Source organism: Hermetia illucens, chromosome 2, assembly GCF_905115235.1.
Source record: "Hermetia illucens chromosome 2, iHerIll2.2.curated.20191125, whole genome shotgun sequence".
Taxonomy (NCBI): domain Eukaryota; kingdom Metazoa; phylum Arthropoda; class Insecta; order Diptera; family Stratiomyidae; genus Hermetia; species Hermetia illucens.
Window position 1 is genome coordinate 110,113,189 of NC_051850.1, and position 55,644 is coordinate 110,168,832.

A 55,644-nucleotide genomic window follows, 5' to 3' on the forward strand; every position below is an offset into this window, starting at 1 on the left:
AATTGGTCTCCGAAAGAAATGTCCAATTTCCAACACAAGCCTTCCTCCCTTTTGAATTGAATGTGGGAATTGAGGCCGGCATTGTAAAGTAGTAATCGATACCTATCATTTGATACCCCACATGACTATATTTGGAGAAAAAAGCTCACTCTATACATGAGATGACAGTTCTCATCCATCCGCCAAATTTGATTTCAATTGGTTTAACCGTTTCTGAGAAAAGTGCGTGTAACTGACAGACAGACGAACAGACAAACAGAAAAACAGACACACCGACAGATGGACAGACAGACAAACAGTAAACAGATTTTAGTAAGGATTTTGCTGAAATGTTAGATATTGCCTTCTGTTTGTAGTTAAGTCTAAAATTGATAGACCAGTAGCTTACTCCAAACTAAAATTTTATTTTATTATGTATATATATATTTCGGCAGCAACTTACAAAATTGTAAATTGTAGTTTGGAGTAAGCTACTGGTCTATTAATTTAAGGATTTTGCTGTAAACTGTAAACTGATGCTAGTGCAGAGACCTTTCCAAGATCCGTGAGGTCAACTCTTTACAGCCGCTTGAATTTTCGATTAGACAAAATTTTCTTAGCCGCTGTCTTGTTGTAACTCCGGCTAAGCAGTTTATTAGGGGTAAGCTCAATTTCTTCCACTATTGTCCTGGTTTCTAAACCTTTACAGAGATTAACGTTGCGGAAATACCAGAGAGCACCGGACGCATATATCAGAATTTTAGCCTGAGATCACTGCAGCAGATTAATGTTGGATGGTTTGGCAGAACTCCATAGTTGAATCCCAAAGCCGATACAGGCTTAAGCACCGATTTGTAGAACAGCTACTTACAGTTCAAAGACAGGAGTGATTTTTTGAGAAGCAATTTTTGTATTTAAATTTGAGTTGTTGATTTTTTGCATCTAGGTGCCGTTTCCAGGTCTTCTATCGATGTGTACCCCGAACGTCATCCGGTTGGGGTATAGCGATGATGTTGATCTTCACTTGAGGGCAATTTGCTTTTCGCAAAGTGAAAGATACCTGCCCGCACTTCGACTTGTTAACTTTCATCCTTCACATTTGAAGCCAGTTTTCTATTCCCGCTCGATGCCATTCCATTTGCAGAGAAGCTTGTTTTGGCTCTGCATGTGAGGTAATTTTACGTACAGCCGTGACACGTAACGTATGCTCGCAATGTACCGTAAATTCGGACTGCATATATCAAGGAAAAAGGAGTGGGGGCATAAAACAGCGGTTGGGCCAGAGATAACATGTTGGTATAGCGTAGCCAAGTGGTTAAATAACATACTATACATACATAGTTTTTTTAAAATTAAAAAAAAAACTATGTATGTATAGTATGTTATCTAACCAAAGGTAGCATTTGTGTTTCGCGAAGCGCGCCCAGATCCGCTGGTTTAGTATAAAATGAAGAACAGCCAATATATGATGGCCCAATGCTACGACTAAAGTGTTGGAAGTCACTTTTTTCTTTAAATCCAAACTCCGTCATGTTATTAACATAGTATGCTGCTCCCAAGCCCAGCTAAAGGAGGAAGGTTTGAGGCAACGCACTCTGTACTATCATCAGTAAAACAAAAATAAAATGCTGAGATCAGGGAAAGAGATTGAGTATAGTTGGAGTTATTCCACTATGCAAAATCCTACCCGATCTCTCTTGCTGACAGGTCCCGCGACAGGCCGACCAAGAAAATGCATACAATATCGTTACAAACATGATGATCGGATTGAGTCATAAGCCTCGGAGAAATGCTAGGGCGTTCACCTCAGTCGACGCGGCAAGACGGGCCCCAAACCTGTCGAGAAATGGACAAGGGTTCTTGACGCATGGACGACGTCAGGAAGTAAACAAGTTAGTCTGAACAAAACGAACAAAACAAATACGTGTCTGTACGCTAATTGTTGGTACCCTAACTGGAAAGACCGAAGAACTCGCAAGAGCCCTTCGGAAAAGGCGCATTGATATCTGCGCTCTGCAAGAAACCCGATGGTTTGGTGCCAAAAGCTGCAACATTGAATGCAAACGCGGTAAAAATGGCTATAAACTTCTCTATTTTGGTAACCCACACACTCAATATGGTGGTGGCATTGCCATCTCAGGGTGTTTTCGTGATGCCATTAAAGAAGTCGAACGATTTGATGATCGGCTAATGAAGCTCACCATTATAGCAGCTAATCGCACTATTCACTTCACCGCGTACCCACCAAAGAACGAGCGACATGATGCTGAGAAAGATGCCTTCTGACAATTTCTCGATGAAAAGACTTGTCACGTGCCTGCTGACGACTATATTATTATTGCCGGTAACCTTAATGGTCATGTGGGTGAAAAGGCAGACGGTAACAGGTGATATGGGGGAAAAGGGTTCAAAGCGCATAATGCATAATGAGGGTGGCGAGCGTATAATCGATTTTGCAGACACCCAGGACCTTGTACTTATGAATACATGGTTCATCGAACAATTGTCTCATCTTCCTACATTTTATAGTGGCAGCAGTAAAACGCAAATCGACTATATTCTCATAAGACGCCAACATTTCACCACTGTCACTGATTGCCAACATCGGCCGTTGATTGCCGTCCTGCGAATTAAACCACCGATAAAACAGCGTGAGGAGCGCACTGGCTCGCGGCGCATCAAATGGTGGCGATTTCGTGAGAAGAAAGAAGAAACGATCTCACTCATACGATTGCCGACCATTACGAAAGTGAAAAAATCGTGGAACCAAATGAAAGACACGATCCACAAAGCGGCCTCTGCAACCCTCGGGGTCACCAAGCCGGGTAAGCGGTACATCAACCGAGATACTTGACTTTAGAATGATGATGTTGAAATGAAGGTCCGTGAAAAGAAACGCCTCTACCATAAATTTCTCGACGATAAAACGCTTGCTAATTGGCAAATTTATAAGAATGCCAACCGGGAAGCAAAGAAAGCAGTCGCTGTCACCCGAGCAAACCATTTCAAAAATCTTTACGATAAACTGGACACTCGAAATGGCAAGAGAGATCTGTATCGACTTGCTAAAAGCCGCAACGAACGTACACAGGATATCAAACACATCTGTTGCGTTAATGACAAGAACGGTACTTTCCTTACCAACCGTCGAGCCGCAACGGATAAATGGCGAAAATACTTCGAGCAGATTTCAACCGAAGAATTTGCTCATCCTCCACTTCCACAATCATTGCCGACATTTGGACCAGTTCCACCTGTCAGCGCAACTGGTGCTCTGAGGTGGCGGGGACGAATACGGGGCGGCAGCCCTGTCGGCTGAACCAAAACCAAGTGGCCGAGGAGAACCTCCACGTGGTGGCACCGGGAACCGCTGTATCGCATTGGCTTGCCGGCCATGATGCAGTGATGCACTTCTACAATCATTGCCGATATTTGGACCAGTTCCACCAGTCAGCGCAACTGAAGTCGAGGAAGCAATAAAACGAATGAAATCGGGGAAAGCCACAGGACCTGACGACATCGCATCTGAGCTCTGGAAAGCGAAGAGCTGGGACCCAACACTGTGGCTCAGTGAATTCTTTAATCGGGTTATTCAGGAAGGAAGACTGGCAAGAAAGTACCACAGGTCCAAAAAGAAAGGTAGTCCAGCAGAATGTTCAAATTACCGTCCGATCTGATTACTTTCCCATTCCATGAAGATTTTTGAACGCATTCTTGACAACCGTATTCGCGAAATAGTTGAAATAACCGTGAATCAAGCTGTATTTGTCAAAAACTGTGGAACTACTGACGCAGTACACGCTGCGCGGTTACTCATGGAGAAACACCGTGAGAAGCATCGCCCTCTTTACATTGCATTTCTGGATCTGGAGAAAGCGTTTGACCCTGTGACACACCAACTCATCTAGTATGCTTTACGACAACACTGGGTGTCAGAAGAACTCATGCGTTGGGTTCAATTGTTCTACCACGATCCGAAAAGTAAAGTGCGAAGTATGGCAGGTGTATCAAAACCGCCTCGTGTCTCTGTTGGTGTTCATCATGGAAGCGGCCTCTCACCACTCCTCTTGGTTCTTGTTATGGACACCGCCACACGGGATATCCAACTTCCAGCGCCCTACACACTGCTTTATGCTGATGATGTTTTCCTAGCATCTCAAAGCAAAAATGATCTCGAGCAACTTGTTCAAAAATGGAATGATCGCTTTATGCAACGGTCTCAGATTGAATCTAAACAAAACTGAATTTTTGACGACCGACCAGCATTGATCTGCCCAGAACTGATTTAAATACCTCGGGTCAACGCTATCGGCTAATGGAGAGCTGCGTTATGAAACTGCTTCACGCATTAACGCAACCTGGATGAAGTGTCGTTCTACAACTGGTGTTCTTTGTGATCGACGTATTAACGAACGTCTCAAATCTAAAATTTACCTCAATGTCGTCCGTCTGTCGCTCTCTATAGTTCTGAGTGTTGGCCGACTATAAAGGACAATGAACGGCGTCTTGCGGTAATGGAGACGAAGATGCTACGTTGGACTAGTGGCGTGACACGTTTTGATCACATCCGAAATGGGTATATCCGCAATCGTTATGGGGTTGCACCGATCATAGAAAAATTGCGAGAGAGGCGTCTTCGATGATATGGTCACGCAATTCATGCTAACGAGAATTCACTTGCCACGATTGGTTTGAACATCGAAATCGATGGTAAACGACCAAAAGGCAGGCCTAAACAACGGTGGCTTGATACGTTGGATGGGGATTTAAAAGCCTCGAGATTGCACCCAGATCAGGCATTCCATAGAGCCAAATGGCGAAGCCAATCAGGACGAACGGACCCCGCTTGTGAACGGGGCAAAGGCTGAAGAAAAAGAAGAAGTTTTTTTTTTAAATTCAATCACATTAGTGTATACAACATTTTTTGTTTGATTTTGTGGTGCATGCATAAATAAATAATTTGGTACTCCCACTCCCAAATTCACACCACGAACTTGGAGCGTTTGTTCTTGAGCTTTATTAACGGTCAGAGCATAGATAAACGGACGGGAAATTCAAGCCGTTTGAATTGGAATGGCGTCTCTGCTAGTGTTAATGGGATGCGCGGTATCAGTACAACTTCTCCGCTTGGTTTGCCGGGACTAATTGTTGCTCCCATCAAATTTAGTATTTTTTGACCGAAAGTCTCATTCCATTGCAAAGGGATTGAGATTTCGAAGAAGTATGACGTATGAAGAACCAATTTTCAAATTCAAACAATGCGGTGTTATACCGGGTGGTTCCAAAGAATTCAAAAATTCAACTAGATAATTGATTGCGTCTTCTTCATTCGCAGCAGTATCAATGGATTTGTATGACACCAAGTCACCTGGCAATTTTGATGAATTAGAAAATTTAATTTATCAACATTTACATTTCTTGGTGGTAAAATTGCGCGTTCTCTTAACCAATTATGGTTTTATTAGTTTCCAACAATGTTTGGGAAAACGCGATCAATTAATTTTTCTTTTGATGAAAAAATTGCGCAAAAGTTATTTGGTAACGTGTTGAAGCCATTTAAATCGCTTGCAACATTGCCATCGCCTATCTCGAGCAGTTGCTTTGAAAACTCACGGGCTGATATCATGTTGAAGACGTGCACGCATGTTTATGTTAAGCGTACATTTCCCCACAGGAAAGAATTTTTCAAAATGCCGTTGATTTCATCAGCTGGAGTTGATCTAGGAGTAATGGGCAATGGGCACAGCGAAACAACTGTTGATTTCCACTTAGATCCGGCAATGATCAATTCAATACTTCTACATTCTACTACATTGGATATTCATTCCTCAGAATAATTGCGACTTGTTGCAAAACTTGGCAAACATAAGAAAAATAAGATAAGAAGAAGAAGATATTTGACGTAGAAAAATGTCTCCGGCTGCCTGAGACAACAGACAGATAAATATTTGTGTCTGGCTCATACAACAATCAGACAAATGTCTTAGCTGGCATTAGACATCAGACAGACAAATGTCTGCTTAAGCCATCAGGAAAATGTGTGCATGACATCAACACATAATATATACAATGAAACCTACACCCGTCAATGAGAGGTAATGACCCGTTTCAATGGATATGCAATAATCGAAGTCGCATTTGATGCTACATAAGTATCAAACGAGTCGGAAAACCCAGGTTTTATGTTCATCTTGTTCGAGAAACTTTCCATGGGCGTTATCGAATACGATGTATTTTGAGACCTAGATTTTGTATAAATCCATCACTGTGATTTTCGTCAGGTGGTTCGTTTGGATAGGTTTTGAAAACGAGACCTGTTGCACTTTTTGGGACTTATGTTTGAGTTCTCACTCCTCTGTTTCATCCAATATGAGAACATACATATTCTTTGAAAAAAGGTTTGTTCCTCATCATGATATGTTAGGAGCCCCTTAACCCCCATACAAAATAATCGGAACATTTCGTTTGAAACTCCACATGAACATATTCTTTGAAAAAAGGTTTGTTCCTAATCATGATATGTTAGGAGCCCCTTAACCCCCATACAAAATGATGTTGCTCGTTGCTTATATAGCGATTCACAGACAACATATTCTTACGAAACTTCGTGACGATAACTTCAGCGGTTTCGGAGTAAATCTCATGTGACAAGCGGACAGATGGGCAGATAGACTTTGAATCAACTTTAACAGGGTTTTGTTTCACCCAAACCCTAAAAAATCTATATACTTTTGGGAATATCGGCACTCTAATTTCTAATTTGTAACTAATTAATCAAAGCTCACAATTTCAAGTAACATTAAAATGAATCTATGGCTTTATTTTATATTTTTAGTGATGAAATACAATCAAAACATCACATTAAGGTTAAAACAACTAGACTATTTCAAATTAAAATTAAAAGTTGCCCGGTGTGGTCGGCAGCTCGCTGTGGACACTCATGAGTTCGGTTCCAACGACGTCGTCCTCGTGGTTATCATCCAGATACTGACTAGTAGGGGAGCTGCTCAGTCGTGGTGAGTTGTGCTGCGCTTGTTGTGGTGTGGAGGTCAGGTCAACCTCCACTAAGCCGCCCACAAGCAAAACAACGTCACTAGTTGCATGTAAAGGAACACACCGGCCACATGTTTTCACCAAATTAGGTGACAATCGGTTTAGCAGTTTCCGAGAAAATCGGGGGTGGCAGACAGAGGGACAGGCGGATATTGAATCGATTTAAATAAGATTTTGTTTCACACAAAACCTTAATAAGAAAAATGAGGAATAGAGTGAACAAACACTAAACTTGTAATGACAAAATTTTTCTCTAAGCGCGCTCATGGTCGAGTTTCAAGTTAATACGAATCTTATAAAATGATCATGAACTAGAAACAAATCCGGAAACCGACAGCTGGACGCTTCCGATATGAAAGGTTTTAGGTTTTCTTACGTGAGGAATTTTAGCTACGCGATACCCTTTTACACAGTAACATAATTTCATTCTAGAAGGTATTGCATCGACAATAGTGCACTTGCGTTAGTATCTGGCTTCAAAACATTGTGAAAAATTTTCTAGAAAAAGGAGGACATTCACAATTAAGCGTAATTATTTTTATACAATTTACTTTATTTTAAAAATATTCTGCTTAGGTACAAATTATTGAAATAATTAAAAAACAAGTTTTATATTGAACTAACATCCAAAATTTCACTGACTGTTACGACACTAAATCTGCTTCTATCATTAAATTGTGACGGCACATCGGACGGACTGACATGATACTGGGGTAACAAATGTCAATAATGATATTTCTAAACATTCTCATAAACACTCTAGTCCTGTCCGCCAACTCACGAAAGTAATAACAGTAATATGTATTGAACTAATTTGCACTGATTTAGTTTTAAGTACAAACTTCAAATAAATAGAAGTGGATTTTAGTCTCGCGTCATAGTTTATCATTGTTTCAGTAAACAACAACAAGCCGCCCACATCCCGGAGATATCATTCAAACGGTCCTGAAACTCTACTGAAGAAGGGAAGTTCGGGATCCTCAGACCCCGTGGAAAACCTTACTTCAGAAAATAAATAATTAAGGATGCAGCTACAATCAGCGTCGCAACTTAGAGAAAATAAAATTAGTACAAAACTTTATATGGGGAAAATGGTTTCTCCAAAAATATTGATCATTTGACATTCCTGTTATGTGGTAAATAAAACGCAAATTTTGAGCAGTTCTGAGAAACATTCAATCTTTTAATCACTTTTAAAGTAAATTGTCTACTACCCGTGTATCCTCATGTCATAATATACGAAATAAGGTTGCATCCGGCTCTCCTGCAACTAACTCTTCATATTTTCCTGCAACTAACTCTTCATTTTTAAGGTTTTGTGTAAACACAAAACCTTATTAAAATCGGTTTACCGTCTGTCTTTTTTTTTTTTTTTTTTTTTTTTTTTTCCGATGGAAGGTGGAAAGCTTCAAAAGCTACCGCAGGCTCCTGCCACACGGTTATGTGGGACTCTTACCCACTAAAACCACCTCCTTCTCCTTCCACTCTCCCCGCGGGACTCCCATTTGGTATTACGTCGCGGGGCTGGATCAGAATTTATTCTGCGCTCATGTCAACATTCGTGTTCCTCTCGCGTTCATTCTTTCGGATGACTTCCTCCTGCCTATGCTTCTTTCCGATGGCTGTAGTAACTTTTTCAACTTCGGTCCATATCCCCTTGGCTTTCACCATAAGCTCCATGATATTTTCGGGTGTAAAGTGCTCCCCGGTTGTAGCTTCTAATGTAGCCCTTTGGGTTTCGAATCTGGGGCAGTGAAAAAAGACGTGTTCTGCGTCCTCTGGAATGTTTGCACACTGTGGGCAATATGGCGAATCATCACGCCCAAATCGATACAGATATGCTCGATAGCCTCCGTGTCCGCTCAAGAATTGAGTTAGGTCGAAACCTACTTCGCCGTGAGGTCGTTCGATCCATTTCCGGATATCCCATATGATTTTGTGAGTCCAACGGCCTTTTTCTGACTCGTCCCACTTCTCTTGCCATTCCGCGACAGTTTCACCTCGTGCGAACTGTCGCCGACGGGCAGGAGATTCTCCGGTGAGGTACGTTCGATCGTAAAGTCGTTGTGTTTCTTTCGCCAGAATCTCAATCGGGATCATTCCTGCTATCACGCAAGCTGCTTCATTAGAAATTGTTCTGTAAGCGCAACATGTTCGGAGTACACTTATGCGATACGCAGCTCCAATCTTTTTCTTATTTATTGTATTTTCCAGTGCATCTGCCCATACTGGGGCTGCATACAGTAGGATCGAACTGACCACCCTTGAAATAAGGAGTCGACGGCTCGGCCTTGGGCCACCTATATTTGGTAGCATTCTCGCAACCAGCGCTCCGATGTTATATGCCTTGGTTGCTGCACCCTCTACATGCAATCTGAAATTCAACCTCTGGTCAATCATTACACCTAAGTACTTAAGTGCAGGCTTGGAATAAATTGTTTGCGTTCCAACTTTGATCTTAATGGAAGTGCACTTTCTCCGCTTGGTAATAAGTACTACTTCCGTCTTATGCTCTGCGAGCTGTAGACCAGCATTCTTTAACCAGGATTTAATCTCATAGACTGCTTCATTTGCATAGAGCTCGGCTTCCTCGAGAAGGCGTGCAACAACCGTCACACCAATATCGTCCGCGAAACCAATGGAAGCCACACCAGTAGGAAGGTCTAGGGTCAGTACCCCGTTATACATAATAATCCACAAGAGTGGCCCTAGGACAGACCCTTGTGGAACTCCGCATGTCGTTTGGTAGGATTTCATTCCTTCATCTGACTCGCAGCACAGAGTCCTATCGATTAGGAAGTCGGCAACAATACGCACCAGGTACTTCGCCACGCCTAAGTTCATTAGGGACTCAAGTATCTTGCTCCATCTAGCGGAATTGAAGGCATTCTTCACATCAAGTGTAATCACTGCACAACATTTGCCCTTGTCAAGTGCGGTCTTAGCTGTGTTAGCTACTAGGACAAGTGCATCGGTTGTAGACCTCCCCTTTCGAAAACCGAACTGATTTTCGGAGAGACCGCCATCCTTTTCGGCAATTCGAATTAATCTGTTATAGATTACTAGTTCGAATAGTCTACCAATATTATTAAGAAGGCATATCGGCCTGTAGGACGAAGCTTCACCCAAAGGTTTGTTTGGCTTGGGGACTAGAATTAATTTCTGCTTCTTCCATTGTGTAGGAAATACTCCTTCTTTAAGGCATGTGGTGAACGCCTCGGCAAACATATTTGGAGCTATTTTTACTGCTGCCTTCAGAGCTTTATTGGGGACGCTATCCAAGCCAGGTGCTTTGTTTCCAACAATTTTATCCGCAGCTTCGAGGACCTCCTTTTCGCTTACCATTGGAACTTCGGCGGTGTCTATCTCGACAGTGGGAAGGTCAGCGGTACTCACATTCTGCGGGAAAAGATCCGTTACTATCTCATCAAGCAGAGTAGGGGAAGAGATCGGTGGGGAGCGTTTGCCTTTAACTTTCGATATTACGGTTTTATAGGCGCCACCCCAGGGGTTCGTATCAGCTTCATTACACAGTCGCTTAAATTGTTCGCTTTTACTTTTCATGATGGCCACATGTAGTTTCTTCCGAGCGTTTTTATATTCTTCATGTAATTGCTCGTATCCAGATCGGTTTCTATTTCGCTGACTGCGCCTTCTGGCCTTGAGGCAGGCCTTGCGGCATTCTCCGATTTCAGAATTCCACCAAAAGTTCGGAGCTCGCTTCTGTGATACAACATACCTTGGCATGGATGCGTCACATGCTCGTCGCAACTTCTCGCCAATCTGCAGAGCTTTATTTTCTGCGCTTCCTTCAAGCGCTGTATTTTGCTGCAGAACCTCTCCGAAAATCTCCTCGTCAAACCTATTAGCTGCCCACCTTTCAGCTCTCGTCCGAGACCGTTTCAATCGTTTTCCATGTCTGATTTCAAAAATGATGGCCTGGTGGTCGCTATGTGTATATTCGTCACTGACATACCACTGCAGATCCTTAGCTAAAAGATCGCTAACAAAAGTGACATCTATCACGGACCCCATTTCTCTCTTACGAAAAGTGTTCACGCATCCAGTGTTAGCCACTACAAGATTCAGACGAGAAAGAGCTTCGAGTAATATTCGTCCTCTTGCGTTCGTTTCTCGGCTGCCCCATTTGTCAGCCCATGCGTTGAAATCTCCAACCACTATCACTGTCTGTCTGTCTGTCCGTCTGTCTGTCTGTCTGTCTGTCCGTCACACGCATTTTTCTCAGAAACGGTTATAGTTATTGACACCAAATTTGGTTGAAAGGTGGGAACTGTGAACGCTCACGCATACAGTGAGTTACATCCTTTTACATCGAATTTAAGGCAAAAGGGGGGTGTAAATTTTTTTTTCATCAAATATACTCATGTGGGGTATCAAATTAAAGGTCTCGGCTAGTACTGTTCGAAGCCGGTCTTGGTTTTGTCATTTGTTGGAAAGGTGGGGAGTGCGGGGGGTTGAAAGTGACCATTCATTTAAGGGGGCCATTCTCAGAAACTACTCAACCGAAAAATCTGAAAAAAATCAGGAGGCTGCCACTATATGGTGCCTGGGCTCCGAAATACCTTCCATACTGATATCTGTACAAATAAAGTTAATAATAGTATATTACCATAATTTTTAGTAATTGGTTGCAAAACCCCCCTTAAGTTCATGTTAGCACCATGAATTTTCGCAATAATATAGGGTATAACATTGAGCATGATTTCACCAAGTTTGGTCGAAATAGCACTATTGCTAACAAAGTTATCATACGTCAAAGTTGTCGCTTTCTTGCAAATTCAAGACTATGAATGTGAATATCATCCGAAAGTGGATATTCTCACATAATATATGCATATATTACGTGCTACGTACTAAGAAATACACAAAACCTTTCGTACCTGGAGCGTCCAGCTTCCGGTTTCCCGACTTGTTTAAATTTGCCATAGAACTAATTAATTCATTTCATCAAATATTCTTTACAAGTCTTGTAAACGGTAATGACTTATTGGAATTGCGTGGTCGCCAAAGGCCTTCAGAGCTGGTCGGAGCCGACTGAGAGAGCAGAGTTATTCCCAAAAACAAAACAAACATTACCATAAAACTCCACCCGCAAATGCTGAAACTCCACTGAAGTGTTCTGCCAAAACGGTTATTTCTGAGGCTACCAACACTTCATGTGTATATTAGCTGATGTGTGGGATCGCACCGAAATCTGATATATAGTATGGGGAATCTTGATTTCGACCTACTCTGATGGCCTTTGGCCATCGTACAATCCTGAGAAATGATTAGAAGCGGTACTCAACGTCACATTATTCGTTAGGTTCGAACTTTAATTTCAATATGATCAACCAATGGAAGGTAGCCTATTCCGGCTCCCCAACTTCTTTTTAGTGTGTCGGATAGGGAAACAACAGTTCCTCAAGTTTGTTCCCGGCTAGGCTCGACGTGTGTTTGACTTCACCCTTTCTATTTTGGGTTACACGCGTTTCCTCCAGAAGTACTTGCTACTAAGCGCCATAGTTATCCCATCTTGTAAAGTAAAGTTTCGTATCCTTTCCTGATAGCATACCGCGAAAGTTGAGTTCTTCTTCCGAGTTAATTTTTTTTATTACTATTTTAAGGTGAAGTTGTGAAGGCGGCCGGCTTCCCATAAGGGGGAGACCACATTAAAACGCTTGTTTCCACGTACTTTCTTTGTATTTTCTGTTATTGGGAAAAATTTATTGGAATTCAATCAAATTTGGATGTTATGTTAGCCATACTTCAAATTTTCCTGAATAATCCAACATAAAAATAACAAAATTACACGTCATTAGTCCGATGAAGGTCGTAACTATAGTGTTGGATGTGGAATGTGTAGCTACACCAACTTTTATATGAAACCAAGAAGGTTTTAACCCTCCATTACTAACTTAATTTCTAAGAATATGAACGTGAATTCAGGGGAAAATAATTAAAATTAAAAATTTTGTAGCTGTGCAAAAAAATGTTTAAATTGCTACCATTTTTTCGCTAATTATGCAAAAAAGTCCCCTTGTAAATATGATATCATCCGAAATGTTAGTTCATATTCCTGATAATTTGATAAAGATTCATACCTCCAAATTTGATTATGGTTGGTTCGATGCTTTTTGGGTGGAGTGAGTCCCGTAAATGCGAAAAACGTCACTTTGAGAAAAACCCCTTTGAAAAAAATTATCTGAAAAGTCGTATTTCGGATGTGGATACATTTCTCAGTATTAATTACAACAACAAATACAAACGCACTTGTAGAAGGAACCGAGGCGAGTAATTATTAATACACTACTAACATAACGCTACACGATTGTTTGATGACAAGTTACTACCTCCTAGGCGCTCGACCCTGAGCCTGTACACGATAATCACTCGGTTCTACGCTCATAAAATCTAAAGGAGCGTATTCTGGAATAGTTAAGCCATCGATATACTTGTATATCGATTCTGAAAACCTTCTAATGTAGTCCCCCCCCCCTTCTAAAATATGCCTTGGCGGTTTTAGCCTCCAGATAGGTTGTACCATTCGAGCTGGAACTATACCTGACTATCCCCAACACTTCCTCAACAGTGAATTTTCTGACTTGAAACGGCAAAGCCTACATTTCATTGGCACGAATTTCTTCGTGATTTCGTTATTATCTTTTCTCTTTGTAGCATGGAAGGAGCAGGCGGGCGTATAGGTACGTTTTGACGGGATACTTCAGCGGAGCTTCAATATTTTCCGGCGGACCTTCACGAGGTTTCTGGGATAGCTTTGTCCTCTTGTTCAATTTTGCTCAAATCTACTGGCCTTTTAACCATCGCTCAACTGTTTAAGTCATTTCAGAACATTGAAAAATTTGTTGGAAATTGACTACTTACCACGAAGCAGCTGCCTTATGCTTAGTGATAAGTAATTGTTCGATTTCGAAGCATATACAGTATGCATTGAAGTATCTTTGAAGTCTTCAGAACGGAATTATGTTCTTCGATTTTCATAACATTTGCTTGAGTAGCAGATATAAGAGAATAGGTGAGCATTAGATATGCTTCTGAAGTTGTCCTTTCGAAAAATTCCTTCATTATATGTGATATAGTTTTTTGGCTTAACGGGTTGTTCGACTAACACACAAAAAAAAAAAGGTATCATTTTAAAACTATCATTAAAAAATTATAAAAACTATCGGCTTAAACCTTTACATGTTTCTTTATTGTCCTTAAAATTAATATTTCATGATTAGAAAAAACGGAAAAATACAATGGCGGCGGCAGTATCTAGGTACCACGGTCGGCGACCACCAATCAATTCGACAAAACCCCATTAACACCCCTTGTTACATTATAAGCTTTCAACATATAAGCGGGAGGCGACACATTGGGAAAAGCCCACATAAAAAACTCTGACTTAGCAAATAGCATGCAGCGCTGAATTTCTAGCTACTTGTAGAAGTTTGTAACGGTCATACCTTCGATGCTACCTAAGGCCTAGGATTACCTGGTCTATGCAAAGGACCTATTTGAATTTCTTTCTGAACCTTAGGAGACTTTTGCCGGACGGTGAAGAAGAGTACTTCGTTGATCACTGTCGCTAGTAGTAGTAGTGGAGTGGATTGTGTCGCTGCGGATAATAAAGTGATAATGGCGTGCAACCCGTTGCATAGTCACGTGCGCGAATCGCAAGAAACGCACGAATCTTGGATGCAACTCGTTATTAATTTCCTGGTAGGAACGGGTGATAAAAAGGTATATTCTCCATTCCACTTGTTGCCTAGGGGAATTTGCTGAAATAGTAACGATGTTTTATATGGAAAAAGCTGCAGCAGGCAGAGAAACCAGGATCCTGATCATCGTGGCATCTAGATGTCAAACCACCTCATGATTAGCGGTTTCGAAGCCGTGCTGTCCATTACAGGAGCTCGACCAAATCAACAAGTCAGACGAGTCCCTCGGGTATTCGTGCCGGGCCTTAAATTCTGCCTTTTACCGATTAGTTGGTGCCGCATGCACTCCCAGGTGCCGCAATAGCTTAATCAGAGAGTAATCTGCAAGATTACGTAGTTTTTGCTCTTTCCTGATCTAGCCCCTAAGACGCTGCAGTGACCTGCATCCATTCAGACTGAAGCTATTCACTTCCTAATTTTAATTACTATTATATTAGTAATTACAAATTAGAGTATAGGGTATGTGCTGCAGTAGTTGACCAATTAAGGCATTTTTCGTCATTGAAAGTGGATTTATAACCACATTATTTATTATAAGATTTTTTTATTGACAGTGACTGTAATCAGATAACACCAACTAACTAAACGGTGTCCATTTCGTTTGTGAACAGAATGCCCTCTGTTCAGTAGCCCAACCGCTCTATTGACGCGGTTGAACAACCACCAATCATTTCAACCGTGTCTCGCGGCTAGCCGCGATACCCAACCCTTAAAATGTACTGACCACCCAAAGCGGGGTTTTTTGATATCATCAAGTTTGAATTTTCAACCCTACCCCGGGAATAAGAGAAAATGAGGAGGATTTGAAGAAGAAAGAAGGAACTCCCCCTCTCTAATCCTCTTGAAGAACTGTAGCGATTTTCCAACCTCAAAAATTGATTGAAATTAAAAGTGGGGCTATTTTAACTTCGAATCCCAACCCCCCAAGGGTAAAGTCAGGAATGAAGGAAGAAGCGCGAAATCCGCAGTCTCAGGCTCGCGCCGGTCAGCCCCCTCAAAAAGCTACGACCTCTAAAATGGGAGGAGGAGGTTCGATATCCGTGTATATCACGAATTAATATTGCACAGGTAAAACAACCTATTCTTTAACAGTTAGTATTTTCGATATGGAGATGATATATGATGCTGGCTTCCACTTCATTTATGATTCGATTGTGCATTATTCGGCAATCTAACCGCTCTATTGCGCGGTTGGACAAACGCTAGCTCAGCTAGACGCGACACACAACCGCATTTGGTGTTTCGTAGCAGGGGCGAACGCCAAGGCTCTTAACAGCAAGTGCGTGTGAGCCCTAAAAAGTTCTTCTTCAGGAAGTGTCCGGATAACTCAGTGGTTCATGCACTAGGATGTCGTACGAAAGGTCGTGGTTCAAATTTCACTGGTGCGCACCAGGATTTGTATTGTGAATTGACGTCGGATACCAGTCGACTCGGATGTGAATGAATACCTAAGTCAAATCACGGGGGAGCCTTACGGTCTTGAATGAATTTCTCTAACACACTTCAATGGTCGGATCCAATTAGGATATCACGCCAACTATTATTATTATTATTATTCAAAAACAGGAAGGTTAAACCAGTCAAATCAGAGGTTCGGTAGTTATGAACGTCAAAATAGCATCTACAGGCTAGCGAAACTCACACTCCCTCTGGAGCATGTCTTTCCACAGTGCAGGCAACAAATTGCTGATAGTCACTCGAATTTTAAGGAACCACCAGGTTTACACGTTTAATTTACGGGAATTCAAAAATTGCATGCAGCGAGTCCGGACCGGAACAAGCAGTTGTTATACCTTTTTCTTTACGAACTTGCTCTTCGTCATGTTCAGCCTCAGCCCCATTTCGCTTAAAACCAGCAGGTGCTGTCGCACGTCTACGTCTGCAAGGAGCAGGAAGTCATTAAAGTATGGTAATTCTTAGTACCCAATTGAGCAAGGGTAGCTTTCTTTCAATGGCATAGTAGGACCCAAATGATACGGTCACGGTCTTTTTTCATTCAGTAAGTGAAATTTTGCAGAACGCGTATTTCGAGTCTGGACTTGTTCCTAATGTAGTCTTCGCTCGGCGGCTGGAAATACCCTCGATGAGAAGGATGACATCAACATAGCTTGCTTGTCAATGACGAGAGGCGCCGGTTGACAGTTTGGCTACTGTCGGCAGGCTAGGTGCTCTGAGGTGGCGGTGAGGAAGATGGGGCGGCAACCCTGTCGGCTGAACCAAAATCAAGTGGCCGAGGAGAACCTCCATAGTGGCGGTACCGGGAAACGCTGTATCGCATTGGCTTGTCGGCCGTGATGCAGTAGGCGAATGCTCCACGGCCTAGCTAGGGCGATCAGACCCGAGTCTGCACGGGGACGCATATGAAGTGGCTTCGGCTACGAAACCTTACCAGGGGTATACTGGTACGATGGGAACCGGGGTAGCCCCTGGACTCATATACTTCCGGAGAATTCCTGTCGTATATGAGTACAGCTCGGTTATTTGCGGTTGGCCCCCTTGTGGGAGCTTCATGGGGGTTGTGGTTATGCTCAAGCGAGAACAGACCTTCGGGCCTCGACGTGGTGTTGCGTATCAACACGGTTGCCGTACTCCATAGTTCGGCAGAGATTTAGGTAAATCTTGCATCCACCAGTATGAATGCTAAGCCATGCACTTCGTATAGACTGGTACCGTTGTGTTTTTCTCAGCGGGGCTCTAATTGTGGTAATAAAATCAATCCGTGTCTGAAGAGGACCGTAGGATTAAGTCTACATGACAGGTACCTACGTTAAACACCATGGGCTTAACTATCGGCAGGCTAATCACATCAACTGTCCTGTGATCGATGCACAATCTCCTCCATTCGTGCCGATCGTACTTCAAATTGTTTACTTCCTGAGAAGTATTTCATGCCTGCCGCTCCTTAGACTTAACAGGAAAGGTTACCCGCTTGAAAGACACTTCCCTCCTTTCCGTCATCCGTCAGGATTTACCTATATTATTCTGCTCAGCCCGCAGACAAATTACAAAATGGAGAGTTTGCCTCTGTATTTCGAATATCGACCTACGACGTAGAAATTCGGGAAATCTGCCATGCATAACAAAGCCCTCTAGCAGAATATAGTATAAATTTCAGTGCAATCTTGCTCGAATCAAATTTTGAATGAGAAATGTAGACATCCCTGAATCATTCCACGTGGGAAGGCTATACCAACCAAAAGGATCTTCTCCCGAGCTTTCGTGTCAACGTCAATCAGTGCGGTGTACCACAGAGTGATACTATGCAGTACTTAAATACCTGAGTTCGAAAGAAATGCGTTGATGATCTATTAAGAGAAAGACAAACGACAATAAATATGAAAGATTTTCCAAGCGCTGAACGGATGGTAACGGAAAATTCGCCCCAAAGTTAGCGAACAGCCAAAGTATAAACAATCAGGACGAAAACACCCCATAAGCTACTCCGAAACAAAAACTCTTAACAAAAATATTTTCTAGCATAAAATAAAGGAAGAAAATTAAGAAGTATTAATAATAATAAGCAGGAAATCGCAGGACTCAAATCAGCACAGACAATATCAGCAGACGGTAGAAGAACACAGTGCACAGGATTTACCAGAACTACACGATCCCCAGTAAGACACTCGTAGTAGAAATTCTTGTCACACTAAAGCAGAAACTTTTTCCCATATGAAGTGTGTGGTATGGCGAAAGTCACTCCAGACCAGTTGAGAATGCAACGTCCGCGCGAAACCAGTTGAATTTCTTCATACCAATCAACGAATGTTAACAGATCGTCCAAATTCTATAATTTTCGGTAACAGAAGGAAAAGAGTATTAAGGTGGAATTTGGTGGTTACCCGCCCAGGATGCTGAGCATCCTGAGAAGGTTACCACAGAAGGCACCCACCATGCAACTATACTGGGCATGAATTTTACGGCTGGTACTGTGTGAAGGTTCGACGAGTGATACACGGCTAGAAGAGCTGGAGGGGTCCTTGTTTAGATCGCATGCAGAATTTCTGGAATAAAAAGTTTGCTTACGCTCGATTGGTACATAGCATAACTCGGGTCATTAGTCGGCCTGAGGGATTTCCGCCTTTGCTCAATGCGGGGATTATGTACCTTATCCCTAAGAAGAACACTGTGCAGAACCCCGCAGACACAAGATTAATTACTTGCTTACCAACCTTTTCCACGCTCATAACGTCTATTATAAGTGGAAGGGTCAATGCCGCTTGTTAACATGATGGGTCGCTTTGCGTATATTATTGGTGTTGCTTAAACGAAAACACGTGGAAAAGGAGGTGAACTATAAACCGCTGGTTCGGTGAAATCAAAGAAATTTGGCGTCTCGCGAAGGTGATTGTAGTTCTCATAACAACTACAGGTATTGTAGTCAAATCCTTTATGGCTTCCTTTTATATCCTGGAACTCTCACACAGTCTGGTCCATACCTTGATTGCTACTACCAAAATAGATCAAACATCCATAGCAGCGGATGATAAGATAAAAAAATTGAAGACTCTCCTGTTTGTAATTTTAAACTTCTATGCACTTTACCTGTAAGACTCATAGGTAACACATAGGTCACCTCCACCCGTTCGGAGTGAGATCGCAGAATGAGAATGGACCAGTGAGAAGAGTACAGACACAGCATAGACCGACTATCTCCCCGGTTCCGTCAATAGTTCAAACCCATTCTTAACGAAAAAGACACGAGATTTAAAATAATTAAAAGAAAAGATCGTCATTGTTCAAAAAGGCAGGAGAGGTCAAACTGCAATACTTTCAATATATACCCACAAAGGCTCGTATTTCTAAACAATTCTGAAAAGTAATCACTCATAACTATAAGATCCGAAACAAATACAATAAGTCGGGCGACCGGAAGCTTGACGCTTCAGGTATAAAAGTTTTTGCGTTTCTCTATGGGGGAAGCGATGAGTGCACATAGTTAAAAATTCCATTGCCCTCCATTTTTTAGAGAGAAATTTAAATAAATTATTTGATGGAAAGCACTGTATTGATAATAGTCAACCTCACACTCGCTGTTTAGTATTATTAGTAAATGCGAAGAACTTAACCTACAACAGACACAAACAAACTGGGAAACCGGAAGCTGGACGCTTCAGGTTTTGTGTTTCATGTGAGGAGCATAACGCAGTTCTCGATTGGCTGTTAGCATTGGCTCGAGATATTTAAATCGCGCAGTTCTGTCAGTGGCAGTAATCTGCCCAAAATGAATTTAAGGCGGGTTTTTAGTCAACTTCTAAAAGTTGGTAATATACTATTAGCGAGTTTATTTGAGTAGATATTAGAATGGGACATATTTTCGGGCCTAGATTTTATCTAAGTCGATTTTTGGGTTGGGTAGTTTCCGAAAATGAGCCCTGTCTCACTTTAAACTAATATCAGATTCGGAAAGTACTAATTGAGACCGTTCATTCGATGCTCCACATGACTATAGTCGATGAAAATAATTCTTGCATCCTCCCTTTACATGTATCCCTTTAAACTGCACGCAAATTTATGTCACTCACTGTATGCATGGGATTTCATAGTTCCCATCTATCCACCAAATTTCGTTCGAATTGCTTCAGCCATTTTGGAGAAAAGTGCGTGTGGTAGACAGACAGACAGACAGTGAATCGATTTTATTAAGGTTTTGTTTTACACAAAACCTTAAAAAGGGTCTGGGAGAAGTAGATTTTTCATAAATGCGACTTTAATATTTCACGCGAATGTCAATTATTCTCGTTAATCGTGACGTTAGCACCTTATTTGAATGGTTTTGGAAGCAATAAATTCGCCGGAAATTGTCGCAGGTATACAAAATATTATCCTCTATGCTGGTGCGAAATTTGGTAGTTCTAGGATGAATTTAAGGGTGGTTTCTCAGTCAATTTCTAAAAGTTTGTAATATACTGTTAGTAAGCTTATTTGAGCAGATATCGGAACGGGACATATTTTGAGGCCTAGCGCATCTTACTGATTTTTTCGAATTTTTGGCTTGGGTAGTTTCCGAAAATAAGTCCTGTCTCCCTTTATATGTGTACATTTTGACTCCTTATTCACGCACTTTGCAATTCACGTCAAAACTGGTACCAGATTCGGAGAGTACTAATTGAGACCTTTCATTTGATACTCCACGTGGCTATATTGGAAAAAAAAATTTAACATCCCCCTTTTGGGGAAAAATGCGTCTGACAAACAGACAGACAGACAGTGAATCGATTTAAATAAGGTTTTGTTTTGCACAAAACTTTCAAAATGGCAATCTTTTGTCGTATTTAACCAAAAACATTCGTGGTTACTATAAGTATTACGCTTGTACAAAATCACCCCAAATGTGGTTCTTCTCCTGACAACAGTGATAAAAAATTGGTGAACGAATATATCGGTGTCTTCACAAACCTTGAGAGACCAATCAGGCGTGGCATCTTTCAAGGCGACACTCTATCCCCGCTGTGGTGTAATTACGTGGTATTTCTAGCGATTAAATTATTTGAAATAATAAAAACATGCTTTTCCTATTAGCTAGTGTTAATTTACAGGTGTTGCAAATACCGATATTGCGGGAACCGCTTGTTCCTAAGTCCTCTATTTGGATCCATTATCCCATCCCATCCAATAATAGTATGACTATGATCAAACTTGGGGATAATATGCTTCATATCATGTTTTATACTACTACCAACTTCTATAATTCTGGTATGAACTTAAGGGGGGTTTTACTCAATTTTCCCAAAAATATGGTAATATACTACTATTAACTTAATTTATAAAGATATCGATATGGAGAGTATTTTGAGGCCTGGGCACCATATAGAGGCAGCTTCATGAATTTTTTCAGATTTTTCAGTTTAGTAGTTCTGTGAATGAGCCCGTCAAAGAAATCATCAATTTCCACCCCTCCCACTCCGTGCCTTTTTAACAAATCTCAAAACTAAGACCTGTTCCGAAAAGTACTGATCGAGACCTTTCTTTTGATACCCCACATGACTATATTCGCTGAAAAAAATGTTTAAACCCCCTTTTACATGTATGGGGACCCCCCCTGCCTAAATCTCAACGTAGAAGGATATCACTCACTGCATGTCTGCGGGGGCCACAGGTCCCACCTTCTCACCAAATTTCATGTCAATCGGTATAGCCGTTTCTGAGAAAAATGCTTGTGACAGACAGACAGACAGACGGACCTGTGAGGAGTGGCCAGATCTCCCATCAGGCGCGACCCCAGCTGGAGGACTGGGGCATACCTATTGATGTGTAAATATGCGTTCATGCACTTTTCTTTTCAGACTATGCATGGGCTAGTGTTTGCTCATCTTTGGTGCGTGGACCAAAATGGCTATGGGAAGGACACCCAGAAAATAAAACCAACATGGACGAATTGAGAAGGAGTAAAGTTACGGTGCAGGGGCTCGGAACCCCAGTACCGGCGGCTTTTGGGAGTGAGCAAGCGGGCTCCCGGCCGTCGATATCCCTCGACCGCAGTGCCTCGGTGGTGGACAACTTGGCCACCGTTGCATCTAATACTACAAGTGTTTTAGATTTGGAAAAGGAGGTGTTCAAACGAAGCACAACTCTACCAAGAACACCAATTGCAAAGGCAATGAATGATGGGCTAAAAGGATCGGATTTGATCAAGAGGTACTCCAGCAGCAGTAAATAGATCCATTCAGGAGAAGCTCATCAATTTTACGATCGCCTCCAATACCAAAGCCGGCAAAAGAGAAAGTCGCTGGGAACTCAGTAATTGAAAAAGGCCAAGACTCACCGAGAACAGAGCCCTGAGCCAGAAGAGCTACCTGGTATGCAGCTTGGGACTAAAATAGTTGAGCTGTCCGAATTCATCAAGGACAAGCACAACGTGCACCAAGCCATTAAGAACATAGTGAGAGCCATCAGGGTGCTTTACAGTAGATCCCAGGAAGAAGTAAGAAAGCCTAAGGAAAAGCCAGACATTCCAGTCCCAACAGTGTCACAGGCGACCCAAGTGACACCAAAGCACAAGGTCACCGATCTCCGATCAAGTAAGCGAATGCGAGACAAATAGGGGGAAGCTTTGGCGAATCAACAGGCACCAAAAAGTAAGAAAGGAGTCTTGACCAGTCCAACAAATGGAACTAAAAGTTCAGAAGGGCCCAAAGTGCCCAAAGTAGGAACGTCGGCTAGCGAAGCGAAACCGAGAGAAAATAAGAGCGATGGTTGGACTAAGGTCGTGAACAAGAAAAGAGACAAGAAACCAAAGATGCGAATTCGCCCGGAGGCAATTGTAATCTCCAGCAGAGGACATCTAACGTATGCGGAGATACTGAAGAAAGTGAAATCTGGCCCCGACCTAAAAGACCTAGGCCGAAATATCAGTAAAATCCGGAGGACCCAGAAAGGGGATTTCATGTTTGAACTGAAAAAATCCAGCGTGGGGAAAACTGACTGAGAAGTTGTTGGCCGTGGGGAAGGTTCGGATTGGATGGGTTGTTTGCCGACTAAGGGAACAGATCTCTTTAAAGAGGTGCTTCAAATGCCTAATGTTTGGAGACTTCGTGAAGGCATGCACTAGCGGCATCGATCGGTCCGATCGATGTCGAAGATGTGGGGAAAAAGGAAATATTGCCAAGGAGTGCAATGGAGACCCCCCATTTTGTGCGAAGAAAAGGAGGGAAAGGATAACCGGCATATTGCCGGAAGTGGCAAATGCTCAGAATTTAGGAAGGCGTTAACTGCAGTGAAAAAAATGAGGTCAATTCAAATAAACCTTATTCATTGCAGGGTCGCACAAGATTTGCTTGCGCAGACCACTTACGAATCCGCGATAGAGGTTGCTATCATTTGTGAACCGTACAGAAATATTGACGATGGTGTACGGGTCATAAATTCGACTGGTGGAACGGCGATATGGGCGTGCGGTCGTCAAGCCATACAATATAACATGCGTCAGGCTGCTAGTGGCTTTGTGTTGGCGAAAATAAGCGGCATATTCGTATACAGCTGTTACGCTCCACCGAGCCTCACACTTCCTGAGTTTGAAGAACTGTTGGATGATCTGATAGCCGGTGACTTTAATGCGTGGGCTATCGAGTGAGCAAAGAGACCAACGCAAGGGGGCGGTGCTTATTAGAAGCTTTTGCCCAGTTAGATGTAGTTCCGGCCAACGAAGGCGATGTAAACACTTATCGGAAAGGGGGAACTGGTTCAATTGTAGATCTGACTTTTGTCAGCTCTGCGCTGGCACGTGGCATGCCCTGGCAAGTTAGCGAGGACTTCACGTACAGCGACCACCAGGCAATCACCTTTGAACTAAAGACGGAGCCACAAGGCAACATACCCGCGCCCCGGAACCCGAAATCCAAAAGGTCACCAGGATAGTCTGCAAAAGCGATGGATGAGCAAACATTCATGGAAGTGTGGCTAGACCTGCCTAGCAAAGCAGGCACCTCCACGGATAGAGCTCTCCATGTTACACAAAGCATCTCTAAGGCATGTGACGCGTCGATGCCTAGGAGATGCTCATTCTCCACTAGAAAACCCAATTATTGGTGGAAAAGTGAACTTGCCAATCTTCGATCGATTTGCCACAGAGCCAAACGAACGGGTCAGAGGGCAATAGGTAGGATCGATCAAGTGCAAAAGGAGCATGCCTATAGGGAAGCTCGCAAGAACCTCAAGCTCGTCATCCAGCGGAGTAAGAGGGAATGTTTCAAGGAGCTCTGTTTGGAAGCAGACATAAATCCGTGGGGTAGTGCCTATAAAATCGTGACAGGGCGATTCAGAGGCCGATCATCTCCGCAGATCACGTGTCCTATGCTCTTGTTGAATATAATCCAGGGGTTATTTCCCCAGCAAGAGCGGAGTACTAACAGTTTCCAGCGTCTCCTGATTGTGACGCCAATTCCACCAGTCACCAGGGACGAGCTGCTGGAGATCTGCAGTCGAATAGGAGACAGTAAAGCCCCAGGTCTGGACGGCATACCGAATAAGGCCCTCAAACTTGCCGTCAAATGTAGACCGGATATGTTCGCAGAGCTGTTCGAAACGTGCATGTCCGAGGGTATCTTTCCAGCGACGTGGAAGCGGCAGAAGCTGGTGCTGCTGCCTAAGGGTGGCAAACCGCCAGGGGAACCGTCCTCCTATAGACCCATATGTCTTCTAGACACTATGGGGAAAATGTTGGAGCGGGTGATTTATAATAGACTACTTCCAGTCGTCGTGAGCCAAGGGGGCCTTTCAGATAGGCAGTATGGTTTCCGTAAAGCCAGATCAACCATTGATGCCATCAAAATAGTTACTGGCTTGGCCGAAAATGCAATTCACGGAAGGTGTTCTACCAGCAAATATTGTGTGGTGGTCACCCTGGAGTGAGGAATGCATTCAACTCGGCCAATTGGAACCTTATACGAAAGTCTCTGGCGGCGATTGGTGTTCCCACCTACCTCGCCGCTATTATAAATAGCTATTTGCATGAGCGAACATTGTGGTTTAATACCGATGATGGACCCAAAGAGTACGTTGTCTCCGCGGGTGTCCCACAAGGCTCTGTATTGGACCCACTACTGTGGAACATCATGTACAATTAACCTTCCGGTTCCGGAAAAGGCCACGGTGGTGGGTTTCGCCGATGACATAGCACTGGTTGTGGTCGCAAAGCATCTCGAGGATGCTGAGTTGTACTCAAGCGAAGTAATCAGTGTTGTTAAGGCTTGGCTAGAGAGTGCTGGACTGGCACTCGCGGAGGAAAAGACGGAAGCGGTCCTCATCACTAAGCGCCGCAAAAGATATTACGCCTGTATTAGAATCGGGAATCGTATCATCACTTCCAAGCCTGCCATCAAATATTTAGGGAGATGATAGACGGAAAAGTCAATTTTAAGCAGCACATAGAGCATACTTGTAAAAAAGCATCCACCACGAGTATTGCTCTGGCAAGGATGATGCCGAACGTAGGAGGACCGCGGCATACTTGCAGGCTATTCATAGCCAGGGTGGTGAGATCTATCATGCTGTTTGCAGTCCCAGTTTGGGGAAACGCACTGCAGGTTTTAGGCAATGCATATAAACTGAGTAGGGTTTACAGAAGAACAGCCTTAAGGGTGTGTTCTACCTTCAGAACCGTCTCAGACGATGCAGCGTTCGTCATCCCGGGAATGATGCCAATTGACATCCTGGCAACCGAAATGATGAACATTTATAACACCAGGTCCATCTCTCCCTTATCGCAGGTGAAAAAAGTCGAAAGGGAGAGATCCATAAGCAGATGGCAACAGCGATGGGACCAGTCAGAAAAGGGTCGTTGGACTTACAGGTAGAAGGCATGGGGAGATCAATTATAATCTCACCCAGTTTCCCACCGGCCATGGAGGATACCGTCAATACCTGTGCAGGTTTAAATTGGACACAATTGTCCAAACTGCGACTGGGTCCCAGAGGACCCAGCGCACGTTTTCTTCCAGTGTCCTAGGTTCGTGGAAGAAAGGAGGAACCTAAAGGAAACTCTAGGTGAAGTGCTATCACTGGAAAATTTTGTCCGGAGAATGGTAGCTTGTTAGGAAGACTGGGATGCGATCAATTCCATGATCGCTGCAATCCAGGATAAACTGCGAAAAGCAGAATAAGTGAGGAGGGCGCGGTTACGAACCCCTCGAGTAGACGAAAGGAGATCTAGCTAAAGTAAGCTCACTCCGCCCCGTGATGTAATACCTAAAGGTGGTTCCACGGGGTAGGGGGGAGCCGGGGGTGGTTTTAGTGGCTAAAAATCTTACACTCTGGCGTGCCCAGGCCTTTTGAAAATTTCCACCTCCTCAAAAAAAAAGACAAACATTGAACCGTCCTTGTCACATTTTTTTCCTTGCAACTACTTTTTGGATATTCTATTTACATGAATTCGCGAACACCAGCCTATTGGCATTCCTTATTAAAAAGTTTTTGTAACTCATCGTTGTACTGAATAAGCTGTACATCTTCTTTTCGGAGTACGCATCGCGCCATTCGGACTGTGAGGTTTGTTCTGCTTTCACTGAATTTTAATGCAACGTTCTTTGCCCAGTATCTTACAGATTTTCGCAATGCATATGCAGCTTTCCATTGATGGTATAATCCTCATACGTTGTCGTCGTTAAAAATGTCTATCTGTCCTGGAAAGCATCTCGTATTTCATGGATCTATCCACTATATAAAGACAAAAAATTAATATAAAAAAATTTAAATAGAAAATTTTACTTAAAGCACTCACATGTTTTCACTACTTTCAGCAATTTATGTTGTAGCGTCAATTCGGTTTGGTTATCGCACTCAAATCTACAGTGGTCAATTGTATCTCTTACTTATTTTGCCAATCTCAATACAGATTTAGATGGTATTTAAGAGAAAATCATTTCTGTCTGCTAACTTTCCACTTTTCGTTCCTTTTTCCTAAAAGTATCATTAGTTATACCTTGCGAATCTCCTACTTCTACCTGAATTTGTTAATTTAAGGGGGTCATCCCGTGTTAAGTGGTGAAATCGAAATATGTAAAAAGCTAAAACTGAGACAAAATATGAGCTCTATATCTCTCACTTATTTCGTATTCGGAATGTGCAATGAGAGTTAAGGTGTCTCCGGCTCATTGATTATCAATGCGCAATCGGATGAAAACTATGTAATTACATAATTGTCGTGAAAGAGGTTTAGTTAAACGTGCAGGACGAGCATGGTAACACGCAATTAGTAGACGTACTAACTTGTTGCCATAGCTTGCAATCCTACATAAATGAGAAAATTGGGAATGGATCTTGACGGAGATTTTCCAATAATACATGTGTGTGTGAAAACAGGTTTAGCTTGAAACCCTTCCACTTGTCCAGTTTTACGCTTTAAGATAAGAAAGGATCTCAATCGGAGATACGCCGTGAAATAGTTAGATAAAAGCAGATTATAGAAGAGTAAAGATGTCAGTCGAATATCGAGCACGAAATAAAGACAAATTGACGGATTTCTTTTGTGTTTTAATATTTGTGCGTTTAAATACTTTACATCCCGTGTGTCGCATCCGCGCAATCGAATTTTTTTTTTTGGCATCAATTGTATCTAGATATAGTGTAGAATATATGGGTAAAGTGATTTTTTGATATTCGGGGTCGTTCGGAAATTATAGTGTTAAATACGTGATAAGTCACATGCCAGATTTATGTCGATGGCCGTAATAAAGCTCGTATTTATCGGCCCGAATGACGTTCGAATGACTTCGCTAAAAGGACAAAAATTGAAGCGAAGGCTGTACATGTGTTTCTTCAAGAAACCTAAGGTTTATGGATTAGGTATAGCAGATTAATGGTCAGTTAAGGTTTTATGGCTAAAAATCGCATTCTACTTTTTAAATACGCTTTTCTCGAAACCGCATGTTAAAAATCGGCTGCCACCGTAGCCCAAAATCTATCCAACGAAATTCTTTGAAATTTTCGCGACTTATTCAGAACATATTTCTACGCTCCGCAAACTAGGATAATTGCGATCCATTCAGTAGTTGTTTTTATTCATTAAAGAATCCTTAAAAAACACCGAAATTCACAAAAGAAGTTTAACACGGCACCAAAAATTTAATTTTTAATATTTTTTAATAATCCTAGTTTGCGGACTGTAGTTAAGTCTGTACATTACAATGCCGTTTACCCTTTTTCTTTAGGATGATCGCAGCGCCCTCCAGCGTGGCAGCAGAAAACCACCTTTTTTCGAGATGGATGTATAAATTGCTCTGTATTTCAATAAGCAACTATGTAATCGGGCTGAAAAAATTACTATGCACGCAACAAGTTATTAATAAATGTATGGTGAAAAATTTGTATTTGCGTCTTCCTCCAGTTCTCCACAAAAAATTTCTAAAAAAAAGGCAAAAAAAAAAACGACCTTCACACGGGATGACCTCCTTAAGTAATAGATCGCGTCCTCTATAAATTTATATAATTGTACTGGCCAAAAAAATAAAGAAATTTAGTTAAGGATATAATTGTCAAAAACAAAGTCACACTTACTCATAACTATGCACCGAAGATTCGGAAGAAAACACTTTGCTGCAAAATCCCATGAACTCATCTCAGCCTTGTTGACACTTCAGGCACTCGATTACCTCCCCAACACTATGATTTTGTAATATTTCTCGTTTTCAGGAAAAGTTCATTTTCTGCACAAACGCGGCAAGTCACAAAGCATTTAGTATGATAGTTTTAATAAAACATTTTAAAGATAAATATTTTCATTTCGATCGTTGAATATTTTCCATTCGAAATATTGTTTTTGTTGATCACCACATCGGAGGTTCCTCAGCAGCGTTTCCTGATACTTCTTTATTACAATCCTGATTGGATCCTAATAAGACTACGAAAGGGAGATGAATTAAGCTCAAATTATGCAAAAACGCACCAACCTCAAGGCATAGAAACTGTTAACATGCCGCTATGCTACAACATGATATCAGTTATCTATTCTTATCAGTATCTTGCTTTCATCTTACCGCGAATTTCTTTCATCACTTTATCAGTAGTTAGTTACGACTATTACTTTCACTGGTTCCTCTGACTTTAACAACAAACAAATTTCCTCATATGTTTATACTTGGGGAAGAATAGTTTCCGAGAATGGGGTTTGATGGGCTTTGAATTCCTAACTTTCGACCCTCGCAACTTACTTCCTTAAAGAACACGAGTTGTTGCCGAACTTGCGCAGCCTTTTCTAAAAAGATGCATGTGGTAAACAGACGAACAGATGGGCGTCGGTTGATAAGAATCCTATTCAAGGTCGCGCCAAGCCTAGTTAAGAATTATTTGGATATTTTCTCTAATCAGCATGCGAACAATATTATGGGGAGGATATGCACGCGAAACAACAGTTACTTTAATGCGGCCTTGCATATAATATTTTTAGACGGAGGTTTGTAAGCAACATGTGTGCTATTTAGAAAAGAATGATGGCGCAGAAATTAGAAATTGTTTCGGAGATATCGTTCCCTCAATAAAGCACTTCAGTTTTGATAATTTCTTTGCTTTTGCATGGGACATATAATAAAACTCATGAACTGATGTTTTCATAGTAATTCTTTGTGTTAAATTTAGAACCACGGGTAATATCAGCTAATACTTTAGTTACATTTTATTTACGCTCTGGCAGTCGTTATTGCCTGAATTATTGAGACAATTGCAGGGCCATAGAGATAATCCGGGCCTAGGGAAAAAATTATGCGGGTCCATCTATTATTCCTTCAGTTTGAACTAATTCGTTATGCGTTTCCGGCGCAACAAGAAACTTCTGAGTTTGAGGAGGATTACCTCTTTCTCCTCTAATCACGCCGACAACATCATCCTCACTTGAGCCCTGGACTTTTTTATTATGAGCGTACTGCAGGAGCTGCTTAAAATTTAATATTGCGCTTATTATTATTCACAAATCTTGCCCAACTAAAAAACGGACGATGTGATTCCCAATTTAAGTGAAAATATAATTTCTCTCCCAATGTTTTGTTGGCAGTGTTATTCTGGTTTCCTGTCCCGATAGATTACCTTAATTACAACCCAGAATCTTCAATATATATGGTTGCCGTTAACCCATTGGTGGGGTATAGCGCGTCAGCCCCATCTACGCGCCATCACTCACGGTTACCTGAAATGCCTTTTAGCACCCGCCATGACTTCCCGAGGAAGCCTGGCGGGCACAGTGGAACAGTGGATTCCACCGCGAGGCGTAACCTGCAATGCAATTGACGTCCCTCCTTAATGTGCAATATTTCCACTACCACTTCCGATTACAGTTCGTACGAGTACCAAGCCTGCATGACCTAGTTTTTCGTTTGAAATAGTGTCAGACCACCGTATTCCCTTGATATCACACAGACTGGTGTTGACGAAAGCTTGGATTTTTTGAATGACAGTGCAGTTATCCATGTGCTACTCCCATTAGGCAACACAGAAATAACATTAACGTAGAACAGTCTCAACTTGATCTTCATGTTAATTACCGGATTTCCATTAAGGCAGCGACAGCGGATCTAGCGCTATTAATGCGTCACACAACATTCAGTTCGGTGTCACCATCGACAGAAACCAAGCTTTCTAGATATATAGTACAAATTGATCGACGCTTTCGATGCTCCGCACCTTAATGCAGATAGGGAGAATACGATGACCCTGAGAATCTTGGTTTTATTGGTGTTCGTCTTCAGTTCAACTCTACTTGCCTCTCTTTCCAAATGCACAGCCATTTGACCAAGGTCCATGTCCCTGTGAGAGAGCAAACAGATGTCATCTGTGTAGTCGAGGTGTTTGAAAAAAATGTCATCGTCCATTGAATTCCCTCACGTCCTCCTAACAAGGCTGCATGAAGAATGTCACCGATAACAAGAAGAAATAATAGTGGTGCAGGATGCAACCCTAATGGCCTACGCTTTGGACCTTAAAATCATCCGAGATTTTACCTCGGTGTAGCACGTGACCAAGCAAGCTTGGGAGAACAGTCCGTATTCACATGTTACGGTGACTAGCCATTTCATTCACAAAAGGAGAATCTTCACCCAATTTTATGCGGTTAAGAACCGTGGTGAAATGTTCTTTCCACCTCTTAAGTTGTTCATCGTCGCGCATGAGAAGCCGACCGTTGACGTCCTTCACATTACCATCGCAAGATTTGCGACCACATGCAACTCTTTCGTGATGCGGTTTGCATTTCTAAAATCATTGCCATCTGCGGCATCGTCCGCTTCCCTGATCAGTGCGATAGTAAATTCTCCCTTATAACGGCCTACACTACGCTGGTCTTCTCGGGGTTTCTCTCGCTATTGAAGTTTGCACGCGTCACGCCTGCAATCACTCGCAGCGGTCGCTAGAGTCTTCAACCGCTTCCGTTCATGGATCTGCTTCTATGATTCCGAAGTCAGCCAGATCTTATGCCGCCCCTTCGGAATGAGGCCGATTACGCATATAGTACCCGAGAAGAGAACGTTTTTGATGGCGGCCCAATGCTCATCGATATTTTCAGGCGGGGTAATCAGAATATCTGCCTTTCGATGGCCAAGATAACTCTACCAATATCGAGTAACAGATCATACAAGTGTTCGATATTGAACCTACGGGGTCGCAGCTCCTCATCCCTGCGAGAAGTGGCGAACGCAACACACAACGTAATCGACCATCAGATGATGATCCTTTCGAGGCCGATGTCAGCACCTCTCCTATTACGCACATCCAGGAAAGGACTCCTAAAGTGGTCGAAATGGTCGATCTGAATGCTTATATGGTGTCAGTCAGTTCGGACACAACTAACCTTATGGCAGGCTCTGTGCTCGAACAATGTGCCACCAATGACAAAGCACTGGAGTTGCAAAAATCTACGAACCTCCCACCATTACTGAAGTGATCGCGGAGATCCTGTTTCCCCGTCATATGTTCAGATCACTTATCACGATCACAATGTCACCTTTAGGAAGCCACCGCTGAACTGCGTTTAATTGCTCGTAGGAAACATCCTTCTCGACTATATCGGAAGTCTTACAGTTGTGAGGCTCCTTAACTTGGACCGGAATCATGCTGTTACATAGAAGTCTGTCAGAAACCGGCTCCCAGGTCAAGAGAAAGCCATCAGAAGCAACCCAGTGCCGGATTCACGCCTGCTACCACATGACTTTCCACAGTACAAAAACGCATTGCCACTAGCGTGGAATGAGGAAGAGAAGTACTCTCCACAATCCCATTATCTTACTTCGCTAAGGGCTTAGAATGTCCAGCTTATATCGTTGAAATTCCCGGCTAAGTTAGAGAAAGCGAGCCTTCTGATGACCCTGGCTACCGTTTTCGAGCAGTGTGTGCACAGTTCGTTGGTGTGAGGTCAGTCCCTAGTCGAGGTGTTTTCGACGTTTCGGTAGCAATAAATTTTGAAAACTTATGCGTTGACGGCGCGATGGTTAAGGAGATAGAGTGTCAGCTTCTCAATCTCGCTACTCTGGGTTCGAATCCTTGCCATCATGGGTGTCTGTATTCGTCTTGCTGCTGTGAGCTTACCACTTGCGCAGCGTTAAGTGTGAAGTTAGTGAAATTGAAGCAAAATCTGATTGTGTGGATGCCGGATACTTCACTAAGAATTGAACAGAAAACACTGGCCCACAAATTTCTATGCATTTTAATCGCGTCTTATGACAAGCAGAGACGGTTTTGAGTGTATTCTTAAGCGCCAACTCACTGAGCACCTTTAAGATGTTTTGTAACTACAATCAGTGTTCGTTCTGACGTTATTCAAAATAATTGGGAATATCAATCATTGTTAAGGCCCTCACTCCCACATATTTTCAATCAAATTGACTCCCGAAAATGAGGCCGTCAAAAGTAGACAGCTTTCAAGCCTTCAATTACCCAAAGCATCTATTAGCCGCTTTAGCTGTCTCTCTCTAGTGGTTAATATGGAATATTAAGAAGTTGAAGAGCTTGAGAAATCAACACAAACTTCTCTCAGTCTCATGCTTATGGGAGATTTCTTCGGCAGTGAGTGCTCTGCGCAACTTGACAAATTTGATTGCCTTGTCATTGCCGCTAGTTTAAGGCTTCCTTTTTTCCGGATTTAAAGCTCTCCTTAAGCATATTCGTCTGCGAATTTCCAATATCTGTAATTACTGTGGATACTACTGTTATCTCCCAAGTCATAATCTCCCCTTTGCTGAGGCAATAACCTTCGAATGAAGATGAAATCGTGCATATGGTCCGTCATATGGCTTTTGTATCACCCCACCATTTAGAGATCCAGGAAAAACTCATGATGGTTTCTCCCTTTCTCTTCCCGTCTTAATAAGAATTATAATATCTATCGCCCTCTGGGCAACTGTTCGACTTGTGCAACTTAGTCGTATTTTTTTTCCTAGAAACCTCTCCTTCTGTGAATACTTGATTTAGCCCCACTTTAACCAAAGTTTGCTAGACCATTACTTTCGCTTGCCAACTTTTGACCTTGCATTTTTTTCTACAGATTTCCCCCCTAACTGGAAAAAAAGTTAGCTAGTGGAAGTTGTGGAAATCATGCTTAGTTCTAAAATATCTTATTCATCAGCGCAATACCAACGAATTATAGCTCCACAATGAGTGCAGACTATCTCTTTAGGTATACATTAATGTCACTTTCGTTGACCGGTATACCTAACTACGTACAGTGCAAAAACCTAACAAGCTATCAAAGCATGTTCTCGAACTTAGTCCAAATTCGACTTGGAGGAACGTAACAGCTATCTACTATATGCGGCCTATCATAGTTAACACACGCATGTTATAGTCCAAATTATTGCAACGATTTCTATAGTGTTCGCTTCGCAAGTGGTTTGGGAATGCTAACTTTGACCAAATCTATAAAAACTGAGCTCAATTCAAATTAATTTTTCCACTTTAATTAACACCTATATCAGTTCTGGATATTTGGGTTTGTACACACTTCGTCCTCTGCGAAACAAGGATTTGAGATCGTATCTGTCTCTACAACATCTGGATTGGATGGACCAATATCCCTTGAATATTTTGTCACAGAATTCGTACTTGAGCAGGACTGTAAAAGAAAATTTCCATCCCGAACATGAATAGGGTCTTTTCTGTATTAGCAAATCATATATTAAATTTTTTGAAAGCCTCTATTGCAAGGCCACGAGAAAACTTCGGACTAGGGAAATCATCCCTTTCCGCCTCTCTTCTAGTCAGGCTGACTAATTGAATATTTGGTTTTCGAATTGACATTGTGAAACTGACAATCATTTTTAGATAAATTTGCAACATTCTCGTCCAGATTGAGCAGAATTTTGATAGTGCAGTGTGGTATCAACAAGAGGGAGAAAAAGAAGTTTTCTTTCATTAACGCAATGCAATACGAAAAAGGCTAGTTAAAGTTACGTTGGATTAGGAGATCTAAAAACAAAGGTGAGAACTTGACTCTTGTGATAGTTGCAATTAACGTCGAACACTTGTTCAAGTCACATCATCAGATCGACGGAGTCACTATGGTTTGAATTGTCATTAGCACCTAGATGTTTCGGCAACTCACTGTTCACGTGGGAAATTGGTTCTCTTCTGAAGTACTCACTCTCCTTCTTTTCCTTCAGCCTTTGTCCCGTTCACAAGCGGGGTCGGCTTATCGTGATCGGCTTCGCCCGATCTGGGTGCAATCTCGAGGCTTTCAAATCCCCATCCAGCGTATCAAGCCACCGTTGTTTAGGTCTGCCTTTTGGTCGTTTACCATCGACTTCGATGTTCAGACCAATCGTGGCAAGTGAATTCTAGTTAGGGCGAATTGCGTGACCATATCATCAAAGACGCCTCTCTCGCAACTTTTCCACGATCGGTGCAACCCCATAGCGATCACGGATATCCTCATTTCGGATGTGATCAAAACGTGTCACGCCACTAGTCCAACGTAGCATCTTCGTCTCCATTACCGCAAGACGCCGTTCATTGTCCTTTATAGTCGGCCAACACTCAGAACCATAGAGAGCGACTGGACGGACGACATTGCGGTAAATTTTAGATTTGAGACGTTCGTTGATACGTCGATCACAAAGAACACAAGTTGTGGAACGCCACTTCATCCAGGTTGCGTTAATGCGTGAAGCAATTTCATAACGCAGTCTCCTTTGGTTGATAGCGTTGACCCGAGGTATTCAAATCGCTCATTTCTGGGCAGATCACTGGCGCTGACAGTGATTGTGCCTGCTTCATGGGGATCGGTCGTCAAAAATTCAGTTTTGTTTAAATTCAATTCCATTTTTGAACAAGTTGCTCGAGATCAGTTTTGCTATGAGATGCTAGGAAAACACCATCTGCATAAAGCAGTGTGTAGAGCGCTGGACGTTGGATATCCCGTCTGACGGTGTCCATAACAAGAACAAAGAGGAGAGGGTGTTTCTTTATGAACACCAACAGAGACACGAAGCGGTTTTGATACGCCCGCCATACTTCGAACTTTACTTTGCGGATCGTGGTAGAGCAATTGAACCCAGCGCACGAGTTCTTCTGGCACGAAGTGTTGTCGTAAAGCATACCAGATGAGTTCGTGTGGTACACGGTCAAACGCTTTCTCTAGATCCAGAAAGGCAATGTAAAGAGGGCGATGCTTCTCACGGTGTTTCTCCATGAGTAACCGCGCAGCGTGTATTGCGTCAGTAGTTCCGCAGTTCTTGACAAGTCCTGCTTGATTCACAGTTATTTCAACGATTTCGCGAATACGGTTGTCAAGAATGCGTTCAAAAATCTTCATGGTATGGGAAAATAACCGGATCGGACGGTAATTTGAACATTCTGCTGGACTACCTTTCTTTTTCCATATTGGAACTGTGGTACTTTCTTGCCAGTCAGATGGTGTTCTTCCTTCTTGAATAACCCGATTAAAGAATTCACTGAGCCAGAGTGTTGGGTTCCAGCTCTTCGCTTTCCAGAGCTCAGATGCGATGTCGTCAGGTCCTGTTCCTTTCCCCGACTTCATTTCTTTTATTGCCTCCTCGACTTCAGTTGCGCTGACTGGTGGAACTGCTCCAAATGTTGGCAATGATTGTGGAAGTGGAGGATGAGCAAATTCTTCAGTTGAAATCTGCTCGAAGTATTCTTGCCATCTATCCGTTGCGGCTCAACGGTTGGTAAGCAAAGTCCCGTTCTTGTCATTAACGCAACAGAAGTGTTCGATATCTTGTGTGCGTTCATTGCGGCTTTTAGCAAGTCGATACAGATCTCTCTCCCCATCCCGAGTGTCCAGTTTATCCTAAAGATTTTTGAAATGGTTCGCTCGGGTGACAGCGACTGCTTTCTTTGCTTCCCGGTTGGCGTTCTTATAAATTTGCCTATTAGCAGGCGTTTTATCGTCGAGAAATTTATGGTAGAGGCGTTTCTTTTCACGGACCTTCATTTCAACATCATCATTCCAAAGCCAAGTATCTCGGTTGATGTACCGCTTACCCGGCTTGGTGACCCCGAGGGTTGCAGACGCCGCTTTGTGGATCGTGTCTTTCATTTGGTTCCATGATTCTTCCACATTCGTAATGGCCGGCAATCGTATGAGTGAGATCGTTTCTTCTTTCTTCTCGCCAAATCGCCACCATTTAATGCGTCGCGGGTCAGTGCGTTCCTCACGCTGTTTTATCGGTGGTGTAATTCGCAGGACGGCAGTCAACGGCCGATGTTGAGGTGCGATGGTCTCATAGGGAACGACTTGGCAATCAGTGACAGTGGTAAAATGTTGGTGTCTTATGAGAATATAGTCGATTTGCGTTTTAATGTTTTACTGTTTTAAAATGTAGGAAGATGAGACAATCGTTTAATGAATCATGTATTCATAAGTACAAGGTCCTGGGTGTCTGCAAAATCGATTATACGCTCGCCACCCTCATTGTGCGCTTTGAACCCGTTACAGTCTGCCTTTTCACCCACATGACCCTTAAGGTCGCCGGCAATGATTATATAATCGTCACCAGGCACGTGACAAGTCTTTTCATCGAGAAGTTGCCAGAAGGCATCTTTCTCGGCATCAGGTCGACCTGTCTTTGGTGCGTACGCGGTGAAGAAGGGAATAGTGCGATCAGCTGATATAATGGTGAGCTTCATCAGCCGATCATCAAATCATTCGACTTCTTTAATGACATCACGGAAACCCTCTGAGATGGCAATGCCAACACCATATTGAGTGTGTGGGTTACCAAAATAGAGAAGTTTGTAGCCATTTTTCCCGCGTTCGCGTTCAATGTCGCAGCTTTTGGCACCAGACTATCGGGTTTCTTGCAGAGCGTAGATATCAATGCGCCTTTTCCGAAGTGCTCTTGCGGGTTCCTCGGTCTTTCCAGTTAGGGTACCAACATTTAGCGTGCAGACACGTATTTGTTTTGTTCGTTGTGTTCAGACTAACTTGCTTACGTCCTGGCGCCGTCCATGCGTCAAGAACCCTTGCCCATTTCTCGACAGGACCGGGGCCCGTCCTGGCGCGTCGACTGAGGTGGACGCCTTAGCATTTCTCCGAGGCTTGTGACTCAATCCGATCATCATGTTTGTAACGACATTCTATGCATTTTCTTGGTCGGCCTGTCGCCGGGCCTGTCACCAAGAGAGATCAGGTAGGATTTAACATAGTAGAAAAACTCCAACTATACTGTATTTATCTCTTTCTCTGATCTCAGCATTTTATTTTTGTTTTACTGAGGATAGTACAGAGTACGTTGCCTCAAACCCTCCTCCTTTACCTGGGCTTGGGACCACCATAATATATTAATAGCATGGCGGAGTTAAAGTCGTAACTCTCCTATGAGGTGAGTATTCCCTTCTTGTAATAAAACGCGACTAATTAGAATGAAGACTTGCGGACTAGCAACCTGCAAATCTCTAATCTTATTTATGTTTTTTATTGCTTTCATCAACGGTTTATGATTGGATTCCGAAATGTACGAACTCGCGTGAATCCGGATCAGGATCAATGCTTACTGCATATAGGCGTCCTCATGTCCTGAAAGCCTTTATAAAAAACATTAAACAAAGAGATTTTAGTTCACAATTAGGAATATCTCAATAGTACAAGGTCATGTGGCAACGGAGACTTCCGATTCAGAGGGGAAAAACGCCGAAGATGACTTAGAGGGGAGAGCGATCTCAAAACTTAAAACAAATTGGCTAAGTTAACCGTGAAGGTCTGCCCGCAAATACTGAAGCTCCATCAAAACGCTCTGTCAGCACGTGCCTGCATGCCCCTGTGCTAGCCAGACTCAGGAATGTGGGGGGGGGGTCCTTTGAGCGCGTCATTCTCAAAATTCACGTGCATATACCGATGCTTGGGTCCGCAACTGATCTTACAAATAATGAAACAAACAAACGAGATTCGCGTAATCCTAACGAGATAAACCAAAGCGCGGGCTAAAACTTGAAAAACAAAAACAAAACGACTTTTCGACCGCGCGCGTAGAGCCGTAAGTCTCCGGAACCATGTGCCGCGATCGAGTGGAAGGTATCCATGACAGATCACAGCCTCAATCATTGCTTCCTCTGCCTCAGATGTTTTGCATGATGCAGAAATTTATTATCATGAAAAAATGATAATTGGTAAGTTACAAAATAAAATAAATCAGCAAAGTATCCAAAGAGAATTCATCATCATCATCATTAACGGCGCAATAACCGGTATCCGGTCTAGGCCAGCCTTAATAAGGAATTCCAGACATCCCGTCGAGGTCCCCCAATTCGATATCCCCAGAAGCTGTCTGGAGTCCTGACCTACCCCATCGCTCCACTTAGGCAGGGTCTGCCTCGTCTTCTTTTCTACCATAGATATTGCCCTTATAGACTTTCCAGGCTGGATCATCCTCATCCACACGGATTAAGTAACCCGCCCACCGTAACCTATTGAGCCGGATTTTATCCACAACCGGACGGTCATAGTATCGCTCATAGATTTCATCATTGTGAAGGCTACGGAATCGTCCATCCTCATGTAGGGGGCCAAAAATTCTTCGGAGGATTCTTCTCTCGAACGCAGCCAAGAGTTCGCAATTCTTCTTGCTAAGAACCCAAGTCTCTGAGGAATACATGAGGACTGGCAAGATCATTGTCTTGTACAGTAAGAGCTTTGATCCAATGGTGAGACGTTTCGAGTGGAACAGTTTTTGTAAGCTGAAATAGGCTCAGTTGGCTGACAACAACCTTCCGCGGATTTCATCATCGTAGCTGTTATTGGTTGTGATTTTTCACCCTAGATAGAAGAAATTAAAAACGGACTCAAAGTTGTATTCTCCTATCCTTATTCTTCCTCTTGATCAGTGTGGTTTGTTCTTGTTGGCTGGTTGGTTCGTTTTCGGTGCTGACGTAGCCACCATATACTTTGTCTTGCCTTCATTGATGTGCAGCCCAAGATCTCGCGCCACCTGCTCGATTTGGATGAAGGTAGTTTATACGTCTCGGGTGGTTCTTCCCATGATGTCGATATCGCCAACATAGGCCAGTAGTTGGGTGACTTAAAGAGGATGGTGCCCCTCTCGTTAACGTCTGCATCGCAAATCACTTTCTCCAGGACCAGGTTGAAAAGGGCGCATGATAGGGCATTCCCTTGTCTTAGACCGTTGTTGATGTTGAATTGTCTCGAGAGTGATCCTTCCATATTTAGCTGGCCTCCCACATTGGTCAGGGTCAGCCTTATTAATTTCGTTGGGATACCGATTTCCCTCATGGCCGTGCTCAGTTTAACCCTGCCTATGCTGTCAAAGGTGGCTTTAAAGTCGATGAAAAGATGGTGAAACTGATATCCATATTCCAAGAGTATTGCCATCGCTTGCCGCACAAAGAAAATTTGACCTGTTGCTCATTTGCTTGGAGTGAAGCCTCTTTGTTATGGGCCAATGATGTTCTGGGCATATGGGGCTATCCGGCCTAGCAAGATAGAGGAGAATATCCTATAGATAGTACTCTTCAACGTGATACCTCTATAATTGCTGCACTGTGTGATATCTCCCTTTTTATGTATGGGACAGATAATGCCTCGTTGTCAATCGTCAGGCATTGATTCGCTGTCCCATACCTTGAGCACAAGTTGATAAACCACTTGGTGTAATTGTTCGCCTCCATATTTAACCAATTCGGCTGTAATTCCATCGGCTCCTGGCGACTAATGATTTTTTAGCCGATGAATTGCACGGACTGTTTCTCCTATACTTGGTGGTGGTAGTATTTGTCCGTCTTTTTCAGTTGGCGGGACTTCCAACTCGCCGATGTTCTGGTTGTTCAGTAGCTCATCAAAGTACTCAACCCATCGCTCCAATATGCCCATTCTGTCGGAAATCAGATTTCTCTCTTTATCTCGCCAGGATGAACATCGAGGTGTATAAGGCTTCATCCTGCTGACTTGTTGGTAAAACTTCCTCGCCTAGTGCGGTTGCTCCCGGTACTTTTCTAGTTCGCAGACTTGTTGGTTCTCCCAGACTTCCTTTTTCCGTCTGTGAGTTCGCTTCTCCGCTCGACGGACTTCGGGATAAGTCCTTGGGTGTGCCCGCGTTCTTTGAGAATGCAACATTACTCGGTATACAGCATTCTTCCGTTCCGTTGTTAGCTTACATTCATTGTCAAACCAGCCGTTCCGACTTCTTTTGCGGCTGGGGCTAAGTGTCTTTTGGCCGTATCAATGATAACGTTCTTCAGTTGGTTGTGAAGATCATTTGTAGATGCTTCATCTCCAGGACCTCTGTTGACTTCGGTTATGGCGGCATCCATTTCCCTCTTATAGGCGTCGCGGAGGCCTGTGTTGTGGACGGCTTCAGTATTCACTCTCACCTGATTGTGAGAGGGGATTGTAGGTGGTGTCGTAATTCGAGCTCGGAGCACCATGCCAACGAGATAGTGATCCGAGTCTATATTGGCCCCCTATATGTTCTGACTGTCATCAAAGATGAGAGGTGGCGTTCAATCTGCACGTGGTCAATTTGGTTGAAAGTGGTCCCATCTGGAGAGGCGCAGGTATGTTTGTGAACCGCTTTCCGCGCAAACAAGGTACTTGCAACAACCATTTCGTATGATACTGCTAATTGGATAATGCGAAGTCCGTTATCATTGGTATCCCTATGTAAGCTTGGGAGCCGACGTATCGCCTGAATACGGGCTCCGTCCCTACTTGACTGTTAAAATCCCCAAGTATGATTCATACTTGGGGCAGGCTTCGAGTGCCCGCTCAACTGCCTCGTGGAAGGTATCCTTCTCCGACGCTGCAGTCTCCTTTGTAGGGGCGTGAACGTTTATGAGGCTTATATTTCTAAACTTGCCTCGCAAATGCAGAGTGCATAGCCTGTCGCTTATATTTTCAAAGCCGATAACAGCAGGTTTCATTTTTTGGCTGACTAAGAAACCTACTCCGAGCACATCATTTACTGGATGGCCGCTATAATACATGGTGTAGCGGCTCTTCTCGAGGAAACAGGTCCTTGTCCATTGCATCTTTTGTAACGCTGTTACATCAGCCTTATATTGGGACAGGGTATCGGCTAGCTGCTCAGCAGCATTCAGCCTGTACAGGGAGCACATGTTCTATGAGAAAATGCGCAAATCATTAATCCGTTGTCGTTGCCAGGTTCGTCGTTGTAAGATCCATCCTGTCCGAGGCTCCTTTCGTGGCTTCGTAACATCGGTTTTCCGTGTAGGGCTGTCAGGCCTACCCAACCGCCAACCTGGAGGACCAGGTGGTTAATTTTCTCCCGTTTTTAGGCGCGGGAGATTCGCCTTCATCCTTCTCCGTCTGCAGTTTTTCATAAAAAAAGAACTCCCAACGATTACCACGTGGAGGTGAAGATACGGTTTGATAGTAGAGCTGTTGGTGTTGGTTTAGCAGGCGTTTTCCAGGTTTTATGCTCCATCGTGGGTACCAATCCACGTTTCGCCCTAGAACCTATACTATCCTTTGATCGCTAAACAATTCGAGAAGAGAAAAACATTAAAAAAAATACATAAATAAAAATAATAAAAAAAAAATGGTAATGAAGTATCAAAAATAAGAAATGAAAAAATAAAATAAACAAAAATAGATAAGAAAAATTAAAGTCCGCGGTAGCCGGTCCCAAGCCCGCAGCGTCTCAGGGGGTAGGTGAGGAAAGTGCAGGAACTTTGAAGTCGTGCAGATTACTCACTGAGGAAGCTACCCCTCACCTGGCAATTAAGTATAAAATGCAAATTCGTCTAGTGAGAAGAAGGAGAAATTTGAGGTCCGGTGCGGATAACCGGCGGGATTCGTCGCGTCAACAACACCGCGCCGCACTGCAGGCAACAGTTTCAGTACTCGCCGAAGCACTCTTCTCCGCCGTCCAGCTGAAAATTCCGCTGGGTTCGGGACGAATTCAAAAGAGCGTGTATAGAATTCTCGGATATGGTTCCTTTGCATAGACCAGGTATTCTCAGAGGCTATGCATCTGCAGCAACTCTCGGAATTCTATCTTAAAGCAATGATGAGATTGCATCTTGGCTGCAACTACAATCACTTGTGTATTGTGGGGCAGTTGCGGCTATCAGATTGTACGAAAAAAACGTCTGGAACGTTGACGAGACTCACTAAGCCACGACATTGCTAGGCTCATCCAGATCAGCACTGGCAATACCAGCGGACTTATGCCTCAGAAGGACACGATGCAGGACCCCGCAGACACAAGACCAGTTACTTGCCTACCAACCCTCTCCAAATTCATAACGTCCATTATTATTGGAAGGGTCAATGCGCACCTCGAGACTAACAATATTCTGTCCGAAGAGCAGGCTGCCGAGCTGGGATAAGGGACTGCAAAGAATAACTCATTATCGACTCGGTAGTTATAGGACAAGCAACTAGATGCCAAAGAAACCTCTTTAGTTGCTATATCGATCATGCCAAGGCTTTTGATAGCGTCCTGCATACCTGGCTAATCGATATCCTACTTCTGTATCGCTTTGATCCGAAACTAATAAAGTTTTTGGCGACAGTCATGGAAGGATGGTATACCACCTTATCAGTGCGTACATCTGATGGTTCTAACACCTCAGAGCCCATCCGTATACGGAGGGACATCTTCCAGTGGGATTCGTTGAGCCCGCTTTGGTTTTGCATGGCACTGAATCCCATTTCATGGCTACTGAATGATGCTAGAGGTCATGGTTTTGCAATAAAGTATGGCCTACGTGTTAAGTGCGAACTGACACACTTGATGTACTTAGATGACATCAAGCTGTATGCTGTAGTAAACATGTTTAGCCGTGATATTCGGATGGAGTTTGAATTAGACGGGTGTCGAATCCAACCCATCTGCAAAAGTCATCACGAGCCACATACCGGACATAGCATTGATGACCTCCACATTGCAGCTATGACCGAGACAGACTTCAACAAGCACCTAGGAATTCTGCAAGGAACCCATGCTCGAGTTGGTGATCTGAAGAATGCTCTGCTGTCCGAATTCGTCCGACGTGTAAAGTTGGTACTGAAATCGCATCTCGGGGAAGAATAAAATAAGCGTGTGGGATGTATTCGCTATTCCTTCACTGGCTTATGCATTCGGAATATTGCTGTGGACGAAAACATACGAACATACGAACAGCTATGTCCAAATTCCGGGTGCTTCATTCAAAGTCTGCCGTGAACCGGATGAACCTGCCTCGAGCTAGGGGCGTGGATGAATTGGCGGCACAACATCATCGCCAAGCAGACTCGCGCGTTTATTTTTACAGCAAAGGGCAGTCGAGTCCCTTGCATGCGGCTGTCTGTAAGGCAGACTATGGGTTGACTCCACTTAACTTGAAGGATCGATCTTTCAATCCTCTGAATGGGGTGAAGTTGGACCAAGAACGGACCGATGAATGGAAGTCGAAGGCAATGCACGGTAAACACGTGAATTGTCCCTGGCAGCCATTTGTTGATTTGCATTTGTCGACCAGATGGCTGTCTGTTGGGAAGCTCTTTGCTGAGACGGAGGGGTTTATGTGTGCTATTCAGGATGACGTGGTCGCCATCCGAGCTTATAAAAAGCTCATCATGAAAGAACGGGTGGAGAATGACCAGTGCAGAATGTGTGGCTCGGCGTTAGAGACGTTGGACCATCTCATTGCTGGCTGTACTGTTATAGCACCGGTGCAATAAATCACTAGGCATAATGCTGTATGTAAGGTTATCCATCAAGACTTTGCATACAAGCATGGGTTGATCACGGGAACATGTCGGATTTACCGATATGAGCCGCAAGCAGTAATTGATAATTCTGCTTACAGCATGTATCGGGACCCGCAAGACTGATCGCCATACTGCACATAATAAGCCTGACGTACTGTTAGTTGACAAGACGGGTCGCTCCGCGTATATTATAGATCTTGCTATCTCCCATAATAGCAGCATTGAACGGAAATATGTGGAGAAGAAGCTAAACTATGAGCCATTGACGCGGGAAATCAAAGTAATTTGGCGTTTTGAGCGAGTGGCTGTAGTTCCCATAATATTGTCAGCTACAGGTATTGTGCCTAAATCCCTCACGACTTCCCTTGATGTCCTGGGACTTTCGCATAGTCTTGTGGCGCGGCAGGATTCGCAGCATTCGAAATTTATTTCGAATGTTGCGAATGCGAACAAATAGATGGCGCGGAACTATCCACTTTGCAGAGCTCGCCACGGGAGTGGAGGACTGGCGAGAAAAGTGTGCCATGAGTTAGGGGCAGAAAAGAAACACATGAAGGAGATGATTATTCTCTTCTGCCTCTAACGAGCAAATAGTCACTTCACTTTTTCTTCATTCTTTAAATAAATTATTTAATAAAGTCTAATTGTTAAATCTATCGAGTATTGATTGTAAAAACCCAGTCTATGTTCCGGTGTACCTAAAAAGTGTGGTTTGCAAAGAATTGGACTATTAAAGTTAAATTAGTGAACCCGAAGAGCACAAAGCCCTAGTACTATCAGTATCCAAAGTGAAGAAAGAGTGGCTGGACCCTCACCTGTAAACATAACTATTGAACAACCTGTGCAGGTGGTCAAAGGGTAGTATAGGTCCCGGGGCGAAACGTGGATTGGTACCCACGATGGAGCATAAAACCTGGGAAATGCCTGCTAAACCAACACCAACAGCTCTACTACCAAACCCTATCTCCACCTCCACGTGGTGACCGCTGGGAGCTCTTTCTTGACGAAAAGCTGCAGACGGAGAAGGATGAAGGCGAGTCTCCCGCGCCTAAAAACGGAAAAACTGGTCCTCCAGGTTGGGGGTTGGGTAGGGCTGACAACCCTACACGGAAAACAACCTGTTACGAAGCCACAACAGGAGCCTCGGATAGGACGGATGTTAAAACGACGGACCCGGCAACGACAAAGGAACAACGATTTGCGCATTTTCTCATGGAACGTGCGCTCCCTGTACAGAGATGAAGCTGATAAGCAGCTAGCCGATACCCTGTCCCAATATAGGGCTGATATAACAGCGTTGCAAGAGATGCGATGGACAAGGACCGGTTTCCTGGAGAAGAGCCACTACACCATATATTATAGCGGCCATCCAGTAAACCATGTGCTCGGAGTAGGTTTCTTAGTCAGCCAAAAAATGAAACCTGCTGTTATCGGCTTTGAAAGTATAAGTGAACGGCTATGCACTCTGCGCTTGCGAGGCAAGTTTAGAAATATAAGCCTCATAAACGTTCACGCCCCTACAGAGGAGACTGCAGAGTCGGAGAAGGATACCTTCTACGAGGCAGTAGAAAGAACCCTCGAAGCCTGTCCCAGATATGATATTAAAATCATACTTGGGGATTTTAACAGCCAAGTAGGGAAGGAGCCCGTATTCAGGCGATACGTTGGCTCCCATAGCTTACACGAAAAAACAAATGATAACGGACTGCGGACTATTCAATTAGCAGGGTCACACGAAATGGTTGTTGGAAGTACCTGGTTTGCGCGGAAAGCGGTCCACAAACATACGTGGGCCTCTCCAGACGGGACCACTTTCAACCAAATTGACCACGTGTTGATCGAACGCCGCCACCTCTCAGCCTTGATGAATGTCAGAACATATAGGGGGGCCAATATAGACTCGGATCACTATCTCGTTGGCATGGTGCTCCGAGCTCGAATAACAATACCACCTAGAATCCCCTCTGACAATCAGGTGAGAGTGAACACTGAAGCCATCCACAACACAACCCTCCGCGACACCTATAAGAGGGAAATGGATGCCGCAATAACCGCAGTCAATAGAGGACCTGGAGATGAAGCATCAACTAATGATCTTCACAACCACCTGAAGAACGTTATCATGGATACGGCCACAAATATACTTGGCCCCAGCCGCAAAAGGAGTCGGAACGGCTGGTTTGACGATGAATGTAAGCTAGCAACGGAACGGAAGAATGCCGCATACCGAGTAATGTTGCATTCTCAAAGAACGCGGGCACGCACAGAGACTTATCACGAACTCCGTCGAGCGGAGAAGCGACTTCACAGACGGAAAAAGGAAGCCTGGGAGAACCAACAAGTCTGTGAACTAGAAAAGTACTCAAGGTATGGGACAGCGAATCAATGCCTGACGATTGGCAGCGAGGCATAATCTGTCTCATACATAAAAAGGGAGATATCACACAGTGCAGCAATTATAGAGGTATCACGTTGCTGAGTACCATCTATAAGATATTCTCCACTATCTTGCTAGGCCGGATAGCCCCATACGCCCAGAACATCATTGGCCCATACCAAAGAGGCTTCACTCCAGGCAAATCAGCAACAGATCAGATTTTCTCTCTGCGGCAGGCGATGGAAAAACTGTTGGAATATGGACAACAGTTGCACCATCTGTTCATCGACTTTAAAGCCGCCTATGATAGCATAGCCAGGGTAAAACTGTACACGGCCATGAGAGAATTCGGTATCCCGACGAAATTAATAAGACTGACTAGGCTGACCCTGACCAATGTGCGAGGCCAGATAAAAGCAGCAGGATCACTCTCAAGACCATTCGACATCAACAACGGTCTACGACAAGGGGATGCGCTATCATGCGTCCTCTTTAACCTGGCCCTCGAGAAAGTGATCCGTGATGCTGAGGTGAATGCAAGAGGTACGATCCTCTTCAAGTCCACCCAACTACTGGCCTATGCTGACGATATCGACATCATGGGAAGAACCACCCGAGACGTTCAAACTGCCTTCATCCAGATCGAGCAGGCGGTGCGAGATCTTGGGCTGCACATCAATGAAGGCAAGACAAAATACATGGTGGCAACGTCAGCACCGAAGACGAATCAACCAACAACATCAAACCGCACTGGTCAAACACAAGCACGAACAAGAATAAGGATAGGGGAATACAACTTTGAGACCGTTGACAATTTCTCCTATCTAGGGTCGAAAATCACAACCGATAACAACTACGATGATGAAATCCGCGCACGGTTGTTGTCAGCCAACAGAGCCTACTTCAGCTTACAAAGACTGTTCCGCTCGAAACGTCTCACCATAGGGTCAAAGCTCTTACTGTACAAGACTATGATCTTGCCAGTCCTCGTGTATTCCTCGGAAACTTGGGTTCTTAGCAAGAAAAATTGCGAACTCTTGGCCGCGTTCGAGAGAAGAATCCTCCGAAGAATTTTTGGCCCCCTACATGAGGATGGACGATTCCGTAGCCTACACAATGACGAAATCTATGAGCGATACCATGACCGTCCGGTTGTGGATAAAATCCGGCTCAATAGGTTACGGTGGGCGGGTCACTTAATCCGTATGGATGAAGATGATCCCACCCGGAAAGTCTATAAGGGCAATATCTATGGTAGGAAAAGAAGACGAGGCAGACCCTGCCTAAGATGGAGCGATGGCGTGGGCCAGGACGCCAGACAGCTTTTAGGGATATCGAATTGGTGGACCTCGGCGCAAAACCGGGATGTCTGGAGTTCCTTATTAAGGCAGGCCTAGACCGGATACCGGTTGTTGCGCCGTTGATGATGATGATGAACCTGTGCAGCCGATACTACAGATGACTCGTTCTGTTCCTCTGATCTCGAGCGCGTTTTATCAAGTTAACCAAACATCAGCACCGCAGCCCCAGACACCAGTACCGCAGCGCCAGACGTCAGCATCACTGCCGCAGCCACCATCGTTGCCGCCACAGCCGCAGCCGCAGCCATCACCATCTCAAACGTAGCTGACACCAGCATTATTGCCGCATCAGAAATTCAACGAGCGCGACCACCTTTCAACATTGGCAGCAGCAACTTAGAAAACGAACGATTATTTGGCAACCAATTGACTTCATCACAACAACCACATCTTTTACTATAAAAACCACATAGAAATTTTCTACACTATTTATTCCGCATTTGTATATTTAATATATATTATTATATTATATTCATAATTCAGATAATAATAATTCAAAATCGCTGCAAGAGACGGCGTTGAAGTGTTTCTCATCGCGGGTTCTCCGTTTTCTTGGCGGGTTTCTGGGTGGTGATTTCGGTCTGCGCTGGAGAGCGTCCGCTTCGGTCGTCATTTCTGTGTTCGTGCGTGCATTTGTGGGTGCCGCCTGCCGTGTCGGAGCAAAATTCACCGCGTTTCATTATAAACTCACCGCCTGTTCATTGCAAACTCGTACTTTTCGTTAATCAAGATGTCGTTCGACAGCAAAGACGCGGCAGGCCCATCGGACCCGCAAGTGACCGCCCTCGCCGTACGCGTTCCTCCGTTTTGGCGGCGGAACCCGGAACTGTGGTTCGTGCATTTGGAAGCGCAGTTCCAAATGTCCGAAATCACATCGGACGCGCCCCGCTTCAACTACGCGGTGGTCGGCCTGGACGAGGAGTCTATTCTTCTGCTGTCCGACGTAGTGAAGTCGGCATCGTACACACAGCTTAAGAGCGAGTTGATCAGGCGCCTGTCGGCAAGCGAGTCGGCAAGCGAGTCGGCAAAATTAGACCACTTGCTGGCGGGTTTAACGTTGGGTGATCGAACTGCTTCGCGAAATGAGGCAATTGGGTGGGAGCAAGATTGGCGATGACCTAATCAAGCCGCTCTGGCTGCGACGGCTCCCGGAGGGCACCCAGGCGATCTTCGCTTGCGTCTCCGGTTCCTTGGAGGAACTGGCAGCGACGGCCGACCAGGTGCAGGAGGTGTACGTACGCCCAACCTTGGCGGCCGTTCAACCACCGTCGGATGAGGTGGGTGACTTGAGGCGCGAGATAGCCGCTTTAACAGCCAGTGTGGCTGAGATGCGGGCGACGTTGGACGCTCAGCGTTCGGGCGCCAGATCGCGAGCACGTTCGCGGTCTGCCACCCGAAAAGGGCGATCAGGTAGTAGGACGGCAGGACAGTCCGCGGACCGAGGGATTTGCTGGTACCACCGCAGATTCGGGGATAAAGCGACAAGATGTACGCTACCGTGTAGATTCGCACCTACCGCAAAAAACTAGGTCCGCGGGGGGTCTTGGCGACGGCCACCCAGAACGCAGCGCCACGTCGCCTATTTTCGACCCCCTCAGCAGGCGCAGCTACCTTATCGATACTGGTGCGGAGGTTTCGGTTCTTCCCGTACCTCAGCAACATCAACTTTTCCCACAACCGCTCAAACTTGCTGCAGCAAATTCCTCCCGCATAAACACATACGGGTATAGGCAAGTGGACCTGAGTCTTGGCTTGCGTAGGACGTTTTCGTGGCGTTTCATCCTGGCGGATGTCAGCTTCCCCATATTAGGCGCAGACTTCTTGTGTCACTATGGATTGCTGGTGGACTTGCAAAATAAATCCCTTATAGACCCCACGACCAACCTTAATTCGTCGGGCCAAATAGTATCTCACACTGACAATAATCTTTCCGTTCTTTTAGAAGACATTACCGACTCTCGTGTTCGGGCACTTCTCCAAAAGTTCAGCCAGATTACTACCGAGTGTAGTCTCTCCAAACCAGTGAAGCACAATGTGCAGCACCACATTATCACTACTGGTTCCCCGATCTTCTCGAAGGTGCGTCCTCTACCATCCCAGAAACTGGCTATTGCACGGAAAGAGTTTGAACAACTCGTTCAACAGGGTATCTGCAGGCCCCCAAACAGCTGTTGGTCTTCCCCACTGCATATGGTCCCGAAGCCAAACGGCGAATGGCGCCCCTGTGGGGATTACAGAAGGCTAAATATACAGACTGTTCCTGACCGATATCCAATTCCACTCATCCACGACTTTGCGCATCACCTCGCGAATTGCTGCATCTTTTCGACCTTGGACTTAACCAAGGCTTCTCACCAAATCCCAGTAGCTCCTGAAGACATTCCAAAGACGGCAATATACACACCCTTTGGACTCTTCGAGTTCACCCGGATGACTTTCGGATTGTGCAATGCGGCGCAAGCCTTTCAAAGGTTCATTGACTCAGTCCTGCGAAACCTCGAGTTCTGTTTCGTATATTTGGATGATGTTCCGGTCGCTTCTTCCACTGAGTCTGAGCACTTAGCCCATCTCGAGTGCATTTTTCAACGTCTCCTTGAGGGCGGTTTAGTCCTAAACGTTGAGAAAAGCAAATTTCTCCAAAAACAGGTGAGATTCCTCGGCCATTTCATTTCCCCTGAAGGAATACAGCCCGACCCAAACAAGGTGCAAGCGATAACAAGCTTCCCGCGTCCAAAGACAGTGAGGGAGTTGGGGAGGTTCTTGGGCATGCTAAACTTCTACCGTCGTTTCCTGCCCAAGGCCGCCCATCACCAGTCCATTTTGAAAGCGTACTTGTCTGGCCCCAAAACTAAGGACACACGAGAGATCGTGTGGTCTGAAGAGACTATTAGCGCGTTTGACAAATCCCGTCAACAATTGGCCGACGCTACACTCTTGGCATTCCCTCTGCAAGATGCACCCCTAGCCGTTTTTGTTGATGCCTCTGACATCGCAGTAGGTGCTGCCCTTCACCAAAAGGTGGATCAAGTTTGGCAGCCGTTGAGCTTCTTCTCGAAGCAGTTGAATTCCGCTCAACGGAACTACAGTACCTACGATCTCGAACTGCTCGCCGCGTATTTGAGCATCAAATACTTCCGTTTCTCCCTAGAAGGCAGGCCGTTCACAGTGTTCACGGACCATAAGCCTCTCACGTATGCTTTGAAACAGAAGCCCGACAAAGCGTCCCCTCGTCAGCTTCGACATTTGCGCTTTATAAGCCAGTTCACGTCAGACATCCAGCACGTGTCCGGCAAGGACAACATAGTTACTGACGCTTTATCTCGTGTCTCCGAGGTTAACATCCCCCTCACTCGATTTCTCGGCTATTGCCAAGGCGCAGGAGGATGACGCAGCACTTCAGAGTCTCAAATCCGACCCCAAATACAAATTTCGGGAGTTGCCCATCTTCGGCTCAAACCTCTCTCTCTGCTGCGAAGACTCGGAAAAGGGACCTCGGCCATACATTCCTGCCATCTCTCACAAGGAAGTGTTCCACGCAGTTCACGACTTAGCGCACCCAGGCATCAGGACAACAAATCGGCTAGTCACCGAGAAATACTTCTGGCCCTCTACGAATAAGGATGTCAATTCCTGGGCCAGAGAGTGCATCGCATGCCAGAAGTGTAAAGTCTCCAGGCATGTAAGGAAAGAAGTGGGCTCATTCCCCCGCACTATCAAGCGGTTCCACACAATACACCTCGACATAGTAGGGCCTTTGAAAGACTCGCACGGTTATAGGTATTGTCTCACAATCATGGACAGGTTTACGCGGTGGCCTGAGGCAATACCTCTGAAAGACATTACGGCGCAATCATGTGCCGAAGCCCTCTGTCGAGAGTGAATACCTCGCTTTGGCGTCCCTGCAGTGGTCATCACTGACCAGGGAATGCAATTTGAGTTCACCCTTTTCTCCGAGTTAGGCAAACTCCTTGGTTTTAAACGCCAGCGGACTACTGCATACCACCCGCAATCCAATGGGATGCTAGAACGTTGGCACCGGACGCTGAAAGCCGCCATTATGGCACGTGACGATCCGTCCTGGTCCCAAGTCTTGCCTCTCGTCCTAGTCGGCCTACGTACAACCCGACGAGAGGAATTTGCTGCCAGCCCCGCAGAGCTGGTATACGGGGAGAACCCGAGACTCCCAAGCGATGCGGTCTTCGACAAGAGATCGGGTCTCACAGAGTCGGGGTTGGTGCGTCTGCTGAGAGACAATCTCCGACGCATAAAAGCCACACCACCCACCCGATACTCGTCCACACCTGCCTGTTCGCCCAAGGAACTGGACACGTGCACGCACGTTCTGGTCAGGACAGATGCCGTCCGGAAGCCGCTGCAGCCTCCATATGAGGGCCCGTACCGCGTTCTCGAGCGGGGAGAACATTTCTTCCAGCTCGAGATCGGTGGACGCAGGAAGGCGGTCTCTCTGTCCAGCCTGAAACCCGTCTCCGCCCCGAAGCAGCGTCGTGCCCGTTTTGTGGATTGACGGTGAACGAAGTTCCGGAATCAGTCGCCGAAACCCCTAGGTTTCATCTGGGGGCGGAGTGATGTGGCGCGGCAGGATTCGCAGCATTCGAAATTTATTTCGAATGTTGCGAATGCGAACAAATAGATGGCGCGGAACTATCCACTTTGCAGAGCTCGCCACGGGAGTAGAGGACTGGCGAGAAAAGTGTGCCATGAGTTAGGGGCAGAAAAGAAACACATGAAGGAGATGATTATTCTCTTCTGCCTCTAACGAGCAAATAGTCACTTCACTTTTTCTTCATTCTTTAAATAAATTAATTAATAAAGTCTAATTGTTAAATCTATCGAGTATTGATTGTAAAAACCCAGTCTATGTTCCGGTGTACCTAAAAAGTGTGGTTTGCAAAGAATTGGACTATTAAAGTTAAAGTCTGGTTCAAACCATGCAGAAGTACACCATTCTGCATACGTGCTCGATGTTGCGGGAAGTACTCGACGGATTCTCCCATTGACCTATCACCGGCCACTACCACCAGCGAACCTTTAGTTTTCAAATAAGTAGGATCGTCCGAGCCTAGATGCTTGGCACTTGGTGCTAGTATTAAATAAAATCAGGCATCTGTCGAGATTGTGATAATTCCGAAATAATAATCGTTGGCGCAACAATGCATATTGGATCAGAGCCTTGAAGTGTGTTAGAGCACTTCATTACACTATAGTGCACTCTAGGAGGCAATGTGGTCAGCATAACGCTCGCCCGAGATTATTACCCTGATTTTACTCAGGTACTCATTTTCAGCTGAGTCGACTGGTATCCAGGGAACAAGCATCATCTTTTCCAATAGCTACTGTGGTTCATTCCACCATAATGGATGTGTCCGTAATTCACTCGGACTGATGCCTCTGAAAGTACAGTCTGCGGAATTCTTCTTCAACTTTATGTGTCAGCAATTCCAGGCTTCTCTGCCGATACATATCTCAAATTTTAGCTACTTGATTAGCGGCGCAATTTCCCAGCTTTCCGGTTCCATCTTTATCCACTACAACCGAATCACTCTAGCAGTACACGGGCACTTTCTCCAGTTGCAAGGAGAAAATTACCTTCTTCATCACATCAACCAACAATAATGCATCATTGAACTCCAACTTTGGGGAAGTTAGTTTTATCTTCAATGATCTCGCCCTTATTTCAGCACAGAGTAGCAACACTGCTATTGCACCATCCAGTTTGGTAATCTCGTTGTACAAAACTGCGGTGTATGTGAACCCCGACGCATCATAGAATCCATATCCGTTCGGCAGGCACGATTGCTTGAGAGCAAAGTTTAAATCCATGTTCAGTAGTTTGAATCTATTACTATTCATAGTAAAATATTGAAAAAACTCTGAATTTGCAATGGAAAATTCCGATTTCTGCAAAAACTGCGAATTCCCCTTTTCTCCGTCTGAACAGAATTTGAGATAAATCATTTTGCAGTTTCGGTCCTGCATAAAGTTTGTCATTCAGGCTTAGATTGGCCACTGTTTTAGCGAAAGCACAGAAAACCGGACGCACATTAGTTGTAGAGCCTTCCAGCTTGGTTACTGGAAGATGCAGAAGATGGAAAACATCTCTATCTTTACAAATGGAAGGGACTTCTCATCCTTGAATGTACTCTTGCATTGTCTTGTGATAGCCTTTGCTTAGGATCCTTTTCCAGCCGTTTCTCCATATTTTATTAAAGTAAACAAATGCTCTGTTCCTGGAATTTGCTAGTAGCGCTATAGTTTTTTTTCTTCCTTCCGCGTATGTTCCATCTGCTTCGCGGATTACCCAACTTTGGTATAATATTTCAAATTCATTGGCGTATTCCTAAACTCCATTTATGTGGCGTTATTACCGCCCATTTATGTAATTTATTGATGTTCTTCAACTTTCTTTTTCAGAGTCTTGATTGATCTTTGATATTGATCTTAAGTCTTCACGGAATACGTGCATCATCATCATATCAACCGTGTATCATCAGGAACTACACCCCATTTTTCCCTCAATTCTTTTGTTCACAAAAAAGAATCACAAAACTTCTCCTGGCTAAAGCCCTTGTTTTCTAAATTGGCTTTGTAGTGTTGAAGGAGTTACTTCATTTTCCGGAAGCTATTCCAAAAAAACAAAAGAGTAAGTATCATTGACTTCGCTGAGTACAAACAAGCAAATTACCTCGTAAACATAACTGAAAAACATAAGACTAAGATTATTTGCTCTGTTTACCTATTATTTTATGAAAAACTCAGAAAAACACTTTAATTTTCGATAAAATGCTGTTAGTTTTATCAACGCAATAAAGAATTCGCTGCAAGTTACAAGGAGTATTACAGTAACCTTCTGTTACAGTGGCGCAAGTAAGAACATAATGCACATACTGCAATCTTATGGTTCATAGCCCTCATTTACAATCGCGGTTCATTGTATCTAAATGCTTTTATGGGACGAGAACTGAAAAATGTAAACCGATAATGACATGGAACTTGTATTGACTAATAATGTTCTCAGTGGATTCAATACGTCCCAACCCATACCTCCTAACAATCAAAGGATTACAAGCGGAATTAATTTTTACTGCATCTAATGCTGAACGAAATCCATTTTAGTGTATTCAAATAGGAAATTTGCCCAGGAATTTGTTTTTTTTTAGTTTCCGAGCTATCAAGTGAATTTCCTTGATTTTATGTCAAAATAAAAGCCACAAGACAATGTTGGCAAAAATTATGGAGAAATTATGAATTCATCATATTTTTAATAATAGCACACGAATTTTGCGCATTAGCGTCTGTTTGTTGAGGTATTACAATGTCAACTATTATTTCTTCATGTAGGTATCCAATTCGGCGAGATGACGTGACTGTTACACAGTCAGCGATGCCCCTCTGCAAATAAACCAAATACCCAGTTCTCGTGTTGTGTTGGTAAGCACTTTTAGGGTTTTGTAATGTAATTTTAGTTGGGAATCTCAACAGTTGACTTCGCTTTTCGCGACTATCAATCCGACACAGCTGTAGAAATGGTCC

General features: G+C 43.9%; 1 long non-coding RNA gene across 2 annotated transcripts; it reads right to left on the bottom strand.

The window, feature by feature from the left end:
• Positions 1 to 26,571: 26,571 nt before the first annotated feature.
• LOC119649805 lies at positions 26,572 to 29,426 on the bottom strand. Of its 2 annotated transcripts, none has more exons than XR_005249191.1 (4): positions 29,225 to 29,426; positions 28,746 to 29,088; positions 26,971 to 27,149; positions 26,572 to 26,906 (listed from the first exon to the last, which is right to left on the bottom strand). It is a non-coding gene; the product is annotated as an uncharacterized LOC119649805 (long non-coding RNA). The 2 variants fall into 2 exon arrangements; XR_005249192.1 differs by having other exon boundaries at positions 29,138 to 29,234.
• Between the last annotated feature and the right edge of the window lie 26,218 nt (positions 29,427 to 55,644).